Genomic DNA, 71,224 nt, shown 5'->3' on the forward strand with positions numbered 1-71,224 from the left:
TCGTGGTCAATATTTGTGGGTATACAATTTTTTTCCGAACACAATCAAGGTATCAATACTTGCTTCTATTTCACCATAAAGTCTGACAGCTCTTCTCCCGTTCCCGGCTCTAGAATAAAGTTTGTTGGTAGGTATTCGTTAGTATCTCTGTCTCGCAAATAGTGAGCTAGAGCTGCCAGCCCCCGTATGGGGAATGCTAGTATATAGACTATCGACATCTAATGTGACCAAATTGCAGTATTCTGTTAATCCTGTTATAGGTGAGATCTTGTTTATGAAGTTTATAGAATCTTTCACATATGATGGTAATGCTTGCCCATGAGATTTAATAAAGGAGTCTACGAAGGTCGACAATGGCTCTAGTACTGAGCCTATTCCTGCAACCACTGGTCTGTCTGGTCTGGATAATTGCCTTGTTGTGTTTTAGGTTTGTGTAATTTCGGGAAAAATATACAGGCATGGATTTATGGGACATTTGCAGCAAAGGTATTCATATTCAGGTTTTAAGATAAGGTTATTTAATAGGGTTTGCTCCAGATTAGGGCATATATCCCTTTGGAACACCTGTGTGGGATCAACACTCAACAATCAAGTACTGTATGTCCTTGAACTGATTATTTAAAAATTGCACACAGAAGTTAAGGATAATTTTCTGCCTGCTTTTTGAAAACATTACCTCCAGTACCCCAGTCGGCTTTGAACTTTACATCCTCAATCAAATCAAAGTTTATTGATGACCTACACAGATTTGCAGATGTTATCGCAGGTGCAGTGAAATGCTTGTGTTTCTAGCTATAACAGTATACCTAGCAATATATTTTTTTAAATACACACATAATTCAGAAAAATAGAAAATAAGAAATATCAGAATGAGCAATTTCAGAGACCGGAATATAAATATATATATACATATAAATTATACAGTGCCTTCAGAAAGTATTCATACCCCTTGACCCCTCCACATTTTGTTGTGTTAAAGCCTGAATTCAAAATGTACATTTACATTTAAGTCATTTAGCAGACGCTCTTATCCAGAGCGACTTACAAATTGGTGCATTCACCTTATGATATCCAGTGGATTAGATAGATTTTATTTTCTCACACATCTACACACAATAACCCCTAATGACAAATTGAAAACATGTTTAGATAAATGTTTGCTAATTTATTGAAAATGAAATACAGAAATATCTAATTTACATAAGTATTCACACTCCTGAGTCAATACATGTTAGAATCACCTTTGGCAGTGATTACAGCTGTGAGTGTTTCTGGGTAAGTCTCTAAGAGCTTTGCACATTTTATTTTATTTTATTCTTCAAGCCCTGTCAAGTTGGTTGTTCATCATTGCTAGACAGACATTTTCCAGTCGATTTAAGTCAACACTGTAACTAGGCCACTCAGGAACATTAAATGTAATCTTGGTAAGCAACTACAGTGTATATTTGGCCTTGTGTTTTAGTTTATTGTCTTGCTAAAAGGTGAACTTCTTTCCCCGTGTCTGTTGGAAAGCAGACTGAACCAAGTTTTCATTTTTTTATATCCGAAAAAACTCCCTAGTTCTTGCTGATGACAAGCATACCCACAACATGATACAGCCACCACCATGCTTGTACAGATTTCCTTCTTTTCACTTAGTGATTTAGGTTTTGATTTTGGAGTAACTAGAATGTTTTTGATCCATCCTCAGTTTTCTACTATCACAGCCATTCAACTGTAACTGTTTTAAAGTCACCATTGGCCTCATGGTGAATTCCCTGAGCGGTTTCCTTCCTCTCCGGCAACTGATTTAGGAGGGACGCCTGTATCTTTGTAGTGACTGGGTGTATTGCTACACCATCCAAAGTGTAATTAATAACTTCACCAAGCTCAAAGGGATATTCAATGTTTTTTTACCCATCTACCAATAGGTGCCCTTCTTTACGAGAAAAACATCCCTGGTCTTTGTGGTTGGATCTGTGTTTGAAATTCAAGCCTCGACTGAGGGAACTTACAGATAATTGTATGTGTGAGGTAGTCATAAAAGTAATGTTGAACACTATTATTGCCCACAGAGTGAGTCCATGCAACTTATTATGTGACGTGACTTCTTAAGCAAATGTTTACTCCTGACCTTACTTAGGCTTGCCATAACAAAGGGGTTGAATGCTTATTGACTCAAAACATTTCAGATTTTCATTTTTTATTAATTTGTAAAAATATCTAAAAACATAATTCCACTTTGACATTATGAGGTATTGTGTGTAGGCCAGTGACAAAAACATCTCAAATGTGGAAAAAATCTAGGGGTGTGAATACTTTCTGAAGGCACTGTACATTCAGAAAGTATTCAGACCCCTTTACTTTTTCCAGTCGGTCTTCAAGTTGAGATACTCAATGAGATGGGGCAGCACTAAGCTAACCTGCAATGTCACTTCCTAGAGTAGCTCAAACATATTCTGCTATCCGGGATCCTTGGGATGTCCCTACCCTAAACTCTACCCTCACCTTAACCCTTACCTAACCTTAACCCTTGCTGTAATCATTTTAAATGTCAACTTCAATGGGGTAGGGACATCCCAATGATTCTGAATAGCAAGGAATCAAATTGCCTATGAAACAAGATGGCAACACGCTAAAACGACACATCCTGATCTTCAAATGAGTCATAGGAAACATTGGGCTGACATCATTGATGGCTTTGTTGATTCTTTTTACAGTCAATGGATACAGTCTATGGATAAGCCAGATAATTTTGTGATCCACACAGCCCAGTGAAATCGCAGGACATATTAATGGGAATAGGAACACTATCAAGGCTGACCTTCATTTATAAGATTGCACAAAAATAGACTGAAGAGCAAGATGACCCAGTCAATGTTAGAGATTTTCTTTGTTTGTGTTTTGATTCGGAGCCTCTATCTAGATATATCTAATCCTCCCTTATCACTGTATATTCCTGATTGTGCCATCTGTCTATTCTTACCGCTATCTGTTCTTGATATGATGACAGTGGCATTCTCAGACATTGTAATATTCATGAATTGTACATGCAGCTGCATGTCACAATTTTACCCATATGTATTTTCAAAGAAAACATAATCCCCTACAATCACGTTTAATCCATTTAGTACAAGGGTTTTCAAACCTCTTTTCATGGACCCACAGTCATTCCATGTATTTGAACTATTCCACAGCACACCTGATCCAACTTCTCAACTAATCATCAAGCCCTTCAATATGTGAATCAAGTGAACTAGTTCAGGGCTACAACAAAATGGTGAAACGTCTGGGGGTCCCCAATGAGAGGTTAGAAAACCACTGATTTAGTAAGTACATTTGAGATAAAAATTATTCTGAACAAGGGTCGTAAAAGTGTCACTCACCTTAAACTTCCAACGTAAAAAAAAAAATAATTGTAAAAGGCATTGAGACATTGCCCAGTCAAGACACAGACCACCAAACTCAGACCAAGGATATAATAATAAAATGTTCAGTTTTTAGAATTACAGTGTTGCAAAATCACCCATCTGAAACGATTAGCATTTCAACTCACTTTCTAGACAACGATGCAGAGAAGTGTAGATAGCAACACAGACAAACAGTTTCCTCTTTAGACCACCTTTTCTGTGGAGCTGCCTGTCTCCAGATAAACATATATTCTGTTTGTGTTCATAAATAAGATACGAGGGAGCGGAGAAACACTATCCTTCCCCCGAGGTAGACTTTCTCCTCTCCCACATGGTAAACTGAGGTCACTCACCGTGTCAGTGAGAGAGGCATAGACGTAATTGATGCCATTGCTGACACATATCTGGGCCAGCCTGTGCAGAGCTAGATTATATTTAGTTTTTTTATGGCCTGTCATTTATAAACAACTAAGATAGAGTCTTGATCTCATGGTGGACTCCATGCAGAGCAGTCTTAAAGAATCAGGCACCAATGGGACAAAAGGATGTACTGCTGTTTGATCATTCCCACACATTAGATGAAGAGTAATGGTTCTGAATTATCTGGTCATTGTACGTATATACTAATGTGGTGTTAATGATATGAGATAACGTAATTGTCTCTAAAGAATTTGCTAGTATGTCATCCAGAATAAATAATGCAATATTCTGAGAAATGTAATTGTAATCAATCTGATAGCTGGCAAAATAAGAAGTTACACTTTATTCATTTTTTGTCAGAAGTATATCGTGCCAATCTAAAAGTCTTATCTACACCAACAAATGATAATGTAATCTTTACATTATCACTCTACCCGTAGCTAACTCTAACCTTAACCATTTTAAATGGGACATCCCTTTGGTCAAGATCTGTTTCTTGCTTTGCTCTCAGGAAAATGGTGAAAGTGAAAGGAGTGATTTCTGGGGCAGTGTTAAGTGTGGAGGTGGAGCAATTAAAGTTGAAGATTCCCGGTGTGTGATGCCTGCCATTTGTGTGCAACGCAGACCTGGTGGTGAAACAGAGGAGTCACTATCAGTCGTTTTGAGTCAGAGTCTTTACCCGACAAAGTCATGTTAGGATAGATCAGTTATCCTGTTAGCTTTTTTGTTGAACCCACTGCAGTGTTTCAGGTGCCAAGTTTATGGTCATGCTGCAGCAGTGAGTAGGAGGGATATTCTAAGATGTGGGAAGTGTACAAGAGGGCATGGGACAGAGGAGTGTGTAGTGTCATGGAAAAAGTTGTGTGTGTCAACTATAGGGGTGCCCATGTTGCTGAGGATCGGAAGTGTCCGTTTAGAGAGGCAGGTTGAGGTGGCCAGGGTCAGAGAAGTACAGAAAGTGTATGCTGAGACAGTGAAGAAAGTAGAGGAGGATGGGTCAAGGGTGAGGGATCCTGAGAGGATACTTGTGAGTAGTAGATCAGTGCCAAAACACAGGGAGAGGCCAATAGATGTTGTGGTGGCAGCGGCAGAGAAGTACTTGGGTGTACGAGATTTAACTTCAGAAGAGTTACAGGGTGTGAGTGTGGGTGTCCTGTCCTCCCAGGTCGTTGGCCTGGGGTAGGATCAGATAGGGTTAAATAGTGAAATAAGGTGGTGGGTTTTTAATGAGTGTAGGGTTAGTTGGCACTGTAGTTTTTCCTTTTCCCATTTAGTATCACAATGTATAATGGATATACTGTATACCCCAGTCTAGTTGGTGGCAGTAACCCAACATATACTGGATGCCAACCGTCATTAAACCTCACAGAAGAAGAAGAAGAAAAAATGGGGACATCCCATGGATCCTGGAAACCAAGAACAGTGGGGAATAATCGAAGGATAGGCAGCCCGCCGTGCAGCTTTGTGGACAACGATTCCCATTGTTAGGGTGGAGAGACATGTATCTTGTCAGTATATCCATAATCTTTGGTTTGGCGACAGTTTTTGGGACCTCTGACTTGGTGAATGAGTTGTTGATGTGTGAGAAGTTTGGAAGTCTGACAGCCAAAATGGCGGAGAGTAGTGCGGATGGAATGGATTAACGGTTGGAGAAACAACAGCTTTGCTGGAATGCAAACAATATGGGTGTCAGTTCTGATTATATGGAACTGGAGAATGAGGGTCAAGGACCGGAATGGTCTGTAGTGGAAAGACAGGAAGAAGCGAGATCATGATACTGAAAGCCAAGGTAGGAAACAAGAGTAATAATATGTCGGGGGGGGGGGTGGAAAGTGGTGATGGTGTTTGAGACCACAGGGCCTCATTTACACCCTATCCGACTAACCAATGCCGTAGAGAAAGAGATAGGCAAAATAAAATTAGCCCGTTTAATTGGAAATGGTAGATTGTTAATATTTTATGGTAACCAGGCTCAGCAAGGGAAGATTCTGCAAATGGAAAAGCTTAATGGGAAGGACATTAAAAGCCATGTATGTCCCTGGTGCTTATGCTAGATTGAGGGGAGTCATCACTGGGGTCCCAATATCTATGTTCACAGATGATGTTAAAGATAATGTGAAGGGAGGCAGAGTGATTGAGGCCAAAAGGTTGATCAGTAGGAAAGAGGGTCAAAGCAGTGAAAGGTTATCAGTGCTGCTGAGATTTGAGAAGGTTTTGCCTGGAAAAGTGCAGATAAGATTTGTTGGTTTCAATGTCAGAGAATTTGTCCCATCCCCATTGCTGTGTTTTAAATGCGAAAGAATGAGACATGTAGCTGTTCAGTGTAAAGGAAAGAAAACGTGCCAAGTGTGGAGGGGAACATGATTACTGTGAATGTGTGAGCAATGTGAAAGTTGAGTGTTGTAATTGTGGGGGGGGGAACATAGTGCATCATTTGGTGGATGGCAGTTGCAGAGAGGCTCAGAGATATAGAATCAGTGCTGCTGCTACTCGCTGTTTATTATCTATGCAGTCACTTTACCCCTTCCTACATGTACAAATTACCTCAACTAACCTGTACCCCCGCACATTGATTCGGTACCGGTACACTGTGTATTGTCATGTAATTTTCTTGTGTTACTTCGTCTATCCATGCGTCTATCCCTACCGGCCAAACCCTCCCTAACCCGGACGACGCTATGCCAATTGTGCGTCGCCCCACGGACCTCCCGGTCGCGGCCGGCTGCGACAGAGCCTGGGCGCGAACCCAGAGACTCTGGTGGCGCAGTTAGCACTGCGATGCGATGCAGTGCCCTAGACCACTGCGCCACCCGGGAGGCCCTAGGGGTCCAGATTTTGCCGCTCTTTCAGAACATCAGCTATCTGGATTTGGGTGAAAGAGAAATGGGGAGGCTTGGGCAACTTGCTGTGGGGGGTGCAGGGCTGTTGACTGGGGTAGGGGTAGCCAGATGGAAAGCATGGCCAGCCGTAGAGAAAAATGCTTATTGAAATTCTCAATTATCATGGATTTATTGGTGGTGACAGTGTTTCCTAGCCTCAGTGCAGTGGGCAGCTGGGAGGAGGTGCTCTTATTCTCCATGGACTTTACATAATGATGGAGCTTCCATGGCTGCTCCTGTACTAAGTGGACCTTCAGGGTTGGTATTGCTGCTAGCCCTGGTATGGTTTTGAGACATGTTCAGAAATCTTGCGCTCATGAATGTGCTGTGTCAAAGGATACTTTGATTGTGAATAAAGTTAACTTCATAGCTTTCATTAGTAAGGTTATCTACACGACTTGTATTGTGGAAAGCAGAAATGCCAGGTTGAATTTATTATAATACATCTTTATATATATTTTTTTAGTAGTACAGAATTAGACAGACCATGATTGCTCGCACACTCCAGCACAGTAGCTGGCGGCATGCACCTTAACGTTTGTTTGTGGGCCGCCATGATATCAAGGAAGAAGAAGTGCGCATTAATCATTTGTAATGTTCAGCTACGAATGATATTTTGCCCGCCACCAGGTGGCCGTCACAGCGCGCGGACATCAACATCATAGATAATCCCTATTATTTCTTCACCTGTGCGCGCACTGCAGCCACAGATAGCACAGCACAGACGCACTTATTGTGTAATTTGGGGGAAACCATTGGAGCGTTCGTGCGAAAAACCGATTGAGCCAGTTTGTGGAAAACAATTCTTGGAGTGTTTCGGTCAGCAGAAAATACCACTGTAGTCTCCTCCTGTGGCACATTTAGCGGAAATGCTTTACCTGGTGTTTCAGTTCGGACTGTGAAACACTTTGGAGAAGAACGCAGTGGAAACGCTTCAAATGTAAAGCAGATGAGGCAGAATTTGACCTATCAAATCGTGATTTAAAAGTATTTAATACAAAGGTAAACATATTCCGAATTAATTATTTTTTGCCGTCGTCTGCAGGCCATTTCTGTATGGCAAGTGTCTAATACTTTATAGTCAGTGTGTTGTGTAGTGTAGCATGCTGAATTTGGCAGTTGTGTGATGAGGGGAACGTGAACTCACGTGTCATCATGTCATAACTTTTTTAGGAACTCTGACATATGCCGCGTTAAAATACTTGTTGGAACTAGGAAACTCTGAAATGTTCTACATGGTTGTAGCCTAGTTATACGTGTGCCGCGTTCAACGAATCAGTAAGTCGGACATTTCCTAGTTCCGACTAGCATATGAACGTGGCAATAATGATAAGTGTCATATATTTCATAACTTTCATCCTAAAGTTTAACTTTCCTACTAAACAATGAGGAAAATAAGATCTCAATGACGTATCAATATCTTGCCTGGACAACCAACGTTGAATTGCATTGAATTCTACATCGGGCTGAAATGAGCGTTTGAATCAGGAACGTTTCCTCTCACGACCTCTACAAGCCAGAATGTTGAATACAATTCTATTTTAACATACTTTACAGTTTGGCCTTGTGAATAGTCCTTTTGGCGGTAGGAATGTCGCACAATCGGCTATATCAACAAGAAAGTATAATTACACAAACTTTTCAAAGGGCTGGTAGTGCAGTCATATTTCTATCACCTGAAGCATGTGCTGAACCATGGAAACACGTGCACGAGCTCAGCAAGTCCTGCCTGTATTTTTATGTTGTGGGCATGCTTCAGTTGATAGAAATCGGAATGCACTACCAGCGCTTCGAAAAATTGATGTAATTATACTTTCCTGTGGATATATTGTCTCACATTTCTACCGCCAAAAGGACCAACCGGTAAAGTACATTAAAATATACTTTTATTACACGTTTTGGCTTGTAGAGGTCGTGAGAGGAAACGTTCCTGATTCAAATGCTTATTTCTCCCCTTTGTAGAATTCAATGCAATTCAACATAGGGTTTCCAGGCAAATCAAGATCATGCTTTTAGAACTATGTGAGGTAGGCCTAATTTGACATAGGCTACATGATTGGCAATCGGTGGGACAGTACAGGTACAGCCAACTTGGCATGCAGGGTCAGGGTGGTGGATAGCCTGGAGACCCAATGTTGAATTGCATTGGAACTGTCAAACAGACAGGTAAAAATACACATAATCTTAAACATGTTTTACGAAAGAGATATTTACAATGAAAGACATTAGTTTTCTATTAATTATCTGAGCAGGACTCATCGACACTGATATAGCGCCAACCTACCTCACCATAACACTATCTCTCCCAGTCAATGGCCACATGGCAGTCTGATACATGTATTTCCTATTTTCTTTATCTTGAGTGAAGATTATTTATTAACCTGACTGGAGATAACCTGACAGTCTCAGTTCTCAAGAGGGGACTTCTTCTGTTTGTAGACATACTGTACATTGCCTGTCCATGGACTTAGAACTGAAAGCTGCAAACAAAGTTGTTTTGACTGCAGATCAATTGTGAAATGAAACGGGACTCCAATTTATTGACATCTTTCTATGGATAAAGTCCCTTTGGAGACAAATTGGACAGATTTCAGTCGTGTTAGACGTTGCCACATGATATGTCAGTTGCTTGTTTTGTCTCATTAATTTGATTGTGGACAACTAAAACCTGATAATTACCAGTAATTACCAGTGCAGTCTGCTAATTAACATTGGCCTATAGTTTATTTTGACAAAATTGTCCTCATCATTTCAGAACACCCCTCTCTAAACTCTGCCCCTGATGACTTCACCATGACTTCTGGAGTGGAGACAATATACTTTTGTTTAGGAAGGGTGTGTCCTGCACTGGTGTTTCTTCCTTCTCACTCGGCCGCCTGCCAAGCCAGGGCTTGTACCCATGGAGATAACAGGTGCCTTATGTAACCACAGTTCCAGGAGGAGATTCCTCTGCACAACTAGGGCCCTGACCTTTCTTCTAGCATGGGACTTGCCCTAGCAAAACTCAGGGCCCTAGGAAGAGAGGGCATGACAGATCAAGAGGATCTTAAGAGAGGAAGGATAGCTCAGTCTAGACAGTGGTTAGTGTTTGGGAGAACTCAGGGAAAAATGACCACAGTGACCAGTGGGGAGGAGGGCTAGTCAGTAGAACTTAGTTCACAGCAGTGTGGACAGATAACATCTCAGTATTATGATGGGCTGTAGACATTCTAGCCTCAGTCTGGAATGGGCGACAGTCCCGTGAGTGTGGTGAAATCAGCAGTGACTCAGGTCTGTAGTGTAGTGAGGAGCCTCCTTTGTGTAGACAGAGTGGTAGACAATATGTTTAATCAGTGGGATTGGTTTACTTACTCATCTGTAATCATTGAACCATTGATCAGCACTAATGGGAAATCCAATCAGTCAAAACGTTAGCCACGCTAATGTGTGTGTGAGCGTGTGTCTCATGTTCTCAGGCCAACATTCCTTGACGGTGCACACGTATAGGTCGGCGGACTGTGTTTCAGTAGTAGTAGCCAAATGGGACAGGCCTTCTTTTAGTAGCCTATTTAGGCACTATGAAATGTCAAAACAGTTTACATAGAGAACATTTTCATCTGTCCACTGCTGGATTAGTCTGCTCTGTCTGCATGTCTGCTAACCCTAAACCATCTTGTCCTTACCATAAGATTTCCCAGTCCTCTCACCCGACATAGTGCTTAGTGTATGGCAGTCTGTGACTGAGTGAGTGTGTGTTATTGTGTTTGGGGCACAGAGGGCTTGTTTTGACTGGAGAGAACAGAGACTTCAGAGATGCGAGTGGCAGGAGAGGATGTTTTTTAAGCCACAGCTGTGTTTATCCCAGCAGTCACTAAGTCACTACTGTCAAAAGACTTCACCTCTCCTGGTTTTGTTCCCTCAGACCAGGGTCTTCATCTCCATAGATACAGAGGTCCAGGCTTAGGCCCACAGCAACACTAATATGAGGTCTAGAAACGGGCAGATTCAACAGCCCAGTCTGAGAAACTCAAGAGTCTCTCACTATTGAAACATGTGAACAATATGAGAGAGTAATGAGGGGTACCAGTAACCTTAGCCTGTGTATAATTAGTTTTAAAACTTTATCTTACAATGGTGTTCTCTTATGGCCCTTGCCATTATGTTTTTATGACTGGTTCCTAGGCTACTGTGTAAGTTCTCTGTCAGGCAGAAAGAGGGGGGGGGGGGGGGGAAGGAGAACAAGAGGGAGAGAGGGGGTGAAGGATATTTGGAAAGAGGAGTTCCTCAGTAATTATCAATCTCTCAGGAATGCAGCCTCTACTCTTAGACAAGCTGCTGCATGGCTACAGTGGCCCAACAGCACTCCGACTTGAACAGATATGTCCACGGCTCCACATATTCACCCTTACAGCAACAATGACCCTGATTCACTGTCGACTTACCTCATTTCAATTGGGTAACATCCAACTCTTTATGTATTTAGTATTGGTTTAGTATTGGCATGTATTGTTGTGTTTAATTTATTTCTATCAATATCTTGATCCACATATCCTTTATTATAGCAAACAGAAACTTAGGTAAGGTATTGCCTCAAGAAAAATGCATATCTATATATTCTTGAAATACTGGCATTCAAACTCACTGTCTCTTTTGAAGGCCATTTGTATCTTGCCGGATGTTTTTTAATGTTTCCTCTTTTCCACTAATTTCACAAAAGTCCATGGGAAGACCAGGAATTGTCCAGAGCCATGTGCATACAATGTTTTTGAAAAAATATGATTTGTTACTGCAATGTTCTGACATTTGCCTTTTACAACGTACCTCTATGCGTTTTGAGCTGAAATCATCACATTGAAAATAGGCACGTTCCTTTGGTCTTACCCGCTGTCATTGCTTATTAATGTGACAATCCTTTTTAGGGGATGGATTTCATTGGGTTGTTCCAGTTTTCCCCTAGTGGTGACTCACATACATCATGTACATACAGTTGAAGTCGGAAGTTTACATACACTTAGGTTGGAGTCATTAAAACTCGTTTTTCCAAACACTCCACAAATTTCTTGTTAACAAACTATAGTTTTGGCAAGTCGGTTAGGACATCTATTTTGTGCATGACATAAGTCATTTTCCAACAATTGTTTACAGACAGATTATTTAACTTATTCACTGTATTAAAATTCCAGTGGGTCAGAAGTTTACATACACAAAGCTGACTGTGCCTTTTAACCTGCTTGGAAAATTCCAGAAAATTATGTCATGGCTTTAGAAGCTTCTGATAGGCTAATTGACATCATTTGAGTCAATTGGAGGTGTACCTGTGGATGTATTTCAAGGCCTACCTTCAAACTCAGTGCCTCTTTGCTTGACATCATGGGAAAATCAAAAGAAATCAGCCAAGACCAAAAAATTGTAGACCTCCACACAAGTCTGGTTCATCCTTGGGAGCAATTTCCAAATGCCTGAAGGTACCACGTTCATCTGTACAAAAAATAGCGCGCAAGTATAAACACAATTGGACCACGCAGCCATCATAACGCTCAGGAAGGAGAGGCGTTCTGTCTCCTAGAGATGAACGTACTTTTGTGCAAAAAGTGCAAATCAATCCCAGAACAACAGCAAAGGACCTTGTGAAGATGCTGGAGGAAACAGGTACAAAAGTATCTATATCCACAGTAAAACGAGTCCTATATCGACATAACCTGAAAGGCCGCTCAGCAAGGAAGAAGCCACTGCTCCAAAACTGCCATAAAAAAAGCCAGACTACGGTTTGCAACTGCACATGGGGACAAACATCGTACTTTTTGGAGAAATGTCCTCTGGTCTGATGAAACAAAAATAGAACTGTTTGGCCATAATGACCATCGTTATGTTTGGAGGATAAAGGGGGAGGCTTGCAAGCCGAAGAACATCATCCCAACCGTGAAGCACAGGGGTGGCAGCATCATGTTGTGGGGGTGCTTTGCTGCAGGAGAGACTGGTGCACTTCACAAAATAGATGGCATCATGAGGATGGAAAATTATGTAGATATATTGAAGCAACATCTCAAGACATCAGTCAGGAAGTTAAAGCTTGGTCGCAAATGGGTCTTCCAAATGGACAATGACCCCAAGCATACTTCCAAGGTTGTGGCAAAATGGTTTAAGGACAACAAAGTCAAGGTATTGGAGTGGCCATCACAAAGCCCTGACCTCAAGCCTATAGAAAATTTGTGGGCAGAACTGAAAAAGCGTGTGCAAGCAAGGAAGCCAACAAACTTAACCCTGTTACACCAGCTCTGTCAGGAGGAATGGGCCCAACTTATTGTGGGAAGCTTGGGTCAAACGTTTCAGTTAGCCTTCCACAAGTTAAACAATTTAAAGGCAATGCTACCAAATACCAATTGAGTGTATGTAAACTTCTGACCCATTGGGAATGTGATGAAAGAGATTAAAGCTGAAATAAATCATTCTCTCAACTATTATTTTGACATTTTACATTCTTAAAATAAAGTGGTGATCCTAACTGACCTAAGACAGGGACTTTTTACTAGGATTAAATGTCAGGAATTGTTAACTGAGTTTAAATGTATTTGGCTAAGGTGTATGTAAACTTCCGACTTCAACTGTACACCGCACCTCTGGTTCAGAACGGGCATGTGTTCTAATCACCTGCCTCACTGTAGAATGCCCTTCACTTGAGTGGTTCTGCTCTTATTCTGTGGGCATTACCAAATAAAGAGAGGCACACCCTGATTTATGAAAGATCAGTACAGTAAAGCTACCTTTCACACTAGTAAAATGTTGACACTTAATCAGTTATTACAGCAGCATGCGCCATTATTTCACATAACATTCACTCTATTCAAAACTGTACATGGGCAGTTCCATCTAAAGCGGCCCATGAGCACCAACATGTGAAGCTCATAGCAGCTTATCATATTGGGTGTCAAATGAAAGCTGCGAGTCTATATTTTGGGGAAATGAAGGCATAGATAAAATTTTCAACCATTTTCCATCTAAGAAATTTGGCATAACTAAAGGCTTTGATTTCTGGATAAACAGATCAGAAATACACAATGTTGACGTATAGACCCCTGTCAACTAATATCAACACTTATATTTAGCTTTGGATACATTTTCTTTACCTTCTTAAGTTTAAGAAAACTTGCCTTGTAATTCCGTTACCAAAAACCCACACCTTTAAGATATTTTCTAATTTCTCTCCCTCCTCCTCTGGAAAGAGGATAACGAAAGTTCACAGAAGTAAAAAAAACGTGTGAATCCGTTACCAAATTGGTAACAGAATTACCCCAAAAATGTAACGGAATTACTGCAACTGAATTGGCTACAATGGTCACAAACACAGTTGGGTCACTTGCTCCTGTCCTCCCTTCCATGGCATACTGTTATGTTCAGCTCACAACTATTTTCTTTGTCTTTCTGTTGTCTGGTGGTCAAACCAAGAGTGTTAAAACAGTCTGAGTCTTGACAACTTCTCCCTCTCCAGTTAATTTCACCTCTCCCAGCTCTTACTGACTGACACCTACCCATGAGTCCCCTCTTTCCATTTACTATAACCAACATCCTCACCCACTGAGCACCAACTAACACCAGACCTCCATTGACGTTGAAAATGTGTAAAAATTTGGTCAGTCCACCCTGACCTTGATGTTAACGTCCACAGACAGACCGGACTGGACCTATCATAGACATGTTTCACAAGTCTGCATAGCACAAGTACAGTACATCGAGTAGAATACAGTACTGTACAGTGAGTTGAGCACAGTAGTCCAATACACTAGTACAGTATATCTACTGTACTGAACTACTGAGCTGTGCTGTGATGTCCAAACTTGTGAAACATGAGGAGATTAATTATGCATTTCTGTGTCGTAGAGATCGTTACAGTAATTCCGTTACCGTGTGTAAATCCACTAAATTTAAGGTAGTTCAATAACCAAAATATATATTTTTTTTAACTCAAGATGCCATGTCATAGCTGACAACCCATCTTTTTTATTTGAATTCGGAGCAAATATGTTAAGAATTTTTGGAGAATGTGGTCGCATAAAACACTGAGGGAGATTTTACCGTAATTCTGTCACCAAAGTTTGCATCTGCACAGTTTTTTCACTAAATTCGTTTTTTTTAATTTTTTTATAAAAAAATGTTAAAAGTAGTCCTTGTGCATAGAGTTTGGTTTGTTGAACTTTGAAATTAATGGTTTTTGTTTGGCATACATTTTCAAGTGAAAAAATCTGAGTAAAAGTATAATTCCCTTATGGAATTGCCCACATTATGCTACCCTAAGAAGCCATTGGGTTTGAGGGGGATCTATGGCCCATACTGATTTCTGAAGGTGGACTGAATGTTGACTAGAACCTTGAACACTGCTCTGCCACTTTAAATCCCGAAGTCCAGACTTGGAGGTAAATGCGAATGTGCTCTTGTTTAAACTAAGCTATACTCACTCTTTAAACAAAGGTGTCTGTTTCACTGCCACACCCTCCTGTCTTTGACTTGTCCCCACGGGCGCATGTACCAGCTAGGTTTGCTTCCTCACCCTGAGTCACTTTTGCAACAACTCCTGTAGTGTAAACTTATTCCAATCCTCACTTGCACAATACTATGAAATTAATATACAGATTGTGCTGCATTACAATGGTCTGGATGTGGCTGCCACAACAGGGAGGGTGTATGATATTTATGCCTCTATCATTCTCACTCAATATTCACGATTTAAATCATAATAAATATTTTATCATGGTAGCATCCACATTAATGAAGTTTTCAGAAACATATTCTATTCTTATTTAAATAAAATGAACTCTAAAATGACACAATACATTATTTACCATTAATTTATATTGGGCACAACAAGGGACTAGATCAAGTGCTTGAATTTCTAAACTGTTAAAGAGATATGAAAAACCCTTATACAAAAGGAGACACTGTACTGCCGCGTCATAAAGCATTTGATCTTAAATCCAACGCTGGAGTATAGAACCAAATTAAAAGTTTTAGCGTCAATGTCCAAATAAATACATAGGGGAGTGTACAAAGTGCTGTGTGGGTCTGATGTTTACTTCAGGCAACGCAGGTGCCAGTGTCTTAACTCCCCAGGCTTACTCATATACAACTGGAGACCTACATATCCCATGGAATTTATGCTCTGGCAGCTTCATTAAATAGTACCCGCAAAACTCCAGTATTAATGTCAACAGTGAAGAGGCGACTCCGGGATGCTGGCCTTCTAGGCAGAGTTCCTCTGTCCAGTGTCATATTAATATTTTATTTTTATTGGCCAGTCTGAGATATGGCTTTTTATTTGCAACTCTGCCTAGAAGGCCAGCATCCCGGAGTCACCTCTTCACTGTTGATGTTGAGACTGGTGTTTTGCGGGTACTATTTAATGAAGCTGCCTGTTAAGGACTTGTGAGGCGCCTGTTTCTCAAACTAGACACTCTAATGTACTTGTCCTCTTGCTCAGTTTTGCACCGGGGCTTCCCACTCCTCTTTCTATTCTGGTTAGGGCCAGTTTGCTCTGTTCTATGAAGAGAGTAGTATACAGCGTTGTACGAGATCTTCAGTTTCTTAGCAATTTCTCGCATGGAATAGCCGGCCTTTCTCAGAACAAGAATAGACTGACAAGTTTCAGAAGAAAGTTCTTTGTTTCTGGCCATTTTGAGCCTGTAATCGAACGCACAAATGCTGATGCTCCAGATACTCAACTAGTCTAAAAAATCATCTGTTTCCAGCTACAATTGTCTTTTACAACATTAACAATATCTACACTGTATTTCTGACCAATTTGATGTTATTTTAATGGACAGAATGTGCTTTTCTTTCAAAAACAAGAACATTTCTAAGTGACCCCAAACTTTTGAACGGTAGTGTATGTACAGTGGCTTGCGAAAGTATTCACCCCCTTGGCATTTTTCCTATTTTGTTACATTACAACCTGGAATTAAAATAGATTTTTTGGGGGGGTTTGTATCATTTGATTTACATAACATGCCTACCACTTTGAAGATGCAAAATATTTTTTCTTGTGAAACAAACAAGAAATAAGACCAAAAAAACAGAACTTGAGCGTGCATAACTATTCACCCCCCCCCCCAAAGTTAATACTTTGTAGAGCCACCTTTTGCAGCAATTACAGCTGCAAGTCTCTTGGGGTATGTCTCTATAAGCTTGGCACATCTAGCCACTGGGATTTTTTTTCCCATTCTTCAAGGCAAAACTGCTCCAGCTCCTTCAAGCAATCTTTAAGTCATACCACAGATTCTCAATTGGATTGAGGTCTGGGCTTTGACTAGGCCCTTCCAAGACATTTAAATGTTTCCCCTTAAACCACTCGAGTGTTGCTTTAGCAGTATGCTTTAGGGCCATTGTCCTGCTGGAAGGTGAACCTCCGTCCCAGTCTCAAATCTCTGGAAGACTGAAACAGGTTTCCCTCAAGAATTTCCCTGTATTTAGCGTCATCCATCAGTCCTTCAATTCTGACCAGTTTCCCAGTCCCTGCCGATTTGAAAAACACCACCACAGCATGATGCTGCCACCACCATGCATCACTTTGGGGATGGTGTTCTCAGGGTGATGAGAGGTGTTGGGTTTGCACCAGACATAGCGTTTTCCTTGATGGCCAAAAAGCTACATTTTTGTCTCATCTTACCAGAGTACCTTCTTCCATATGTTTGGGGAGTCTCCCACATGCCTTTTGGCGAATGTCAATCATGTTTGATTATTTTTTTCTGAACACTCTTCTGTAAAGCCCAGCTCTGTGGAGTGTACGGCTTAAAGTGGTCCTATGGACAAGATACTCCAATCTCCGCTTTGCAGCTTCTTCGGGGTTATCTTTGGTCTCTTTGTTGCCTCTCTGATTTAATGCCCTCCTTCCCTGGTCCGTGAGTTTTGGTGGGCGGCCCTCTCTTGGCAGGTTTGTTGTGGTGAAATATTCTTTCAATTTTTTAATAATGGATTTAATGGTGCTCCGTGGGATGTCAAAGTTTCGGATATTTCTTTATAACCCAACCCTGATCTGTACTTTTCCACAACTTTGTCCCTGACCTGTTTGGAGAGCTCCTTGGTCTTCATTGTGCCACTTACTTGGTGGTGCCCCTTGCTTAGTGATGTTGCAGACTCTGGGGCCTTTCAGAACAGGTGTATATATACAGGAATCATGTGACAGATCATGTGACACTAAGATTGCACACACTTAGACACTTAGATTCCACTTAGGTGGACTTTATTTAACTAATTATGTGACTTCTGAAGGTAATTGGTTGCACCAGATCTTATTTAGGGGCTTCATAGCAAAGGGGGTGAATACATATGCATGCACCACTTTTCTGTTTTTAATTTTTTTGTTATAAGTAATTCTTTTCACTTCAACAATTTGAACTATTTTTGTGTATGTCCATTACATGAAATCCAAATAAAAATCAATTTAAATTACAGGTTGTAATGCAACAAAATAGGAAAAACGCCAAGGGGGGTGAATACTTTTGCAAGGCACTGTATTTATGTATGTACATTTAGTTATTTTGCTGCTGTTTAGTACTGTTCAGGAGATGATTCTCTTGGTCGACGTAAAAGCACCACATCTATTGTGAGGGAAATGTAAACGGCATGTCAGAGCACAGGCCTGCTTCAGCAGCATTGGGCTGGAAAACCACAGCGGAAGCCAATGGTGTGTGTGGCTGCAGTTAAATAAATAGTCTCAATGTTTATACCTTCAAGGAATTCTCAAGGAACTTTTGTCCTTAAACATCTTTTTGTTGGTATTATTATGTGTGTATTGTTTGTGTTTCAACACCCAGCCACCATTGAGATGTGTGGTTAGGAGTCCTATAATTACCGTGCCAATGAAGCAACTGTGTAATTTTGGTAGGGGCAACTTTGTGATAATTTTGTTGTCCTGATCCTTAATTTGTGTGTGTGTGTGAGAAAGAGGGTCTCTTAGGCATATTCTGAAAAATTTAGTTGGGAAGTTACCAAAGTGCTCTGTTGTATGCTTAGGCAAATACACTGCTCAAAAAAATAAAGGGAACACTAAAATAACACATCCTAGATCTGAATGAATGAAATATTCTTATTAAATACTTTTTTCTTTACATAGTTGAATGTGCTGACAACAAAATCACACAATTATCAATGGAAATCAAATTTATCAACCCATGGAGGTCTGGATTTGGAGTCACACAAAATTAAAGTGGAAAACCACACTACAGGCTGATCCAACTTTGATGTAATGTCCTTAAAACAAGTCAAAATGAGGCTCAGTAGTGTGTGTGGCCTCCACGTGCCTGTATGACCTCCCTACAACGCCTGGGCATGCTCCTGATGAGGTGGTGGATGGTCTCCTGAGGGATCTACTCCCAGACCTGGACTAAAGCATCCGCCAACTCCTGGACAGTCTGTGGTGCAACGTGGCGTTGGTGGATGGAGCGAGACATGATGTCCCAGATGTGCTCAATTGGATTCAGGTCTGGGGAACGGGCGAGCCAGTCCAAAGCATCAATGCCTTCGTCTTGCAGGAACTGCTGACACACTCCAGCCACATGAGGTCTAGCATTGTCTTGCATTAGGAGGAACCCAGGGCCAACCGCACCAGCATATGGTCTCACAAGGGGTCTGAGGATCTCATCTCGGTACCTAATGGCAGTCAGGCTACCTCTGGCGAGCACATGGAGGGCTGTGCGGCCCCCCAAAGAAATGCCACACCATGACTGACCCACCGCCAAACCGGTCATGCTGGAGGATGTTGCAGGCAGCAGAATGTTCTCCACGGCGTCTCCAGACTCTGTCACGTCTGTCACATGTGCGTGTGAACCTGCTTTCATCTGTGAAGAGCACAGGGCGCCAGTGGCGAATTTGCCAATCTTGGTGTTCTCTGGCAAATGCCAAACGTCCTGCACGGTGTTGGGCTGTAAGCACAACCCCCACCTGTGGACGTCGGGCCCTTATACCACCCTCATGGAGTCTTTCTGACCGTTTGAGCAGACACATGCACATTTGTGGCCTGCTGGAGGTCATTTTGCAGGGCTCTGTCAGTGCTCCACCTGCTCCTCCTTGCACAAAGGCGGAGGTAGCGGTCCTGCTGCTGGGTTGTTGCCCTCCTACGGCCTCCTCCACGTCTCCTGATGTACTGGCCTGTCTCCTGGTAGCGCCTCCATGCTCTGGACACTACGCTGACAGACACAGCAAACCTTCTTGCCACAGCTCGCATTGATGTGCCATCCTGGATGAGCTGCACTACCTGAGCCACTTGTGTGGGTTGTAGACTCCGTCTCATGCTACCACTAGAGTGAAAGCACCGCCAGCATTCAAAAGTGACCAAAACATCAGCCAGGAAGCATAGGAACTGAGAAGTGGTCTGTGGTCACCACCTGCAGAACCACTCCTTTATTGGGGGTGTCTTGCTAATTGCCTATAATTTCCACCTTATGTCTATTCCATTTGCACAACAGCATGTGAAATTTATTGTCAATCAGTGTTGCTTCCTAAGTGGACAGTTTGATTTCACAGAAGTGTGATTGACTTGGAGTTACATTGTGTTGTTTAAGTGTTCCCTTTATTTTCTTGAGCAGTGTATTTATCTATGGAAGGCCATGCATCAAATACGAGCAAATCAATCACAGGTACAGCATTGTGCTAGATGCACTGGAATATACAATGTTGTCATGAATGTTGTGGTTGTTGCTCTGATTTGTAGCACCTTCTCATTTTGAAATGCATGATCCATTGTTGGACCTAACTTAATCTTGTGTAATATGTGCAAATTAGGGTTGGGCGGTCTCCTGATTTCCATATCTTCATACCATGCCTGTGCCGTCCCGTAATATAAGGTATTACCGACAGTGTACAAAAGGGGCAGTATTTTTTGAGGAGGAGTATTTCTCTCTGTATAAAAGCTCTTCTGTTGGGAAAAAATAATTCTGATTGGCCTGGCCTGGCTCCCCAGTGGTTGCACCCTGCCCAGTCATGTGAAATCCATAGATAACGGCCTAATGAATTTATTTAAATTGACTGATTTCCATATATGAACTGTAACTCAGTAAAATCTTTGAAATCGTTGCATGTTGCGTTTCTAATTTTGTTCATTATAGACAGCACAGCAGGGATCTTAATCCAGTAGGGGATTACCTCTTCTGCTCTTACCAACGCTAGCAAGTTAGCAAAACCCAATTTTAGTGAATTTAATAGTTATAAGAGATATAGCTGGCAAACATTAGTAGTGAATTTCATACAAGTGTAACTTGATCACCTCACTTCAATTGCACTGCAGGAGTGACTCACCTCACGAAGCTTCCGTTTTGCTCATTGTGCTTCTTTGTAAACAAACACATGTGACTGGCTGTTTGTGCCAGTAGAAGCAACATGCAACAATTTCAAGTACTTTACTGAGTTACAGTGAATAATGAAATCAGTAAATTTAAATAAATTCATTAGGCCCTAATCTATGGATTTCACATGACTGGGAATACAGATATGCTGCTGTTTGTCACAGATACTGTATTTTTTTTATATTTTTAAGTAGGGGGCGTGGATCAGAAAACCAGTCGGTATCTGGTGTGATCACCATTTGCCTCATGCAGCGCGACATCTCTTTTGCATAGAGTTTATTAGGCTGTTGATTGTGGCCTGTGGACTGTTGTCCCACTGATTCTCAATGGCGGTGCGAAGTTGCTGGATATTGGCGGGAACTGGTACAGATCCTTGCGACATCTGGCCGTGCATTATCATGCTGAAACATGAGGTGATCGCGGCGGATGAATGGCACGACAATGGGCCTCAGGATTGCGTCACGCTATCTCTGTGCAATCAAATTGCCATCGATAAAATGCAATTGTGTTCGTTGCCCGTAGCTTATGCCTGCCCATACCGCCACCATGGGGCAATGTTCACAATGTTGACATCAGCAAATCGCTCGCTCACACGACGCCATACACGTGGTCTGCAGTTGTGAGGGCAGTTGGATTTACTGCCAAGTTCTCTAAAATTGTGTTGGAGGCAGCTTATTGTAGAGAAATTAACATTCAGTTCTCTGGCAACAGCTCTGGTGGACATTCCTGCAGTTAGCATGCCAAATGCACGCTCCCTGAACTTGAGACATCTGTGGCATTGCGTTGTGTGACTAAACTGCACATTTTAGAGTGGCCATTTATTGTCCCCAGCACAAGGTGCACCTGTGTAAAGATCATGCTGTTAAAACAACTTCTTGGTATGCCACACCTGTCAGGTGGATGGATTACCTTGGCAAAGGAGAAATGCTCACTAACAGGGATGTAAACAAAGTTGTGCCCGAAACTTGAGAGAAATAAGCTTTTTGTGCATATGGGAAATTTCTGTAATGTTTTATTTCAGCTCATGAAACATGGGACCAACATTTTACATGTTGCGTTTATATTTTTGTTCAGTATATTTAAAATGTATTAAAAGATGGTATTGGAAAATCATACTGAGGGTATTTCGAAATAGCCAATGTATCCCGGGGTACCGCCCCAATCCTAGTGAAAATGTGTGTACTTCATTTTGAGAAGCAGGAAGTCATTGGTTTATTATCAGGTAACCATGATGTGATGTGAGTCAGTTCCTTGTGACCAGACTGAACCAAACATGGATCAATCAAATTAGACAAATTTACACTCCTGAGCTCTTCTCCAGCCATCCTTTTGATTATTTCACTGAACATCCATGGGAAAGTCCACCATTTCCTATTAAGACATTCATGTGATATGAGCTTGTCTCTCTTGACATTCCTTGTGAAATGCTATGCTTGGGATAGCAGAGCCAAGCAGTACTGTGGTGTTAGTTCAGTGATGGTCACTGTCTGTCTGGGTGGGTGGAGATGATGTTCCCCATATCCCTCCATTTAAGAGCATTTGGAGATTCCAGTGGTTGAGTGCTGACATTCCTCTAGGAGATTGGAGTGATTAACGGTTCATTTATGACCAGTGTGAGGGGTGTCTGGCAGCCTGCATCTGCTGCAATCATTTAGCTAGTGTTTTAGAGCCAAACCAGGGCCTTAGTTACAGTACACTACATCTCATCCTAAATCCTTCAATAGTTTAAAAGGATCTTTTGATAATGGAGCTCTGTTAGAGAAGAGCCCATTTATGATCATTTTGAGACCCATCTTAGAGAGGGATTGCAGAGGCCAAAGGCTCCTCCTGGACATTTTGGCATTAGGGATGGATGGCAGTAGAGGGGCATCTTGCCAAGACTCAGTAATTTTTTTTTTTTTTTGTGTTGGTTGCATGTCTCAAACACACAGATTATCTCTGAAGAACTGACACTTGGCTGATATGCTTTGCATGTACTGTAGCTTAGATGGAGTCATATCTTGCTGTATTGAGATACCTGCCTTAGAGGAAACTAGTTTGGCAGGGCGGAAGAGGGATGGAAGAGAGGGAGGGCGATGAGCTCATTGTGTCAGGGTGTTGAGGGAGCCAAAGAAAGACAATAAGAGACAGCGTGAGCTAGTGTTGTAGATCGATGCTGTTAGTTCTCTGGTATTGTGCTGGTGTGTGTATGTGTGTGTGTGTGGATGTTTGTGTGTGTGGCTTCGGGTGGGGCACTGTGCATTATGACTACATGGTCAGGAATGAAGGGAGCAGTGCCAATTCTTTGCAGAGGCAGTGAAGTTTGGTTGAGAAGCAGGCAAGATGGGTCTGAGTACGCTGGTTGTGTGGTCTGGGCTCTGCTCCCCCACACCCTAACACAGAGAGGGGCATGATCAAAAGAGTTGAAGTCGATTTAAACCAATGGTGCAATGCTTGTGTACTATTGATGTAGCAATTGGAATGGACAATGGAAAAGTATTTATGCAAATGTTTTCCTTAAATTAGTGGAAGAGCTAGGATTTTGTTACATAAATATGGTTATGTTTCTATAATTGACTCCCTCTCTTTTCTCCTTCTCTCTCTCTTAGGGAGTAGGTCCAGTGTGAGGTGGGATGTCTGGCCGTGAGTCTGTGGGAGACCTGATCCCCCAGGACGTGGCGGAGGTGTTTGCCCATGAGAGGCAAACCAAAGGGGTCCGTAGGAAGAAGCGTGGGGGCTCCCTGGGTCGGGCCTTCAGCTGGTTCAAGGGAAAGAAGAAGAAGGAGGTCAATGCTAACGGACAGATCCAGGACTTTCATTCAGTTGGTCCAAAGACTGGTAAGATCTCCCCACAGGGCCACAGCCATGGTAAGAACAACCTAACAGGTTATCCACTATGTGGAGCAGGTTGACGTTTATTGGGATGAGTCTTGTTCTTGAGGAAGAACTGAGCGATTTCCGCTAGATGGGCCAGCTGCAAAGTCAAAATTGGCTATATTGTAAAAATGTATGAAAACAAAAATGAGATTTTTGGTCTTAATTTAGGGAATATGGTTAGCAATGTGGTTAAGGTTAGGTTTAAAATTGCTTTTATGACGTTGTGGCTGTGCCAGCTAGTAACCACTCCAGAACAAGATTCATGATGAAAAACGTTAACCCACCTATGTGGATCCTCACTCTCCGCTATGTGATTGACTATGTTTTAACATGGAACCAGGCTATGAGGGGTGGCCAGTCCTCTTCTGGCTGTGCCGGGTGGAGATTATAACAGAACATGGCCAAGATGTTCAAAATGTTCATAAATGACAAGCATGGTCAAATAATAATCAGGAATAAATGTCAGTTGGCTTTTCATAGCCGATCATTAAGAGTTGAAAACAGCAGGTCTGGGACAGGTAGGGGTTCCATAACCGCAGGCAGAACAGTTGAAACTGGAACAGCAGCAAGGCCAGGTGGACTGGGGACAGCAAGGAGTCATCATGCCCGGTAGTCCTGACGTATGGTCCTAGGGCTCAGGTCCTCCGAGAGAGAGAAAGAAAGAAAGAAGAAGAGAATTAGAGAGAGCCAAGATGTTCAAAATGTTCATAAATGACAAGCATGGTCAAATAATAATCAGGAATAAATGTCAGTTGGCTTTTCATAGCCGATCATTAAGAGTTGAAAACAGCAGGTCTGGGACAGGTAGGGGTTCCATAACCGCAGGCAGAACAGTTGAAACTGGAACAGCAGCAAGGCCAGGTGGACTGGGGACAGCAAGGAGTCATCATGCCCGGTAGTCCTGACGTATGGTCCTAGGGCTCAGGTCCTCCGAGAGAGAGAAAGAAAGAGAGAAGGAGAGAATTAGAGAGAGCATACTTAAATTCACACAGGACACTGGATAAGACAGGAGAAGTACTCCAGATATAACCAACTGACCCTAGCCCCCCGACACATAAACTACTGCAGCATAAATACTGGAGGCTGAGACAGGAGGGGTCAGGAGACACTGTGGCCCCATCCGATGATACCCCCGGACAGGGCCAAACAGGAAGGATATAACCCCACCCACTTTGCCAAAGCACAGTCAATCAAAATATGTTTACTGGTACCTCTCTTTCTAGACTGTATGTGGTTGAGGATATGGCTCAGACTGTAGCTTGCTGTTTATGAACCAGGTTGTTTGTTTATTGATATCATTTCAAGTGGGGCTAGGTAGCTATAGTCTAGTCTCTGGATTGTGGTGTTGGGTGTTCAGAAACAGTTCAATATCTTGGTCTTGCACACCAAAGCATGTTTGCTCTCTGGAGGACAGTTTCTGACTCGCCAGCTACCCTTTGACCTCCCCAGACATTGTTTGCCGTGAAGAACTCTTGTCAGTCCTGTTCTGTGATACCCAACCAACCTCCAGCATTGTTCAGGTTGCGCACAGGTCCAGATTCCAAACTGTCAAACATTGACGTAGACTCACAGAAGGGATGAAATATGGCTCACTTACATACGTTAAGACATACAGAAATGTATGTTTAGAAAGAGAAACTTACACAAGTTAAGACATAAAGAAATATATACACATTTAGACAGAGAAATTAATAGCTTATTCACATAGAACGCTCTTCAGAGGCACCGCGATGAGATTTAAATTTACATAGCTATATGTACTATATATGAGAGAATGTTGAACAATATCAGTAATTCCTTGTTTAATCAGTGTACTGTATCCCGTGGTATTGCCACATTTTTGGGTAAAGTGTTTTCAATGATTAAGAGTCACTGTAAGTACCAGCTTGACTTTCATTCCTGCTAAATGTAATGTTTGGAAAATCACACCTACAATCTAAATGATGCAAGCAGCACAACACAGAAACACAAACACACACAGGCCAACATTTTTGTTTTCTTTGGGAGCCCATTTGTTAATTGTCATTTATTTCCGCTCTTGCAAGAGCACAATAGCACTGCTCGGTTTAGTAAGAGTTGTTTTATGTGTGTTTATCTGTCGGTTCTAGTGTAGTCTTGGCTAATTGCCCCAAAATAGTGCTGAGTGATTAGTGCTTTTTGAGGTCGCTTCGGTTCGATCATGAAAAAAATAATCGTGTTTATTTAAATGTTTTTTATTTTTATGAAATCCGTTATGAGCTTTCCTCAGCCATCATCAGCCTTTTTCCTGACACTGACAGTGGGTTGAATAGTGTAACACAGAATAAAACAATTAATAAGAGCCCCATGATGGTAGTGAATATACATTACTGCTTATCCAGTGGTGTAAAGTACTTAAGTAGTACATTAAAGTAATTTTACTTAAGTAATTTTGAGGGGTATCTATAATTTACTATTTATATTTGACAACTTTTACTTCACTACATTCCTAAAGAAAAGAATGTACTTTTTACTCCATACATTTTACCTGACACCCAAAAGTACTCGTTACATTTTGAATGCTTAGCAGGACAGGACAATTTACCATTTCACACACTTATCAATACAGCACATGGTCATCCCTTCTGTCTCTGATCTGGCGGACTCACTAAACACAAATGCATCTTTTGTAAATGATGTATGAGTGTGGGAGTGTGCCCCTGGCCATCCATACATTTTAAAAACAAGAAAATGGTGCCGTCTGCTTTGCTTAATAGAAGGAATTTGAAATGATTTATACTTCTACTTTACTTTTGATACTTAAGTACAGTGGGGCAAAAAAGTATTTAGTCAGCCACCAATTGTGCAAGTTCTCCCACTTAAAAAGATGAGAGAGGCCTGTAATTTACATCATAGGTACACTTCAACTATGACAGACAAAATGAGAGAAAAAAAATCCAGAAAATCACATTGTAGGATTTTTAATGAATTTATTTGCAAATTATGGTGGAAAATAAGTATTTGGTCACCTACAAACAAGCAAGATTTCTGGCTCTCACAGACCTGTAACTTCTTCTTTAAGAGGCTCCTCTGTCCTCCACTCGTTACCTGTATTAATGGCACCTGTTTGAACTTGTTATCAGTATAAAAGACACCTGTCCACAACCTCAAACAGTCACACTCCAAACTCCACTATGGCCAAGACCAAAGAGCTGTCAAAGGACACCAGAAACAAAATTGTAGACCTGCACCAGGCTGGGAAGCCTGAATCTGCAATAGGTAAGCAGCTTGGTTTGAAGAAATCAACTGTGGGAGCAATTATTAGGAAATGGAAGACATACAAGACCACTGATAATCTCCCTCGATCTGGGGCTCCACGCAAGATCTCACCCCGTGGGGTCAAAATGATCACAAGAACGGTGAGCAAAAATCCCAGAACCACACGGGGGGACCTAGTGAATGACCTGCAGAGAGCTGGGACCAAAGTAACAAAGCCTACCATCAGTAACACACTACGCCGCCAGGGACTCAAATCCTGCAGTGCCAGACGTGTCCCCCTGCTTAAGCCAGTACATGTCCAGGCCCGTCTGAAGTTTGCTAGAGAGCATTTGGATGATCCAGAAGAAGATTGGGAGAATGTCATATGGTCAGATGAAACCAAAATAGAACTTTTTGGTAAAAACTCAACACGTCGTGTTTGGAGGACAAAGAATGCTGAGTTGCATCCAAAGAACACCATACCTACTGTGAAGCATGGGGGTGGAAACATCATGCTTTGGGGCTGTTTTTCTGCAAAGGGACCAGGACGACTGATCCATGTAAAGGAAAGAATGAATGGGGCCATGTATCGTGAGATTTTGAGTGAAAACCTCCTTCCATCAGCAAGGGCATTGAAGATGAAACGTGGCTGGGTCTTTCAGCATGACAATGATCCCAAACACACCGCCCGGGCAACGAAGGAGTGGCTTCGTAAGAAGCATTTCAAGGTCCTGGAGTGGCCTAGCCAGTCTCCAGATCGCAACCCCATAGAAAATCTTTGGAGGAAGTTGAAAGTCCGTGTTGCCCAGCAACAGCCCCAAAACATCACTGCTCTAGAGGAGATCTGCATGGAGGAATGGGCCAAAATACCAGCAACAGTGTGTGAAAACCTTGTGAAGACTTACAGAAAACGTTTGACCTCTGTCATTGCCAACAAAGGGTATATAACAAAGTATTGAGATAAACTTTTGTTATTGACCAAATACTTATTTTCCACCATAATTTGCAAATAAATTCATTAAAAATCCTACAAATTGATTTTCTAGAATTTTTTTTCTCATTTTGTCTGTCATAGTTGAAGTGTACCTATGATGAAAATTACAGGCCTCTCTCATCTTTTTAAGTGGGAGAACTTGCACAATTGGTGGCTGACTAAATACTTTTTTGCCCCACTGTATATCTTAGCAATTACATTTGCTTTTGATACTTAAGTATATTTAGAACCAAATACTTGTAGACTTTTACTCAAGTAGTATTTTACTGGGTGACTTTTACTTGAGTAACTTTCAATTGAGGTATCTTTACTTTAACTCAATTGAGTACTTTTTCTACCACTGTGCTTATTACATATTAACCATAATTCATTCACATTTCTTAGTTTACTTTAAGAAAATATTTAAATTGTGTATATTACTTAGTTTTTATTAGATGGCTTTATTATTTGTCCATTCCTTAGTCATCATCTCCTGCTCATGCAGTAGCAGCCAGCCAGACAACCATGTAATGTTATTTCTGTGCTCCCCATTGAACAAGTCATCCTATATAGCTAAGCTAGTAGCTAGCTGGCTGACAATTATTTTGCTAGTTCTTCAAAGTAGATGAGGCATACCTTCAAGACAACTTATTGCCAACTACTACAACTATCAATTGGGTAGAGCTACCTCACGAGCTGTCTCTATCCCTCTCGTCGTTGTGTACATTTCCTCTCTCATGAGGTCTCATATATTTTAGGTCGAAAATAACTCAAATGGTCTGTGTGTACCCACCCTGGCCTACAACTACAACTTCCAATCAGCCCAGCATCCCACATAGTTCTTGACCAAAAATGTATTGTGAATCATTTGATTTCTCTCTAGAGAAACGTCGCGTTAAGCTCACAAAAAACGAAATGGTTTTCAAGTAATTGACCCGACGTCGGTTAATTAGTTGTTTAATTAACCGAAAGCCCCCCCGACATTTTGGTTAATCACTCAACACTACTCCATAAACCTTGGCCCGTATCCATAAAGCATCTCAAAAAAGTCATAGGAATTCTGTTAAAACCTGTTTTAAGACAAAAAAAAACTCCCAGCTCAGAGTAGGTTTTATTGAGATGTTAAGACACTGCCCAGACACACTCTGAGCCAGGAGTAAAATCAACTCATAAAAGTTTATCTGAGCTGGTAATCACGACAGTTTGAGGTACCACAAAGGAAAGATAGTGATTATGCTCATTAACGTTGCAAATGATGGGGAATAACCCATCGCAATGAGGCATCGGCAGCTGTGAACTCTAACACGCTTCAGACAACCACAGTGAATGTGACTGTACATCAAATGTTGCAATGGTAAAACGTTTGATATAATTTTCGCCAGACATGATCACTTTGCCTTCTCTTAATTATCGCCTAATATGTTGACATACATAACCTTATTTTTTTAACCAATTCTGCTGGTTGTTAAAATCAGAGTTTTGACAATATTACCATTATATCATACTCGTCACTCCTGTTTAACAACTCTAAATCTCTTTGGCCCAGTAGGCATCAAGTCACTTGTCGATAATGTTGCATACAATGTTTGAAAGGTCTATCATTTTCACCGAACACAGTCAAAGTTAGCATAAGCCCTAGATGCCTTCTGTTGTCCAATATAGGCATGCCCAATTTAGGCATTTTTTTAACAACGTGATATTGCGCTCGAAAGGGATAACTTGAAATAACATATTGTAGGTAATTAAATGTATTTATTAGCCTAGTGGCTATAAGTATTTAGGCATATCATATGAAATGGGCCTTGTGAAATCAATGTCAAAGGCACAAAAGATACTGTTGCATGTAGGTCTATATTATTTATGGATTGATTATATAGAAATATCAAAACATTCTTTTAATTACTCCAAAGCATATGGCACAGGAACCACTGCATTTATCTATACTGAACATAAAAATAAACACAACATATAAAGTCTTGGTCCCATGTTTCATGAGCTGAAATAAAAGATTCCAAAAATGTTCCATACGCACAAAAAGATTATTTCTCTAAAATGTTGTGCACGTTTGTTAACATCCATGTTAGTGAGCATTTCTCCTTTGCCAAGATAATCCATCCACCTGACAGTTGTGGCATATCAATAAGTTGTTTTAACGGCATGATCATTACACAGGTGCACCTTGTGCTGGGGGCAATAAAAGGCAACTCTAAAATGTGCAGTTTTGTCACCAAACACAATGCCACAGATGCCTTCATTTTTGAGGGAGTGTGCAGTTGGCATTCTGATTGCAAGAATGTTCACCAGAGCTGTTGCCAGATAATGTAATGTTAATTTCTCTACCATAAGCCGCCTCCAACATTGTTTTTGAGAATTTGGCAGTACGTGCAACCATGCCAGTCCAGGACCTCCACATCCGGTTTCTTCACCTGGGGCATTGTCTGACCAGTCACCCGGACAGCTGATGAAACTGAGGAGTATTTCTGTCTGTGATTAAGCCCTTTTGTGGGGTAAAACTCATTCTGACTGTCTGGGCCTGGCTCCCCAATGGGTGGGCCTATGCTCTCCCAGGCCCATCCATGGTTGTGTCCCTGTCTGGTCATGTGAAATCCATAGATTAGGGCCTAATTAATTTATATCAATTGACTGATTTCCTTATATGAACTGTAACTCCATTGAATCGTTGAAATTGTACTCTGAGTTGCTTTGTGGATACGGGACCAGGAGAGCTACGGTCCTGTAGGTTTTTACTCCAACCCTAGTCTAGTGCACCTGATTCTAATAATTAGCACGCGGTTGCACGTTCATAAATTTTTAATGGGTGTAATAGTAAAGACCATAGGCAGCTCGTGAGTTTCAAGCTTGGGGAAGCTTACAATTTATCCTACCATTTCTACCGATCTGCCTGCCAGTTATGATTATTTTTATATGCACATTTTCATGGAACAGTTTAATTTCAATAATAATGTTTTCGTTTCTCAAAATCATTGTCACGTGGTTAATCATAATAATCTGAAGTAAAATGATAAAAATCTAAAAGTTAAAATTCAACTATGGTGAGCTCACTAGCTTCTGACATATGGACCCATTGATACACTGTGATCCATTGGTGGCTAAAGATATGAGAGCATAGAACTATGGGCCAATGCAGCAGTAGGCCTATACGTAAAATACATGGGCCTAAAGCCGACAAATGAAAACAGTAGAAAATATCCTGATAAATTCTGGTTCTTTCAATCACATTCATCTCTCTTCTCCACCTGTCTGCCTCCCTTTCTGTCTTGACTTGAGCTGTTGCTAGTGAAGTTCAACATTGTATCAAATCACAGGGTCCCAACATGTCACTAACAAACTTGTAACATTGTATCAACTAGCCTATTGTAACCTATTCTTGGCCCTCAAAATTTCCTGCGCCAGTGAGCTCGGGACAGAAAGCTGTTTTTTATGATGTTTCCACTGGATATATGGGATCGTCAGATCATGATATTTTGCTCTTTCAGACCGAGGCTTGGGGATTGTCGAGGCCGGGAGTGTTGGAAAGATTTTTCCAAGGAAGGAACTATCATTCAAAATGGATGAGAAAAAAAAACTGACTTTGTTGACTTGTGAGGCAAAGAAAAAATGAGTGATGGACTTTCCTACATATGCATGCATTCTGGAGAGAGACACACCATATCTTCGCCACACCCTCTCCCCCTTCTTGACGCAACATTTAAAAATATACTCAAGACACATTATTTTCTCACATATTGTAGACGCTTTTCACTGACAACCGCAACTCGGGCTTCCCAAACACACACTTGTGATTTTAAACAAACCACAGCTATTTTTTTAAAAGAAGCTAATGATCCTCTGTGGCTGTCATGCTCCCTGATGAAGTATTTCAAATGATTTTGTTGAGACTGGAGTAATTGTATAATTTTGGCAAAACATCAATTTACTTTAGGGCAATCCAGCATCCTAACAGTACCCTGTGAACCTGCCAAATGTCCTTTCCAATTCGCAAGAGGCTGAAACCAGAGATCTGTATATAATGACGAGATGCTCATATCTCCTCCCTAACAATGGGAGTCTTTGTCCCAAAGGCGGGAAGGCAGGCGACAAGCTTAGGTCTGCATATTATTCTAATAGAAATGCATTGGGCTTACATTGGATTTTGGCGAGGGTGAGCCCTCTAGCTTCACCTCTTCCTCTCTGCTGAAATTATATCACCGGAGCATCAAAGCGAGCAAAACAGCGCCCCTCTATATGCAGTCCATGTATCTGATGCTTTCTGGACAGAAATAGTATGACATGCCATACTCTTTTGGTCCAGACAGCATCCGATACATGGTCTACACATACTGAGACAAAGTGGCGCTGTTTCGCTCGCTTGGATGCTCTAACTGAGATTGATGTGTCTTTCTGTCCACGTGCGTCTCGGTCAAATAAATTATCAATATTTTATTTAGACTGGCAAGGAGGTATGGTAGGGCTGGTCAGGCCCCCTAAGGCCCGCCTATAACGCCGGCCTTGACACACACACACACACACACACACACACACACACACACACACCACGTGCATACACACTGGCTCTCAGATGGTGTGCCTATTCGTAATGTTAGGTGGTGTGCTGCTAAGAGTTCTGTGAGCGAATGTAAACTGTGAGTGGGGGAGATAAGTTATTTCTCCCCTGCCAAGGTCAGCACGGGCTACCTCCCACATTGTGCATAGCAGGGCACAGGCCTCCCCTGGAAGATTTTCCTCAGTTTTCCCTCAGATCTCTTTGAATCCAGTTCAGAGTGCACGTAGTGTTCCCATTTGGGTGTTACCAGTAGGTGGGGCTACTAACTGAATGGACTTCTGCTCTCCAGTGGTGTACAACTGTAACACCTGGAAATGTGATATAATGTTTACCTATCTGGTGAAGGAGAATTAGAAGTGAATTTGATACATTTACTCACCTTTGAAACACTTAATTGATTCAGTATGGTTGGGTATTGCTGTTGTGTGAGTGGATTACCCACTGATGCAGCCGTAATGAAGAGGTAGGCCACAAAGCTTCCCTTCAGGTTATATATATCATCATAAACTAGGAAGTATTCTATATTCATTATATTCCAGATGTTATTTTGCAAGCCAAGGCATTGAGCCCTCAGCCATGAACACGTGGTATGTTCTGTGTTTGCGCTGGCAAGTCACTCCAAAAGGCAGTTTGCTTTTACCAACATTGTGACTGGCTCAAATAAGAAAGCAACTGACGATTCTATGAGAAAACATCCAGAGGCATAGTACCAGGCATCAGATACAGAAATGCTCCTGGAAAAGCTCACAATCTCCCCCAGAAGTTTAAATTCCTGCAGGTAAACCATATTAAAATTAATGCCAGCTCATTCTGATGGTGATTCACAGTGATACCAGAGAGGATGGGGCCCATCACCCACCCCACCTCAGCCTGGCCTGGGCAGAGGGCTGCTGTTGGTATGCACCCAGTTAATTAAAGCCCCAGCCAAAACAGTTACAGTAAGTAGGAACAAGGGGTTCTGTTTCTTATGACCCAACCTCCCTTCACATAGATCCCTCCCTCCTCACCCTACTATGAATGAGATGAAATAGGTTTCTATCAGAGATCAGTGTCTGGCTGGGGATTGTGTGTGTTGGTGTATCCAAACAATGCTAATATTATAAACCTCAGTCTGACAGACAGTTGATGTGTGTGTCTTGAAACAATATCCTCAATGGATGGGGAATGAGAGGGGATCTATGGTGGTTGGTTTAGAATTTTTTTAGGTTGTCACGGGCATATGGCCTCTTGTTCAGAACTTTCGGTGAGAAATTGAGGATGTCTTTTGTTAAACAAATCCTTCGTCCAGTGCAACCTCCTCAGAAGAGTGTTTACCCCACCTTTGCTCTTGGTGGGAATGTATTGGTAAAAATGGACCATGGAGTTTGACCCAGACATCATGTTTGAGTGCACAGTAGCTAGCAGAGATAACGGTGTGCTCCTGGACCCTCCATAGTGATGTGGGGAAACACACTGGCCCAGTAACTGTGTTGACACATCCTCCCGTGATGACCTGTGATAACCAGGACAATGACTCACATGGGCCTGGGACACACAATTACATAGGCTACTGACCCTTTGGGTTGTTGCTGGCTGTGTGATTTACCTGTGTGCCCTGCATGCTTCACCTGTGTGTGTCTCAGCACTTCTACAGTGTGTTATTTGCCTGCAGTGCTTTTGGCCCAGTTGATCCTGTAAGTAACCTAGTCAAGCCAAGCTGTTAGCTGGCCTAATGCTGCTGTAGTCTCTCATATCCTGTGTTCTCTATAGTGGGACATCCGCAGGCTCACACTAAGCTGAGTGAGAGGGGCATAAGGAGACTGAGGAGATGCCAGAGTTATATGGTGCTGCTGTTAACCTGGCACCTGTAGAAGGTCACCTGGATTCTTGATCTGTAGACTTTTGATCTGTAGACTTTATAGAGATTCCATGCATTCCTCAGCACTATACACACTTTTCCTTAGAGCCCAGGGAATGGTGTCCCTTTGTACGTGTGTGTGACTGGTGTGTGTGTGTGTGTGTTTGTTTAAGAAAAAGAGGGAAGGTCAAATGTTCTCAGCGATTTGTCCTTCTAAAGATTGCACAGATTTCGCCACACCACGGCCATGCCCTGCAGTATTATAATTTTACAGAGGAATGCTGTACAGTATTTCATTTATGACTTTCAATGTCTACACTCAGTCTGTTGTTTTTATGAAATAGTTTTCATTAAATAGTTTTTAATCATAACAACAACAACAACAACAACATCTTTAACCATCAGAAGTTCTGATAGCTAAGGATTCCGCAACGCAGTTAGCTTGTTCGGCTGGGACCGAAAGTTTGTATCCCGGATTCCTGCTTAAAAAAACACAATAGTTAGCAGTTAGCCATCATGCTACCAGAGCAAGATAACGCTAGCAGTGCTAGAGTCAAAACACCAGTGTTATGTGTCTACGTCTGGGCTCAAACAGGCTAGGTGCGAGATGATATCTGCGCAAGAGGAGGAAATTAAGGTAAAACTGATAAATTAACTTAAATTCTTTGTCTGTTCCAAATGTATCATCATCAAGCAGCTTAGGGAGGAGATTCTCCGGCTGCTAGCTCAGCTGCGGAAAAAACAAGATGTGCTTTCTAAGTACTTTGATGCAGCCCATGCACACAGAATGTCCGTTCTGAATGCCTCCTACAGCCGAGGGGTCAATGAGTCAGGCAGTACTGACCTGCTCCAATCCACTGGACAGATGGTAAGCTCAACTCCGTGGCCAGAGGGAGACTGGACACTGGCAAGGCAAAGGAAGTCGGGTGGGAGGTAGTCTGGTCGGCCTCCATATATCCTAGAAGATCAGATCCAGCTATTAAACAGCTTTGCCCCACTGGAAGCGGACGTACTGGCCCTGGGAGTCAGCTCTGATCCTGGGAGTACACCAACAGCCGTCCAGCGGCACGATCCACAGCTCAGCCGGTTGCTGACCAAAGGAATCAAGGTCTTGGGCCCTCCATCTCCCCGAAGATTCCGACGCCATCAGCTGCTACTGGTACATGTGCGGTGAGTCAGGCTGGCATGATTCAAAGCACAACTCCTCCTGCCCAAGGAAAATCCCCATTGGATTCCATCATAACCACCGTCGTGGACAGCTCGATAGTGAGAGACTTTGGCCTGCTTGCGGTCTGTGGGCCGACCAAGGTCCACTGTCACCCAGGCGCCCGTGTCCAAGACATCAACTCTCTCCTGCCCACAGTTCTAGCCAACTACTCTAATATTGGCACTATTGTCACTCATGTTGGATTTAACGACATTCGCTTTTGAAAATCTGAGGAACTGAAGGACTACAACATTCTCTTGAACACCCTTGTTTGCACAGGGAAGAGAACTGTCATCTCTGGCCCCCTGCTGTGCTATAGAAGGGGTTCATAACAGTACAGCCGCCTCGCTGCCCTAAATGAGTTCCTGAAGAGGAACGGCAAAGACAGAAATGTCTCCTTTTGTGACAATTTTGACTTGCTGTGGGAGAAACCAACACTTTTTTTAAATTTTTTAATTATTTTTTTTTATTTTTTATTAGCCCATATTAACATATGTAGCCTGAGAAATAAGGTTCATGAAATTGATAACTTATTAACATAAAAAAACATTCATGTTCTGGCCATCTCTGAAACGCACTTAGATAATTCCTTTGATGATGCAATAGTAGCTATACATGGTTGTAGAATATATAGGACAGATAGAAATGCAAATGGAGGAGGTGTTGCCATGTATGTCCAGAGTCGTATTCCTTTTAGCCTGAGAGAGGATCTCATGTCAGATAATGTGGAAGTAATATGGCTACAGGTTCGTCTGCCTCACCTAAAGCCTGTTTTATTTCCTGTCGTAGGAAATTGCTATAGACCACCAAGTCCTAAAAGTCAGTATTAGGACAATGTGTGAAAAGTTGGATAATGTATGTGATATCAACAGAGAGATATATTTTCTGGGTGACCTACTGCAAATATTAACTGGTTGTCATCAAGCTGCCCACTAAAAAAAGATGCTTCAAACTCTAACCAATTCCTACAATCTGGTTCAAGTCATCAGTCAACTTACCAGGGTATTTAAAAACAGAAAAGGAACTAAATCATCCATGTTTATTGATCACATCTTTACTAATGTTGCCGAAATCAGCTCTAAAACACTATTCAAACTCATCGGATGTAGTGATCATAATATAATAGCCATATCCAGAAAGAACAAAGTTCCAAAGACTGCCCCTAAAATTGTGTATAGATAATAATACAAGAGGTTTTGCAATGATTCCTATGTCGAAGATGTGAAAAATATTTGTTGGTCTGACGTTGCTTCTTCCGGTTACTGATAGGCACGCGCCCATCAAGAAACTGACTGTTAGAACTGCCAAATCCCCATGGATAAATTATTAATTGAAAAACTATGGCTGAGAGGGATGAGGCAAAGGGAATAGCAAATAAGTCTGACAACACCGCGGACTGGGAAACATATAGTAAATTGAGAAATCACGTAACTAAACAAAAAGAAGAAGAAACTATATTCTACTATGGAACAAAGATACATTATATAAAGAATGATAGTAAAAAAGCTTTGAAGTACTTTAAATAAAATTCTAGGCAAAAATGAAAACTTGGCTCCATCCTTCGAGGCAGATGGATTGTTCATAACATAACCTTTTGATATTGCCAACGTCTTTAATAACTTTTTTGTTGACTAGATTAGCAGACTTAGGTATGACATGCAAACAACAAATGCTGAGCCTTCATATTCATGCATAATGGACCAAATAATGAAAGACAAGCATTGTAGTTTGAAGTTACACAAAGTGGGTGTGGAAGAGGGGATTACTGAGGTTGGTAGCGGAATAAATTGTGACTCCTGTTTGCCACATCTTCAATTTCAGCTTAGAAGATGGTGTGTGCCCTCAGACATGGAGGGAAGAAAATGTCATTCCGCAACCACAGAATAGCAGAGCACCCTTTAAAGGTTCAAACAGCTGACCAATCAGGCTGTTACAAATGCTAAGCAAACTTTTTGAAAAAATTGTGATTTGATCAAATACAAAGTTATTTCACAGAAAACAAATTAACAGCACACTTTCAGCATGCATATAGGGAAGGGTACTCAACATGCTCGGCACTGACACAAATGACTGATGATTGGCGGAAAGAAATTGATCGTAAGAAGATTGTGGGAGCTGTTAGGCTTCAGTGCAGCTTTTGATGTCATTGATCATAACCTATTTCTCTACCTACCTCATCCCCATACTGTTTTTATTTACTTTTTGCTCTTTTGCACACCAGTATCTCTACTTGCACATCATCATCTGCTCATTTATCACTCCAGTGTTAATCTGCTAAATTGTAATTATTCGCTCCCATGGCCTATTTATTGCCTACCTCCTCATGCCTTTTGCACACACTGTATATAGACTTTCTTTTTATTTTCTACTGTGTCATTGACTTGTTTATTGTGTTATTGGCTTGTTTATTGTTTATTCCATGTGTAACTCTGTGTTGTTGTCTGTGTCACACTGCTTTGCTTTATCTTGGCCAGGTCGCAGTTGTAAATGAGAACTTGTTCTCAACTAGCCTACCTGGTTAAATAAAGGTGAAATCATTTTTGGTATGGTTTGGTATGGTTACATAAGATAGAAGGTTACTTAGCCAAAAAAACAAAGTAAGGTGGTTGGTCGGGCGTACCCCAAAGGTTGCGTGTTTGAATCTCAACACGGACAACTTTAGCATTTTATCTAGTTAGCAACTTTGCAACTACTTACTACTTTTTAGCTACTTTGCAACTGCTTAGCACGTTAGCTAACCATAACCTTCTAACCTTAACCCTTATTCCTTAACCCTAAATTTAACCCCTAACCCTAACCTCTAGCTAACGTTAGTATTAGCCACCTAGCTAACATTAGCCACAACATATTGGAATTTGCAACATATTTGTTTTGCAAAATTCAGAACATATTGTACGAATTGCAATTCGTAACATATATGAAGTGGATGGTGGACATCCATAAATGAATACATACCATATGATACGTAACATACCGTACTAATTGGAGTGTTCCGTATTTATATTTACTATGTTACGTCTACCCCTGAGTTCAGGTTGGCTTGTAGGATTTTTCTGCCTGCCTGATATACAATATAACAATACATATGAATGGGAAAAAGTTGAATTAACAACTTTGGTGGAACTCCACGTGATTATTGCATTTCTGTTTTTGTTTTCATGTGTTGTTTACATTCAATAGCGTCTATGCATCACATGATTATGCATAGTATTGACATCAGATGGAAGGACCAAGGACACGGATGGTAAATAAATGATTCTGGCAGTGTCTGTTTGTGCGAAGTTGAGGATCTTAGACTTGAATGTTATGGTGCTGGCAAGACAACTGGGAACTCAGGGAAAAAAACGAGATTGAATCATGACGTCGGTGATCTTCAGATCGGAAAGTCGGAGCTCTAGAAAGAAGGCTTGAGTTCTCGATTTAGAATTCCGAGTTGGATGACCATTCAAAATTAATTTCCCCAGTCGGAGCTCTTTTTAATTTTTATTTTTTCAAGGTTCCCAGTTTTCTTGAATGCACTGAAGCCCGAAGCAGGAGATTTCCAACTTCCCAGTTGTTTTGAACGCGGTATTAGACTCAACGTTCATGTCTGTTGATAGAATTGGTTTCAGACTGTTGAAGGTACAAGAACCAGGATTGTTGCTGTTATTGTACCGTGTGACTTACTGAACACTGGAATTGTGATATAATAATTTCCAGGACAGTTTAGAGAAAGCAATTGTAGCAGTAGAGAATGTACAGGAAAAATGTGTGGGGGGAAAAAATGGCTGCAGTATAGCCGTTAATGTTGATGATGATTGAGTACATGATGCACGGAATGTTAAGGCATAAGTGTATGAAAGCTTTAATTCTTATTTTAAATGTATGTAGTTCTGTCCTTGAGCTGTTCTTGTCTATTAATGTTCTGTATTATGTTGTGTTTTATGTTTTGTATGGACTGTGGACCCCAAGAAGAATAGTTTCTGCTTTAGCAGTAGCTAATAGGAATCCTAATAATATAGTATGGAGAAGCATGTAATAACATTTTCATTTTAATATTTGGGAATATTAGTCAGCACACCCTGATTTTGAGGAGATCAGATTGTGTCTATACAGTGCCAGCATGCATGCCCTCTAGTCCTATCTGTATGATGTGTTGGGGTTGGATTTCATCAATCATTGAATATAATGCTTAGTTTAATCATTACCTGGCCACGCCTCGTTGCGTTCAACAACCGTTATTATTTATGAAATCATACAGCATTTATTGTAATGTAACACAGATACGTTACACTTTCTTCTCACACACTACTGCCACGGCAGGAAATGTATTTAAAACTCCAGTCCACAAACGAGTTTCATGATGATTGCATTATTGGAAGTTGTGTCTTCAATGGACATTGTGGTGGTACTTTAATCTAAAAAGATAAACATATTTTTATGCACGACTTCATGCATGGCATGCTAGAGAAATAGAGCAATGCAGCTTTAGTTTATGTCAATCCCACTCTGACAAAATGGTCACTTAAAGTCAAGCTGGTTACTGGGGTAATTGTTTTTCCATCCCAGAACGCACAGTTCTTTTCATGCCCTCAAGGCATGAGGTAGTGTGATAAGCAGCATGTACATGTGCACACAGAGAGAGACCTGCCCAGTGGAACCTCGCCACCCAGCATTCCCACTGTGCTGCTGCTTCTACACCCGTTGCAGGTTACTGAGAATACTGGCTACTGCAGGCATTGTGCATGGTGGAGCAATGGTCCCAAATCAGTTTATTCTGCTTGTCTTAGATACCCCTAGACCTCCGTTTTAGTGTATCTACCACCGTGTATTACATATCTGTGTTGTACTACACATAGACCTACAATAAACTTACATTAAATTATGATCAAGCAGTGTTTGTTTTAATATTACTAATAATGAAGTATTTTTTTTCCTGAATGTTTTTCTAAAACAGCTTGCCATAGGATATCTGTAAAGCATGGAAACTTAACACTTGTCCTTGAGGGCATAGTGTCTCCTGACAGTCTGGAAAGTTCTCCCTGCTGGTCTAGTAATGTAAATGTTGAGCTCCTGAGTGATTGTGTGACCTGTATAGCTGCGCCTTGCTGAAATGTGCGTGCCCTAGCAAGTCTGACTGAATTTTTCACATTCTCCTTCGTTCTCCTCCATTCTTTTTAATGGGCTTTTATCTGGTGCTTATCACTAGCTAAGCTCTTTGCTGTGGTGCTGCCTGGCAGGGATGTGGGGAACACTCCTGACCTTTAAGTGTTTTTAATTAGAGAACGACAGGGAAGTACTCTGGTCTGTACACAGGATCTCTGGCTTTAATTGATGTAATTACTGTGATTATCACATTTACTGTGTCTGGCTACTAATTCTGAAATTTGCGTGAGCTCAAGTCATTAGGGGTGTGTGTGTAGTTGAATGTGTTTATTCACAGCATACATGTGTGCTGACATGTTAAAACCTGAGGGATTGTCATGGCCTGTAGTGTCTGAAGATGAAATGGACTGGAATGAGGCAGACCAGACATCTGCAGGTATATCTGTTACACAGGCTCATATCTACCTGCCTACCTCGTAAGAGAAGTCTTCTTCATCGTAAGAGGGCACTGTTGAATGTTTGTTCCTAGTTTCACCAGAGGCCAAGTGTTGTGTAAAACTCAGTGGGCCACAAGCTTAGACCTGGACTCATAAATTCTCTCACACAGTAGAGGTCGACCGATTATGATTTTTCAACGCCGATACCGATTATTGGAGGACCAAAAAAAGCAGATACCGATTTTTATATATATATATTTGTATTAATGACAATTACAACAATACTGAATGAACACTTTTATTTTAACTTAATATAATACATAAATAAAATCAATTTAGTCTCAAATAAATAATGAAACATGTTCAATTTGGTTTAAATAATGCAAAAACACAGTGTTGGAGAAGAAAGTAAAAGTGCAATATGTGCCATGTAAAAAATGCTAACGTTTAAGTTCCTTGCTCAGAACATGAGAACATATGAAAGCTTTTTAACATGAGTCTTCAATATTCCCAGTTAAGAAGTTTTAGGTTGTAGTTATTATAGGACTATTTCTCTCTATACCATTTGTATTTCCTATACCTTTGACTATTGGATGTTCTTATAGGCACTATATTATTGCCAGCTTAATCTCGGGAGTTGATAGGCTTGAAATCATAAACAGCGCTGTGCTTCAAGCATTGCGAAGAGCTGCTGGCAAACGCAGGAAAGTGCTGTATGAAGGAATGCTTACGAGCCTGCTGCTGCCTACCACCGCTCAGTCAGACTGCTCTATCAAATATCAAATCATATACTTAATTATAATATAATAAACACACAGAAATACGAGCCTTCGGTCATTAATATGGTCAAATCTGGAAACTATCATTTCGAAAACAAAACGTTTATTCTTTCAGTGAAATACCGAACCGTTCTGTATTTTATCGAACGGGTGGCATCCATAAGTCTAAATATTGCACAACCTTCAATGTTATTTCATAATTATGTAAAAATCTGGCAAATTAATTACAGTCTTTGTTAGGAAGAAATGGTCTTCACACAGTTCGCAACGAGCCAGGCGGCCCAAACTGCTGCATATACCCTGACTCTGCTTGCGCTGAACGCAAGAGAAGTGACAATTTCCCTAGTTAATATTACCTGCTAACATGAATGAATTTCTTTTAACTACATATGCAGCTTTAAAAAAATATACTTGTGTATTGATTTTAAGAAAGGCATTGATGTTTATGGTTAGGTACATTGGTGCAACGACATTGCTTTTTTTGCGAATGCGCTTGTTAAATCATCAACCTTTTGGCGAAGTAGGCTGTGATTCGATGATAAATTAACAGGCACCGCATTGATTATTTGCAACGCAGGACAAGCTAGTTAAACTAGTAATATCATTAACCATGTCAAATCAAATCAAGTTTATTTTATATAGCCCTTCTTACATCAGCTGATATCTCAAAGTGCTGTACAGAAACCCAGCCTAAAACCCCAAACAGCAAGCAATGCAGGTGTAGAAGCACAGTGGCTAGGAAAAACTCCCTAGAAAGGCCAAAACCTAGGAAGAAACCTAGAGAGGAACCAGGCTATGAGGGGTGGCCAGTCCTCTTCTGGCTGTGCCGGGTGGAGATTATAACAGAACACCATGTGTAGTTAACTAGTGATTATGTTTGATTTGTTTTTCATAAGATAAGTTTAATGCTAGCTAGTAACTTACGCGAGTGCAGCAAGGAGCCAAGGTAACAGGTGGTCAGCCTACCACGCAGTCTCCTCGTGGAGTGCAATCGTCCATAATCGGCGTCCAAAAATGCCGGTTACCAATTGTTATGACAACTTGAAATTGGCCATGCCGATTAATCGGTCGACCTCTATCATACAGTCACTCTGAGGTCACAACCGTCTCCCACTGTGTCATCATACCGCTTTGTTCTCCTCTCCTTTAACATCTTAAATATAATGGCAAAATGTAGATTTCTGCCTAAATAGACATACTCGAAAGTAACTGCTATTCATGTATATTTGGAAAGAAGACATCTGGGATATTATGAGGAAATGTGTTATGTCCGTTGTTGGAATGAGACCAAGGTGCAGCGTGGTAGGCGTACATCTTTCTTTATTTGATGAACACCAAAAAAACAACAAAAGGATAAACGAACATAACGTTCTGCAGGCTACACAGTAACTGTACAAAAACAAGATCCCACAACTGAAGGTGGGACAAAGGGCTGCCTAAGTATGATCCCCAATCAGAGACAACGATAAACAGCTGCCTCTGATTGGGAACCATACTAGGCCAACAAAGAAATAGAATCATAGATTTGCCCACCCAAGTCACACACTGACCTAACCAAATAGAGAATAAAAAAGGCTCTAAGGTCAGGGCGTGAAAAAATGATCAGAATATATATAGGAGTTACATAGTTCAGAATACACAAGATTAAGCCCACACAAAATGTATGTTTTTTTAAATGTATTTTGGAAGTAATCTTTCATTGACAAGCTATAAGTGAATTATGGATTCCCAGAGCTGGACACACATCAGATGGCTTCCACAACATGTGAACAATATCAGAAAAAAATGGGATTGATAGACCTAACAACTAGAAATGGGTAGATGTTTTAGTAAGTGGTGTCAGGTGTGGTGACGGGACGTTTCCAAGTGTCCCTAAACCTCTCCAAAGTGGCATATGTCTGTATATTATATAATTCCAGTGCTATAACATATTTGCAATCCCTAAATGCTATTTGTTCAGTATAAAAACACAATTTCTACCATGTCAACCTCACTCAAACATTGTGGTGGTGTTTTTGGGTATCCAGTGTACATTCAAGTGTCCTTTCAACCTCTCCAAAGTGTCAGAATGTGGTAATTGCACTGTTTTTGCACACTGGATGTGCCTAAATGTTATTGTTCACTATAAAAACTAAATTTTTACAACACCAACCTCACTCAAACATTTGTGGTGGTGTCGGGGGACATCCAAGTGTTATTTCAACCTTTCCAAAGTGCCTGAATGTTTAGCCTAGGCATATCCAATGTATTGGTCCTACATACACATGAACTATTTACAAAAACAATATAAAAGCAACAGATATACAGTACCAGTCAAAAGTTTGGACACACCTACTCATTCCAGGGTTTTCTTTATTTTTACTATTTTCTACATTGTAGAATAATAGTGAAGACATCAACTATGAAATAACACATCTGAAATCATGTAGTAACCAAAAAAGTGTTAAACAAATCAAAATATATTTGAGATTCTTCAAAGTAGCCACCCTTTGCCTTGATGACAGCTTCGCACACTCTTGGTATTCAATTAACAGGTGTGCATTGTTAAAAGTCAATTTGTGGAATTTCTTTCCTTAATGCTTTTGAGCCAATCAGTTGTGTTGTGACAAGGTAGGGGTGGTATACAGAAGATGGGGCTATTTGGTAAAAGACCAAGTCCATATTATGGCAAGAACAGCTCAAATAAGCAAAGAGAAAAGACAGTCAGTCATTACTTTAAGACATGAAGGTCAGTCAATGCGGAAAATGTCAAGAACTTTGAAAGGTTCTTCAAGTGCAGTTGCAAAAACCATCAAGCGCTATGATGAAGCTGGCTCTCATGAGTACCGCCACAGGAAAGGAAGACCCAGAGTTACCTCTGCTGCAGAGGAGAAGTTCATTAGAGTTACCAGCCTCAGAAATTGCAGCCCAAATAAATGCTTCAGAGTTGAAGTAACAGACACATCTCAAAATCAACTGTTCAGAGGAGACTACATGAATTAGTCCTTCATTGTTTAGTTGCTGCAAATAAACCACTACTAAAGAACACCAATAAAAAGAGACAAAGAAACTTGGGCAAAGAAACTTGAGCAACAGACATTAGACCGGTGGAAATCTGTCCTTTGGTCTGATGAGTCCAAATTTGAGATTTTTGGTTCCAACTGCCGTGTCTTTGTGAGATGCAGAGTTGGTGAACGGATTATCTCCGCAAGTGTGGTTCCCACCGTGAAGCATGGAGGAGGTGGTGTGAGGGTGCTTTTCTGGTGACACTGTCAGTGATTTATTTAGAATTCAAGGCACACGTAACCAGTATGGCTACCACAGCATTCTGCAGCGATACGCCATCCCATCTGGTTTGCGCTTAGTGGGACTATCATTTGTTTTTCAACAGGACAATGACCCAACACACCTCCAGGCTGTGTAAGGGCTATTTGACCAAGAAGGAGAGTGATGGAGTTCTGCATCATATGACCTGGCCTCCACAATCACCCGACCTGACCCAATTGAGATGGGTTCAGCATATGTGGGAACTCCTTCAAGACTGTTGGAAAAACATTCAAGGTGAAGCTGGTTGAGAGAATGCTAAGAGTGTGCAAAGCTATCATCAAGGCAAAGGGTGGCTACTTTGAAGATTCTCAAATATACAATATATTTGGATTTAACACTTTTTTGGTTACTACATGTTATTTTATAATTTTGATGTCTTCGCTATTATTCACTATTACTATTATTACAATGTAGGAAAAAAAGAAGAAAAACCCTTGAATGAGTAGGTGTCCAAACCTTTGACTGGTACTGTACATAATTTTTTAAATATAAAATGTCTTATACACAAACTTGGTTACACACGTGTCCTTCACTAAAAAAGGTGCAAAAATAGAAATAAGCGGAACTTTGTACAAATGGTGTTCGTTTTACATCCCAGGTGTAGAAGGTTAGATTTAAGTTACACCGTTGCATTCCCCCCCCCCCCCCCCCCCCCTCCTGTGTTTTGTGCAATGCTTGCAGTTCCTCCTTTTGTCTTTTGGCATGTGTGTTGGATAGTGGCACTCACCTTGAGTGGGGGGTCTTGTGATGGTTGTGAGGTTGCTTTGGGCCCCTAATTCAGCCGTTTCCAACACCAGCTGCACTTGGAAGGCCAACTGGTAGAGAGAGGATTGACCTTTTGCTTTGGCCATCTGCTTGTGGAGAAAGAAACTATTTTACTGTCCGCAAAGTGGAGGGGACCTGGTAGTAGCCTATCAGAGCATCAGATAGGTCGACACCCCCCATGCTGGCATTGTAGTCCTTCACAGAAACAGGAATGGGGACATTCTTCCTTTTTCACCCTCCTTGACAGACATGGTTGTTATTGAATGCTTAATGCTGTGTGGTGAGAATGGTTACTTCACTAGTGTCCTTCCATTTCACAAAAAGCAGATTCTGTTAGGACGAATGGTGCCACAGACCCTATTTTCATTTTACAAGAGGTCTATGAAAGTGGATGTAGAACCATCAGACGGGGTGATTGACATAGCAGCGGGGGGGTGAAGACCTTGATCGGCGGGGGCGCTTACTGGAGAGGGGTGACTCCCAAATGTCATCATCCAAATCCTCTACATCCTCCGCTCTGTGGTGAATAAAATAAAGGGACATATTGTTGTAAGACACACAGAATTACAGTTGACTAAATTTACAAAACAACATTACTGTAAAGTAAAAACACCAAGCCTAAACTTTATCTGTACAGTGACTCACGTAGGTGTGAAGCACAGACTCAATGCAAACAGTAACACCTTGGAGACAAAGGCAGAGGTGAGAACCACAAATAAACAATGGCTAGGAGAGTTTAGTGGCCTCTCCAAAGTTACAAGGGTGAAACTTAGAACAGCAAACAATGAACTAATATGAAACATAGACAATAACTGGCCAGGTCGCAGTTGTAAATGAGAACTTGTTCTCAACTAGCTTACCTGGTTAAATAAAGGATGAAATAAATTAAAAACTACTTTGGAATTATATAACATAGAAATTACTTGTTACGTTAGCCTATGTAAACTAAATCCAAAGCCCAAAAAGCAGACAACTTAATATAGTAAATTAGCTAATATAAAGTCATGAAAATAATTTACTTACAGATCTAAAAGTGGATCCAAACCTTCTAGAAAGCAATCTTCATCGGCCGTGTCAAATACTTGTTTTCCCAAATCTCTGCCCTGATCCGAATCCGACCAGTATTTTAATCAAAGCTTCTATGTCGGTATACTTATTCATAGCTGCCTTTTTTTTAGCTTCCTGTTCAATATTCTTAGTTTTACGAATATTTTCCCCCCTTGAGAAGCAATTTTTATGCTAAAGCAATGAAATATGTTTACAATGTAGCGTGCTCGGTGCGTCTCGTCTCTGAGTCAGGTAGCAATAGTTCGCATTACGCATTAAATTTTCTAGGCCTTGCTTTGTCCCACCCAAGTCAACTGCATATCCCTGGAAAGCTTATCTCATTGGCTACAAGACTGTTAAGGTGCCATATTAGCCAATCCCCTGTGTAATTGATGCCTACGGCGCGTAAGTGGGCATCGTCATATTTTTGATGTGCGAAGATATATAGTCACTTGGGGGACGTTCGATGTTGCCATTAAGTCATACATCATCAGATAACATTGGTAATAGGCTAGATTTGTTCCTACCAACCTAAGGATTCATTTCATAACCTCCATGTAGCTATAGCTCAAACACAGACCAAATTGAAGCTTACCTTGTAAGATCTCCAACTGCCCTTAAATGCTAGTAAAACTAAATGCATGCTTTTCAACCGATCGCTACCCGCCCGCCCGACTAGCATCACTACTCTGGACGGTTCTGACTTAGAATATGTGGACAACTACAAATAGCTAGGTGTCTGGTTAGACTGTGAACTCTCCTTCCAGACTCACATTAAACATCTCCAATCCAAAATTAAATCTAGTCGGCTTCCTATTTCGCAACAAAACCTCCTTCACTCACGCTGCACAACATACCCTCGTAAAACTGACTATCCTACCGATCCTTGACTTCGGCTATGTCATTTACAAAATAGCCTCCAACATTCTACTCAGAAAACGGGATGCAGTCTATCACAGTGCCATCCGTTTTGTCATCAAAGCCCCATATACCACCCACCACTGCGACCTGTATGCTCTCGTCGGCTGGTCCTCGCTACATATTCGTCGCCAGACCCACTGGCTCCAGGTCATCTATAAGTCTTTGCTAGGTAAAGCTCCGCCTTATCTCAGCTCACTGGTCACCATAACAACACCCACCCGTAGCACGCGCTTCAGCAAGTATATCTCACTGGTCATCCCCAAAGCCAACACCCCCTTTGGCCACCTTTCCTTCCAGTTCTCTGCTGCCAATGACTGGAACGAATTGCAAAAATCGCTGAAGTTGGAGACTTATATCTCTCTCACTAACTTTAAGCATCAGCTATCTGAGCAGCTTACCAATCGCTGCATCTGTACACAGCCCATCTGTAAATAGCCCATCCTATCAACTTACCTCATCCCCATATTGTTTTTATTTACTTTTTCGCTCTTTTGCCACTAGTATTTCTACTTCCACATCATCATCTGCACATCTATCACTCCAGTGTTAATTTGCTAAATTGTAATTACTTCGCTACTATGGCCTATTTATTGCCTTACCTCCTCAGGCCATTTGCACACACTGTATATAGACTTTTTCTATTGTGTTATTGACTGTACGTTTGTTTATTCCATGTGTAACTCTGTGTTGTCTGTGTCGCACTGCTTTGCTTTTCCTTGGCCAGGTCGCAGTTGTAAATGAGAACTTGTTCTCAACCTCGCCTACCTGGTTAAATAAAGGTGTAATATTTTTTTTGTTGCTGTTTGGTGAAAACGTGTAAAATAAACATTTTGACTCTTGGGGCTGGTGATCAATAACAGTAGGTCACAGGCACACAAATAACACGGAACCCAAACCGGCTGCGCGCGTGCGCTATTGTGCATAAATTTATTTTGTCCCCCTACACCAAACGCGATCAAGACACGCAGGTTAAAATATCAAAACAAACTCTGAACCAATGACATTAATTTGGGGACAGGTCGAAAAGCATTAAACATGTATGGCAATTTAGCTAGTTAGCTTGCACTTGCTAGCTAATTTGTCCTATTTAGCTAGCTTGCTGTTGCTGGGATATAAACATTGAGTTGTTATTTTACCTGAACTGCACAAGGTCCTCTACTCCGACAAATTAATCCACACATAAAACGGCCAACCGAATCGTTTCTAGTCATCTTTCCTCGCAGGCTTTTTCATCGTTGAACTTATATGGTGATCGCATCTAAACTTTCATAGTATTACCACGACAACCGGCAAAACAGTTCGTCTTTCAATCACCCACGTGGGTATAACCAATGAGGAGATGGCACGTGGGTACCTGCTTCTATAAACCAACGAGGAGATGGGAGAGGCAGGACTTTCAGCGCGATCTGCGTCAGAAATAGGAATGACTTCTATTTTAGCCCTTGGTAACGTAGACACTCGTTGACGTGCGCGAGCAGTGTGGGTGCAATAATTGAATAACACGGATTTCTAAATTTATTTTGCGACGCACGCGACGTGTCCGGTATGGTCAGCATGTTATGCATCATCATGATCTGTGGAGTCCCGGCTTTCGGTGTGAATCGACGTATTCCGTCTTTATTTTGTTTACTCTCCACAACTCTAACCGGAATTTAGGTTGTAGCCATCTTGAAATGAGGTCCTCGGCTCGGCCTGCTCTTATATATTCGTATGGCCAAATATGGTAGTAAGTCACACCAAAGGTTTTAAGGCATACATCAATAGCCAAGATACTCAGCTTTCCGCAGACACCCTGCTTTTGCAGATAGGGGCTACCGTTCTCATAGCAGACTGAATTGAATAAAACAATCTAATAAGGTCCCCAAATATGGGGACATTACATTTAAGAGGTTAAAAGTCTGTAGGATCTGGCAGACAGCAGCAGATGGAACACTCACAGCAACAAAGAATGTCTGTCTGTCTGTCCATTGCTTTCTCAAAACACAGAGAGGCATGTTAGGGCAGAGTCAGCTGTGTTTGTGTGCACCATATGAAGTCTACCTGTGTCAGAATGTATCAGCGCCACTTTGATAACTGCTAGATCCTGGGTAACAGGCGAGAACTCATTCTGATGATTTCCCTCTCGCCTAATCTGACTCATTAAATAGACTCTGTTACTGGTTGAATAATCATGTCATTGACTTAATTCCTGAAAGACTAATACCTAGCCTTCAGAAAGTATTCGTACCAGTTGACTTATTCCACATTTTGTTGTGTTACTGCCTGAATTCAAAATGGATGAAATACACCTACTTACCATACCCCATACTTACTTACCATACCCCATAATGAGTGAAAACATGTTTTTAGAAATGTTAGCAAATGTATTGATAATGAAATACAGAAATATCTCATTTATATAAATATTCACACCACTGAGTCAATACTTTGTAGAACCATTTACCAATAAGGGGCCCTTCTTTTGCGAGACATTGGAACACCTAGCTGGTCTTTGGTTGAATTTGTCTTTTGAAATTCACTGCTCCACTGAGGGACCTTACAGATAATTGTATGTGTGGGGTACAGAGATGAGGTAGTCATTCACAAATCATGTTCAACACTTATTGCACACAGTGAGTCCATGCAACTTATTATGTGACTTCAGCTCACTTTTACTCCTGAACTTATTTAGGCTTAGCATACCAAAGGGGTTGAATACTTATTGACTCAAGACATTTCAGCTTTCAATTTGTAATTCATTTCAAAATCTTTCTAAAAACATAATTCCACTTTTACATTATGGGGGATTATGTGTAGGCCAGTGACACAAAATCTACATTTAATCCATTTTAAATTCAGACTGTAACACAACAAAATGTGGAAAAAGTCCAGGGGTGTGAATTATTTTTGAAGGCACTGTACCATTAGTTTGCATTATGGACTAGCGCTGTAATGCAAAGGGACATAGCTAAATGCTCAGCATTGTTCTCTACATTAAATTATGTGTCAAATGTAGTGTACATTCATAATATCACACAATCTCACATGTTATTTGTATTTCATTGAGTCTGTAAGCTGATCTTTGATGTCAGAGCATTAAGCTGTTGGGTATCATACATATTAGATTGGGTATTGGCACTGAAATCCCTGGAGTAAACATCAGTTTGGGGGCTCACAGGATCAGCCTCCCTCTTAAATCCTACTGGTGTTCTATTAGACTCCAGTGACAGATGGGTTACTACTGTGATTTAATATGAACTGAATTACAATAGGAACAAACAAAAGGCTGTGGGACATCATCAGACCCCCTCCAAATGCTGTGTCTGTCTGTGTGTTTATGGTATTACTATTTCCTATCTGTGTTTCACTGGTGTATTTATATTGTAAATCTATTAGTGATCATGGCTGTACTTACATTTTTCCATTTCCTCCTCTTGTTCCTATTTTGTCCCGGTCTACAGAGGGCTCATTTCTCGCTTATCCATGAATGACAATGTCTTGTTGCTATAATCATAATCAAACAACCAATCTATGCAAAATATGCTGGTAGAGCACAGACAGCCACTGATGGTCCACGTGATTCATGTTGCCTAAGAAAGTTCCATTCATCCTGGTGAAATACCTGGAGCACTGTGTGAAGGTCTGAGTCATACAGCATGATGATAACATGGAAATGTTTTCTGTTTGCTCAGATGTTATACATTCCTTGTCATGTTTGCTCACTGCACAAGGAGGTAAATAGACCATTTTCCCAGGTTGAGATTGAAGTTTGTACATTACAGTAATACACATCTTCAGACATGCCCCATGGGAAGTAAGGAGCGTCAGTTGCAGATTTGCTAAAGGGATGTAAAGTAGTAAGAGATATTAGCCTCTCCACATAATTCTTGCCAGCAGTAAATCGCAGGGAATGATGTATTCAGTTTATTACTTCAGTCCAGTTAGATCCCATTGACCGTGTTGATAGATAGAAGTAATTAGGTACATCATTTCATTGTGTAACATGTATTCTATTGTGTATTCTCTCCCAACAGGATTGATCTTGTTTGATAACTAAAACCTTCATCGTTTCTAGCTCCTTTTCTCCACCTTGTGGTCAGACTTCAAAAGGAACTCGTTCTTCAAGGATTACTAGATCTCCTCATCTCTTCTGTCAGTTAGACCAGAGTAGTTTTCAGAAATGGCACAGTAGCTAGTCAGTATGATAAATGGCTGCTTCAAGCAGATAAGAGCTTCAACTGTCTAACCACTTTTCCTCTTTCCCTTTGTGTGTGTCTGATCCCAGCATGGTCGGTGTCATAATCACGTTCTGACCAATCCAGGGTCAGCATGTTCACAAACAAGGAGCAGTGGGATCCTGGGGTATGAGGAGGGGGGTGTTTGCGTGAGGGATGGGCAGAATTAGGCTGCTGGGATTAGTGTCTGAGCTCTCATTGTCTAGTGATGGAAGTGGAACTACTAGAATTGGGGAATAATAACAACATCAAGCAAGATCTTTTCTACCCAGTTCACTGAATTATTTTGTCTGTATTGGATGTTGATCTACCCTGCATTTTTAGTTCTACTCACTGGGATAGTTTTGAATTCCTGTCATTTTTCTAAGGATAAGATCTGTTTTTCTAAATTTAGGGGGATTATATTACCATGGTATCTCAGTAGCCATGGTGGTGCTTTTGACTCAGAATGTTTGTCTGCCAGTGCCTTTGCTTTTCAAGAGGAAAGGTGAGTTACAGTATAGGCTAAGTACATGGGTTGAGTCCTGGACATTCTCAGACAGGGTTTTCATTTATGCTACATACCTTGAATTATTTTCTTGAAGTTTTATGGTCAAGCGAATGTTCCTTCTTTAGGAGATACGGGCAGGGTGAGTTAGTTAACTGGTTCAATTGATATGAGTTAGAGTGAATTCATTAGTGAATACCTGTTGTCATAATATGTGTCAAACTGTTTGCTATTGATGTGATACAGAGGCATGGCAAGCCCTGAAGAGCCATTCTAAACTATCTCCCCTTAAAATGTTGTCTAAATGTTTTTTGGTGACTCTGTCACTGAGAGCTTGTCATCAATCATTCTGACTGAATTTACAGTTTGTGTGAACTTGTTATTGTTAGGAGGATAAAATTAAAAGTGGTCAAAGAGGGTGTATTTCCAGGGTGAACAGCCAGAGATGGTGCTTTATAGCAGGGATCGCTCGGAGCACATGGTCGACAGGACTAATTCCAGCATGGTCTTCCTAGCCCCACAGAACATGTACAGAACATGGCTAAATATACAGCAGCTTTGATTAACTAAAGATTGCAGGCTTACCACATGGCCACGGCTGCCCCACACTCTCTGCATTACTTAACTGGTTATCACCTCACTGATCCTAGATCTGTTCAGGACTGCTGTCCTCAAGGGACACTATCCTGCTACTGTCCTCATGATAACCCCATGACACTGCTACTCTGTATTATATGAGAGTAGGACTGTTTGGGGAATATACTGGCTGGTTATGTCAATGAAGCCTGCTGGGACTTGTGGTTCATGTACTTGATGAACACCATTTGAATGTTGAGGCCAATTTATCAATTCTTGATTTTTATTGCACATAGCAGCCATTTTATAGTGATCTATATAAACATTAGATGACTTGTTTTGGAACCGGATTGATGAGAAGAGATTTATATCAGTTCACATTCCTCTTTTTGTGGATATAATATCAAATTATCTTGGTGCAATGTAGTTGTGTCAAATATATTGTGCATTTGTTTACACATTTCTTTATTTTGGATTATATATCCACTCACATTCTATCTCTTTCTCCTCCCAGCAGTCCCAAAGCAGGAGGATGAGGGGACTCACGTCCCTTCACACATCCAGGAGAATGTGTTCATCGAGGGCAGCCGGCCCAAGTACCTGGAGGACCTGCACACTGAGGCCCAGGAGGGACTCAAACTTCAGCAGCAAGAAGGTACTAAAGCCCCCTCCAAATCCCTCCAAATACTCACACTTACTCCAACACCTACCCCTGATAAGGTTAATGCTTTAGGTGAAGTTGCTGTGTGGTACTGTATTTGAAATATTTTGACCTTTATTTCAGAAACAAATAATGGGGTGGATTACCAGGATGACCAAAGCATCGCTGTAAGTTTCCCATTCTACATTTAATCCACGGTGCTACATCAAATCACTAAACATTGTCCCGTCATAAATTCACCATTCACAGCTGCTTTAATTAAGTGTATACTAATCATTTACTTTGGAATTTTCTGTGATTTCTACAGTCGACAGTGACCCGGCAGCCTGACGAGACTGAGAGTGACAGTTACAGAGAGAGGAGAGGCTCTTTGTCAGACAGCACTATACTAGACACCATGTCCCAGGTCTCAACGCGCTCCGCTGTCTCCACACAGTCCTCACGGTCAGGACTGACCCGCCAAGGTAACATGACATGACCATAACCAGAAAACAATTCATACTGGAACCACTATAAAACCTTTTCCGACCAGTGATTGTTTGATTTTCTTTGTCTTCAATGTGTTTTAGAGTAAACACTGGAGTGAAAGCGGCTGTTGTTGGTTTTTGTTAATTTTGACCTAATATTTCTCCTGCTTTTTGTCTCGTTCCCCCAGCATCAACCTTCAGGCCCTTGAAGTCTGAGAAGAAGCCAGAGAAGGCCAAGGCCAGGAGGAGACACAGGAGAACCACAGTTATGGGGATACCACAACACATCCAGAGGGAACTGGGTACGCTACTCATTATTTATGCTCTAAATTAATTGAAATGTCAATATAGACCATTGTGAAGATACCTGTGGATAATTTCACCCTTAATAAAAGCTTCTGTGCTTGTATTTGCTTGTGTAGCTGTTTATTCTGATTTGTCCTGTTGTTCCTCACTAAAGGGCTGGATAGAGCATCATGGGCAGCTCGGCAGGTTATAGACGAGGACGGGCTCCATAACGGGGAGAGCCTGGACATCCACACCATCGGTGGGCCTCACCTAGCTGATTCCCAGGAGGGGGTGAGGATATATCTCCAGTCTGTAAAAGGCCTGCAGCCCGTCAGTGAGGACCAGGTTCAGAAGTTCCCCTCCCGGGCCAGTCACACGGATGACCTGGCTCTCCTCCAGCGCATGGGCCCCCAGCTGTGCGGCCTGAAGAGGCCCAATTCCCTGGCCGTCCCCTGGATGACCACGGCGTCCGGCCTGCTGCACCATCCCCCCAGCCCCGTCATGTCCATGTCCCCCCAGGCCACCTACATGTCTAAGATCATCCCCAATGCCGTGCTGCCACCCTCCATCGACGTGGTGGAGATTAGCCATAACCGCAGCCGGAGCAGTGTCCGTACCGTCAGTAAGAGCAGACTGCTGCTGGCCAGCCCTGCCTCCTCCAGAGCCTCCTCCCGCGCCTCTGCCATGTCCTCCACCTCCCGATACAACCCACCACACTTCTCTGACAGCTCTGGATGGAGCCACTCTGAGTCCTCTGAGACCCTGGTGTCTGACTCCTCCACCGTCTCCTCCAACAGCACCACCAGACAGGGGGGGGATGGGGAGGGCTCATCCAGGGAAATGGCCCTGGACAGAGAGAGTATCCACTCCTCTGTCAGTAAGGCCTCCAGGACCTCAACCATCAAAGGCAAGGGGAAAGCCAGAGGGGATGATGGCAAACAGGAGGGGCCCTTCATCCGGAGCCTATCTGTGATGAAGTCCAAGAGGGCACCGGCCCCACCCAGCCGCTCCTACTCCTTACACAAGGACAAGATGAAGCGGCGCTCGCGGGACCTGACTGACATCAGGGTGGCTGCCCTTCCCCAAAGCAGCCCAGTCCGTGGTGGGGAGGCTAAGGCTGTCAGTGCTGGGGAGACCGGCTCTTCTCCCATGCCCTCCAGTAACAAAAGTAGCCCTGGATACACAGCAGACACCAGCTCTCTGGATGAGTCCTCGGGCTCTGTGACCACCAACTCCTTTAACACCCGACAGCAGGCAGCCAGGGAAGAGGAGAGAAATGAGCAGCCAGGCTCCACAGGCTTCTCTCCCCAGAAACAGACCCCCCAGGAAAACATCCTGAAGAAGACTGTTTCCCCCTCCAGCGGCTACCCCAGCCCGGGTGGCATGCCCACCCTCCCCTCCGAACAGACCCATAACTCATCCCCAGGAAACAAGAGGGGCATCCTGGCCAAATTAGCAAGCATTTTCCCCAAGGCACCATCCCCATCACCTGTTATTCAGCCACAGGCCTCTGACAGCAGTAAGACGCCTCGTCCATCCCCTCCAGTCGACACTGTAACTTCCTCACCTTCAGTCATGGCACTCAGAGAGCTGTTCAACATCCCTCCCCCACCCAAAGTGTGTGCCCCCTCTCCTCCTCCCCCGGAGGTATGGGCACACAACAAGCGCACTTTTGAACTGCTGCTAGGTCCCCCGGCCCCCAACAACACGGATACGGTGGTGCGAAAGAACCCAAAGGATCGACGACAGCAGATGCAGTCTCCTTCCACATCAAGAGAGGCTTCTGTTAAGAATGTGTCACCTGAGAGGAGAGGTGAGGAGTCTGCACCAGAGCAGGAGGCAGGAGGTGTGCTAGAGAGGGTCACTGAGCCTCTGTCTAAAGAGCAGACCGGTAATCCAGCAGCACTAACATCTGTGTCAGGAAGGGGTCAGGAGAGTCCAAAGGTCCAGGAAAAAGATGGGTTGAGTCCAGTGGTTATAGAAGTGGGAGATAAAGGACCGACTCAAATAGAGCCTTCTGAAGGTATGAAAAGGAATAGTGAAGTGTCACAGAAAGTTGAACAAGAGAGGGTACAAGGAAGTCAGTTGGTGGTTGAACCAGAGAAGGTCAAGGTTAGTCAGATGATAGGTAAACTAGAGAAGGTCCAGGCAAGTCGGTTGGTAAATGAAAAGTCAGTGAACGCCTCAGTCGCTCCAGGAAGGGGCCTAGGAAAAGTAAAGCCAGAAATACAGACTCCTGCTACAGAGAAAAGGACTGAATCTCAACTTAAAATGGACACGCTGTCTATGCTTAGCCCTGCTCTAGCACGCATCTCGCCATCTCCTTCTCCTCCCCCAGCACACTATCCTCCCCTTCCCCCTTCCAAACAGACCACGCCAGTGACCATACTTGGGGTCCCCTCAGATTCTACACCCGCTCCAGAGCTCCCACTAGTCTACCCCACTGAGGAATCCTTCTGGCCTCCTCCCCCACCTCCCATGGACTTGGCCACCCTTGGCGATGAGCTTGACCTCCCTCTTCCCCCACCACCCAGTGGTTGTGAGGAGGGGGTTATGACAGAACCTGTGCCCCCTGTTTCAGAGGGGACAGTGGGTGCTCCAAACCCTGCCCGACCTGCACCTCAAGAAGTTTCATCTGTACCCCAGGGAATACCGCAACCCAGTCCAGGGATCACAGAGTGCCAGAACCAAGAGAAGTCCCTCAGCAAGAGTTCTCCCACTCCCCCAGAGGAGGCCCCCACTCCTGTGGTCACCCCCTCCCTTCTGCAGATGGTCAAGCTGAGGTCTGTCAATAATGGTAACCAGGGTCTGAAAAAGGACCAGAGTCAGGGACAAAACCATACAGAGGTCACTTTGAGGGCCAAACAACCCAGTAACGGGGAGGCTCCCCAGAAGCCTATTCGAAGGTCTCTGATCATGACAGCTCCCCCTCCCACTGTCACATCCCCACCTACTACTGTTGTCTCACAACTTTCCACAGCCACTGTCCCAGAGGCAGCCCTAACCTCAGCCACTGTCCCAGAGGCAGCCCTAACCTCAGCCCCAACCACAACCACAACCAAGTTTCAGCCCAGCATTGTTAATTTACCCTCAAAGTCATCTACTGTCACCTCTCCTACAAGTAAGTCTCCTCCTGCCTCAGCCACCATGAGGATGCAGGAGGCCATTCGCTTGAGGACAGAGACCAGAAGTAAAGAGGGGCCTCCCTCTCATCTCAGCCTGCACTCCCCAACTTCACCAACAGGTCTCAAGTTCCCCTCATCTACCGCCAGTTTCATCCCCTCATCTACCGCCAGTTTCATCTTCGCCAAGAGCACAAAGAAGGTTGTCATAGAGACCCTCTCAACCCCTGAGGCCCAGGCAAATCTCACAAAGAACCTGGTGGCTGAGCTTTCATCTATGTCCAATCCAGCCAAGTCCACAGAAACACAGGAGGTGGCAGGCAAGGTGCCGCCACCTGTGGCAAGGAAACCCAGGCTTAAGGTGACAGATGCAGAGCCCAGTGTGGAGACTGAGCATGTGCAAACTGCGGGACAGGAAGCACAGCCAGCAGACAACACTGAGGGTAAGGGATCTGTGATTCTGACACAACCATACTTGCCTCCTTTGTTACAGCTATTGTCCATTCATGTTGATCTGATCCGACTTATCTTTCTCTCCTGTCAAAGATGCTCCAGAGGCTCCAAACGGGACAGCAGTTAGTTTTGAAGTGTCACCACCATCTACATGAGCAACACTGCCACTTGGCAAGGACTAATCATTCACAAAGACAGACTGACTTTTACCTGTAAATTGAGAAGACCCAATGTGTCAAACAGCATATGTCAATCACAATCTGCAAGAGGGAGAGAGATGGATCAAGGGGTGAGTGGATGAGAACTACAGAGCCTTCTGAAGACAAGGCAACAGGACATAGCTAAATGTTGCCCTCTCAACAACAACAAAAACAATCCTTTGAGTTTATATGAAAATGGTGTTGGTCTTTAATTTCTCTAATACTATTTTTCTATTTTAGAGTATTTTTCTTTGCCAGAAGGACTTCTTACTGGTCTGATTAACAATGGACAGCATGCTGGTCTAGGTACAAGTCTAGGTTGCCCTCTAGTGTCAACTATGGAATGTTACAGCTACTGCTGTTTGGTACACAAAACAATGAGTTTTATAATCCACTTGTCTGGATTATATACCAGAATGTTGTATTTTTATATATTCATATCATTCATTATAAGATCATGCACTATTAAATTGTGTTAAGTTCCCATTTCATCCTTCATGTTTTTGCATGAAACATTATTTACCTAAGATCTTTTCCTGTAGACATCTTCCATTACATTTTGGGAGAAAAAATAATTTTTTTGTTTTGTTCTACGTTCTATGTCAATATTTTATGAAGTCATCTGATGTCATCATATTTCCTTATCTTCCTTGCAACTAAAATGATGTCATCAGAACTGGATGATGTCAATTGTTCTGAGGATGAGAATCATATTCATGCTGAGAATCCCAATTCACATGTTCATGTTTTGTTTCTCTGTTGTTGATATGAATGTTCATAGACTTGTACTGGAAGCTCACCTTGTGTGTAAATCAAATCTCAGTCTTTCACTAGGAGTATTGGGGCAAATAGGTATTACTTGTCCCTCAGATTTAGATACATTTCCTTTCAACCAGATAGGAGCTATATTATACATTGCATTTATGTTGCTAAATTGTCCAGAAATTGGGATATTCCTCAACTGAATGAAATCTGCTTTGGAAGTACTAAATACTGTTCAAAGTGATTTCAATGATAAATGATTAAGTATAGTTTCACTTATTTCAATATAACCGAATAAATTGATTTATTCACAATGAATGAATTTAGCTATATCATTATTTCTACCCTGCTTCTGAAACATTTTGAGAAAAGTTCTGTCAATATTTTATCAATCAGTTAGATCCATTTATGTGACACACACACTTCCTGCTCTCAGGTTTCCAACAGGTTTGTACCTTTTCCGTCTTATCAGGATGTTGAAACTTCACATTCACACACGTCTGGTTTTCCAGTGTCCATCTTAGACACATCTGTTGTTGACAGTCATAATTTAGACTAATTATAAAATAGATTGACTGTATATGTAATGCATATTTTAATATTGTTATTTAGATTTTACATAATATATTTATATTTGAATGTTTGTTTAGTCTGTCTCCTGGGTAATGTAACAAAATAATCTGTTATTTTAAACCAGATGGTTATTGTATTATGGTTGCTGAGCTGCTATATAAACTCTTAGAGGGCATGTCTGAGAGAATCCATGGGGAATAAGGGATTGAATTTATGTGAGCGGATGGATCTCTGTTGGGGCATAACTAAATGCCTTAATATGAATTGGGGTGGATCTTGATTTACAATGACAAATGAATAAGCAGGTCATAGAAGATACTAGAATAACTTCAAAGTTTATTTGGCAACGTCCTTGTGTCACTGACGTTGTGTGTCATTTGGCGGACTCTAGCTTCTGTCACAGGCGTTGACCTCATCGAGAGGGAAGCCAGGGCTAGGCGGAGTCAGTAACAAAGAGTTACAGTAAGTGCATAGAGTATCAGTAGGTCATTCAATCCTCAGCATAAACTGTAAAACACCAGTGCCTGGACTGCTGCTGATTCACTGAAGGACTTGTTTTATTGTGTAGCATTGCTGGTTGAATAAAGTCAACTCTGTCATGACCTGGACATCATGAATCACTCAAAGGATTTTTTGTTTCTCTCCAGTTATTTAAGACAGTGGTTCTCAAATGTTTTGCTTCGTGACCCAACAATTTAAGTGTCTGTTGAGTCATGACCCAGCATAAATGGTTGAGTGGTGAAAACATACCCAGACCATAGAATAAGTATAGAAAATGTATTAATAAAACCCTCAAAACATTACTGAATGTAGATTTGAGTATGGGTTCTAGAGACAAAAAAATTGATAATACTATATAATAATGACATTGTAAAAATGCACAAAAAATATCATCCTGCAAAACAGTTTGGGAACCACTGATTTAAGACTTCCTTTTCTGGTAAGACTCACTTCTATGGTACTCCTGGTTTTACTATCAATGGTGACTAACTACATTGATGTAAGAGTAAGACTGTCTGTGTCTCTGTCGCTATCGTTGAATTTGAGATATACAGTATTATGTTACTTTGTTATGGGTTAACACATCAGTAGTGCCAATGATTTACCATATGACTTTAGGTAATAAATAATACATTGTTTACCAGTTAACCCACAGTCTTTCTCAAACATTAAGTGTGTGCTGAATTTACCACTATCCAGAGTGGTTAGTTAAACTGTTTGTGTTCCTGTGTCTGTAGATACGTTTACTGCAGGAGGTTGGTGATACCTTAATTGGGGAGGACGAGCTTGTGGTAATGGCTGGAGCGGAATTAGTGGAATGGTATCAAACACATGGTTTCCAGCCATTATGAGCCGTCCTCCCCTCAGCAGGCTCCACTGGTTTCAGATCTCTGTTCCCAGTGTGTCCAAGCTTGCCATCCATGGTGAAGATGTAGTCCTAGACTGCAGCTTCCCTGACTGACTGGAGAATAGACGATAAGATTGTCCACAGTTTCTACCACAGCCAAGACCAACAGAACAAGCCTGTACCTTTCTAAGAAAGAAAAGGGGAATAACCTCTCTCAGGATGAAACATACAGTATCACCCTAGAAGATGCAGGAAATTACACCTGCTTTGTGGGCACAGTATCTGGCACTCAGAAGACATCCTTATTACTGAAGTTTGCCGGTGACAATGATATCTTAACTTTAGTGAACACCAGTCTCAACATCAACAGTGAAGAGGCGACTCCGGGATGCTGGCCTTCTAGGCAGAGTTGCAAAGAAAAAGCCATATCTCAGACTGGCCAATAAAAAGAAAAGATTAAGATGGGCAAAAGAACAGACACTGGACAGAGGAATTTTGCCTAGAAGGCCAGCATCCCGGAGTCGCCTCTTCACTGTTGACGTTGAGACTGGTGTTTTACAGGTACTAAACTCAGCAAAAAAAAGAAACGTCCTCTCACTGTCAACTGCGTTTACTTTCAGCAAACTTAGCATGTGTAAATATTTGTATGAACATAACAAGATTCAACAACTGAGACGTAACAGTCAGTATCTGGTGTGGCCACCAGCTGCATTAGGTACTGCAGTGCATCTCCTCCTCATGGACTGCACCAGATTTCCCAGTTCTTCAGTTGTTACTGTGAGATGTTACCCCACTCTTCCATCAAGGCACCTGCAAGTTCCCGGATATTTCTGGGGGAATGGCCCTAGCCCTCACCCTCCGATCCAACAGGTCCCAGACATGCTAAATGGGATTGAGATCAGGGCTCCTCGCTGGCCATGGCAGAACACTGACATTCATGTCTTGCAGGAAATCACGCACAGAACGAGCAGTATGACTGGTGGCATTGTCATGCTGGAGGGTCATGTCAGGATGAGCCTGCAGGAAGGGTACCACATGAGGGAGGAGGATGTTCCCTGTAACGCACAGCGTTGAGATTGCCTGCAATGACAAGCTCAGTCCGATGATGCTGTGACACACCGCCCCAGACCATGATGGACCCTCCACCTCCAAATCGATCTCGCTCCAGAGTACAAGCCTCGGTGTAACGCTCATTCCTTCGACAATAAACGTGAATCCGACCATCACCCCTGGTGAGACAAAACCGCGACTCGTCAGTGAAGAGCACTTTTTGCCAGTCCTGTCTGGTCCAGCGACGGTGGGTTTGTGCCCATAGGCGACGTTGTTGCCGGTGATGTCTGGTGAGGACCTGCCTTACAACAGGCCTACAAGCCCCCAGTCCAGCCTCTCTCAGCCTATTGCAGACAGTCTGAGCACTGATGGAGGGATTGTACGTTCCTGGTGTAGCTCGGGCAGTTGTTGTTGCCTGTCAGGACCCGGTTACGAACTCGGGTCTCCGGTGTGAGAAACAGTCACTTAGCAAACTGAGCCACTAATAGTCGGCAGAACCCAGAAGATGAGGCAGACAGCAGTACTTGAGACGGTGTTTTAATAAAGTAAAAAGGAAAGTTCTTCAGGCAAAAATATAAATCCACAACGTCAAAAGTAATTCCAAGAGAAAAAAGGTAAATCCACAAGGTGGTAGGTGCAGCAGGAAAAAGCCTCAAAAGATAATCAAAAATAAATAAACAAGAACAAAAACAGAGTACCACAAGAGTCCAACTGGAGCAACAAATGTTCACAGCATCGCTAGGTGCTAACATTCAAACACAGAGCAAAGAACTGAGGAAAACTAAGGGTTTAAATACATTCAAGGGAAACGAGGCACAGGTGCAAATAATAACTGGAAACAAGGGAAAACAAAAGGGTCAAAAAAGCACAATGGGGGTATCTAGTGGCCAAAACCGGGACAATCCTGGCCAAATCCTGACAGAATCCCCCCCCTAGGAACGGCTCCTGACGTTCCTACCAGCTTTCTCGGGGTGGAGGGCCCTGAACTGTCGAATGAGGTCAGGGTCTAGTATGTCTTTGGCAGGAACCCAGGAGCGCTCCTCGGGACCGTAGCCTTCCCAGTCCACCAGATACTGCCAGGACTGCTGCACCCGGCGGGAATCCAGTATCCGATGGACGGTATAAGCCAGCTGGCCTCCGATGACACGGGGCGGAGGTCTGCCTGCCGGGACAAAGGGAGAAAAAACACCCGTTTTTAATAAGGAAATGTGAATCGTTGGATTAATCTTAAGGGATCTGGGTAAGTGCAGGCGATATGTAACGGGGTTCACTCTCCTGGCAACCTTAAAGGGACCGATGTATTTCTGGTACCGTAGCAGTAAGTTTTTTGTGGAGAGCCAGACTCTCTGGCCAGGGCGCAGGGTAGGCCCGGGACGGCGACGTCTGTTGTCTTGTCGTTGGTACCGCTGTGAGGAACGCAGAAGATTAAGACGGGTCTTCCTCCACGTAAGCCGACAGCGTCTGATGAACTTCAAGGCTGAAGGCACTCCGACTTCTGCCTCCTGGTCCGGGAACAATGGAGGGGCATAGTCAAACTGACTCTCGTGCGGGGACATACCAGTGGAGGAGGAGCGCAAGGTGTTGTGCGCGTACTCGGCCCAAACAATGAAGGACGACCATGTGGACGGGTTGTTGGAGGCCATACATCTGAGGGCAGTTTCCAGCTCTTGATTCATCCTCTCGGTTTGGCCGTTCAACTCCGGGTGGTACCCTGAAGATAGACTGGCAGTGGCCCCTATGAGTTGGCAGAAGGCCTTCCAAAACCTTGAGGCGAACTGTCGGAAACCATATCTTGAGGAATGCCGAAGACTCAGAACACATGGTTAATTACCAACTCAGCCGTTTCCTTGGCAGAAGGTAACTTAGTCAAGGGGACGAACCTGGCCGCCTTAGAAAACCTGTCGATGATGACTAGGATAGTAGTATTACCATGGGACGGAGGAAGGCCAGTAATAAAGTCCAACGAGATATGGGACCAGGGTCAGTGGGGAATAGATAAAGGGTGAAGGAGTCCTTGAAGGCGGAGGTGAGAGGATTTGCCCTGGCAGCACACGGGACAGGCCTTGACGAAAGTGGCAACGTCTTCTTTTATGGTGGACCACCAGAACTTTCGCTGGATGAACTCCAAGGTGCGACCTATGCCCGGGTGACAGGTGAGGCAAGAGGAGTGCCCCCACAGAAGGACCTGGGTCCTCGCTGCCTTGGGGACAAACAACCGATTGCCAGGACCTCCTTTCGGACCCGGTTCGATAGCTTGAGCTCGTCTCACGGTATCCTCAACTTGCCACGAGATCGGGGCCACAATCTTAGCGGCAGGAAGGACAGGCATGTCAGTATCTTCTCGAATGGCAGGAGCGTAGACTCGGGACAAGGCGTCCGGTTTGAGATTCTTTGACCCGGGCCGACAGGTGAGGATAAACTGGAATCGATTGAAGAAAAGAGACCATCGAGCTTGTCTGGAGTTCAACCGCTTCGCCTGCTGGATATACTCCAGATTTTTGTGGTCCGTAAGCACTTGAAACGGTTGAGAAGCCCCTTCGAGCCAGTGTCTCCATTCCTTCAGTGCCATCTTAACCGCTAGGAGTTCACGATCCCCCACATCGTAGTTCCTCTCGGCCGGGGTAAGCCGGTGTGAGAAGAATGCGCAAGGGTGGAGCTTCTTGTCTTCACCCCTCTGAGACAGGACAGCTCCAACACCAACCTCTGATGCGTCTACCTCCACCACAAAAGGTTCATCCGCAGTCGGTAGTGTCAGGATGGGAGCAGAGAGGATGCGCTGCTTGAGTCCTTGGAAGGCCGTCTCAGCTTTTTTTTCCCACAGAAACCTTGCGTTGCCACCCTTGGTTAAAGCTGAGAGAGGGGCTGCCACCAAGCTGAAGTTCTTGATGAACTTGCGGTAAAAGTTTGTGAAGCCCAGGAAACGCTGAACTTCCTTAACGGACTTGGGGGTGGGCCAATCCGCTACCGCCCCTACCTTCCTGGAGTCCATTTGGACTCGACCGGGTTCCACTACAAATCCCAGGAATTGTACTCAGGAGGAATGGAATTCACATTTTTCCGGCTTAACGTACAAATGGCTGTCTAGGAGGCGTTTGAGTACTTGTCTGACATGCTTTGTGTGTTCTTGAAGGGAGCTCGAAAAGATGAGGATGTCATCCAAGTAAACAAACATGAAGATGTTAAGCATATCCCTAAGCACATCGTTTATGAGCGCTTGGAACACAGCCGGGGCGTTGGTCAGGCCGAAGGGCATCACCAAGTATTCGTAGTGACCAGTAGGCGTGTTGAAAGCGGTCTTCCACTCGTCACCGTGTCTGACCCGCACAAGATGGTATGCGTTCCGCAGGTCAAGCTTAGTGAAGACAGCTGCTTCCTGGAGCAGCTCAAATGCTGTGGCCATAAGGGGTAGCGGGGTAGCGGTTACGGACGGTTAAGGCATTGAGTCCCCGGTAGTCGATGCAAGGACGTAATCCACCGTCTTTTTGGCCACAAAGAAAAACCCTGCTCCCGCGGGCGAGGTGGACGGACGAATGAGGCCTGCTGCCAGAGCGTCCTTGATGTAGGTATCCATAGCAGCTCGTTCGGGAGGAGATAGGGAAAAGATCCGACCCCTGGGGGGGGGGCAGGTGCCCGGAAACAGGTCGATGGGGTGGTAGCATGGTGGCCCTCTGTTTGCTAAATACCGGTTTGAGGTCATGGTAACACTCGGGAACTCGGGACAGGTCGATGGATTCTAGAGACTCTGGAGGAGAACTCGGGAAGATACAAGTGGCTTGGCACGTAGGACCCCACTGCTTGACAGTGCCCACAGACCAGTCGATGTGAGGGTTATGGCTGTGAAGCCAGGATGAGTGGGAACTCGGAACAGGGGATCAGACGAAAGTTCATCACTTCCTGGTGTTGGGAAACTGAAAGTCGCAAGGGGGTAGTGACGCGAGTGACAAGTCCAGATCCCAGAGGGCTTCCATCCAACGTAGTAACCCTCATGGGGTCCCTTAGAGGTTCAGAGGGGACGCCATTTTCCTTCGCCCAGATACCATCCATGAAGTTTCCTGCGGCTCCAGAGTCTACCAAGGCTTGAAGGGGAAGCTCGTGGTTGTCCCAGGAAAGGGTGACTGGAATGAGCAGACGGGAGTTGGACAGATGGGAGGAGGTTATGTTTCCCATTACAGTCCCCCCAGGCCTGCACGGGACAGTGCGTTTCCCTGGAGCGGAAATGGCCCGGTTTGCTGCAATATAGACAGCATCGCTCCCTCATCTGGCGGTCTCTCTCAGCCTGGGAGATGCGTCCAATCTGCATGGGTTCCGGTGGAGCCAGCGAGGATAAAGGTGGGGACTCGGAGCTGGGACCGATAAGAGCTAGGGCGAGAGGTCTACGTTGAGTTCTCTCTCTCTCAGACGCTGGTCTATGCGCGAGGCCAACTTGATCAGGGACTCGAGGTTGTCCGGTGGTTCCCGAGTGGCCAGTTCATCTTGGATGGTGTCGGAAAGACCCTTCAGAAAGCACACGGTGAGCGCCTCGTTGTTCCAGCCACTCGCTGCTGCCACCGTGCGGAACTGGATGGCATAGTCCGTCACGCTGCGGAGAGTCAGGAGCTGTTTGGCTGAGTCAGGGCCGCTGGTAGGACCTTGAAACACTCGCTTGAATTCCTCAGCAAAGGCAGAGTAGCTGGCACAGCAGGGACTTTGGGCATCCCACACAGCAGTAGCCCAGGCCAGGGCTTTTTCCGACAGCAGGGTGATGATATATGCGATCTTGGACCGGTCGGTGGGAAACGACGAGGGTTGCAGCTCGAAGGAGAGAGAACATTGGGTGAAAAACCCCTTACAAGCACTCGGATCACCTAAGAACCGTTGGGGAGGCAGAAGACGAGGTTCAGCCAGGGGGTTAACTGCCACGGGCACTTGAATCTGAGGTACTGGGGCGGGAGCGGTTGCCGGGGGAAGTCAATCAGATATCTGCTTTATGGAAGTCAGCATCTCCGACAGAAGTTGAGAATGTCTAGCCATTAAGGCCTCTTGCTGAACCAGAGCGGCTTCGTGGCGTTGGACAGTCCCCTCGTGGTGGGACAGCGTGGCAAAAAGGTCCTGGGAACTGGCTGCCTCTGGGTTCATTTGGCTCTGGGTTTCTGTCAGGACCCGGTTACGAACTCGGGTCTCCGGTGTGAGAAACAGTTACTTAGTAAACTGAGCCACTAATAGTCGGCAGAACCCAGAAGATGAGGCAGACACAGCAGTACTTGAGACGGTGTTTTAATAAAGTAAAAAGGGAAGTTCTTCAGGGAAAAATATAAATCCTCAACGTCAAAAGTAATTCCAAGAGAAAAAAGGTAATCCTCCAAGTAAAAAGCTAAATCCACAAGGTGGTAGGTGCAGCAGGAAAAAGCCTCAAAAGATAATCAAAAATAAATAAACGAGAACAAAAACAGAGTACCACAAGAGAGTCCAACTGGAGCAACAAATGTTCACAGCATCGCTAGGGCTGGGTGCTAACATTCAAACACAGAGCAAAGAACTGAGGAAAACTAAGGGTTTAAATACATTCAAGGGAAACGAGGCACAGGTGCAAATAATAACTGGAAACAAGGGAAAACAAAAGGGTCAAAAAAGCACAATGGTGGCATCTAGTGGCCAAAACCGGAACAATCCTGGCCAAATCCTGACAGTACCTGTCCCGCAGGTGTGAAGTTCAGATGTACTGATCCTGTGCAGGTGTTGTTACACGTGGTCTGCCACTGCGAGGACGATCAGCTGTCCGTCCTGTCTCCCTGTAGCGCTGTCTTAGGCGTCTCACAGTACGGACATATCAATTTATTGCCCTGGTCACATCTGCAGTCCTCATGCCTCCTTGCAGTATGCCTAAGGCACGTTCACACAGATGAGCAGGGACCCTGGGCATCTTTCTTTTTGTGTCTTTCAGAGTCAGTAGAAAGGCCTCTTTAGTTCTCATAACTGTGACCTTAATTGCCTACCGTCTGCAAGCTGTTAGTGTCTTAACGACCGTTCCACAGGTGCATGTTCATTAATTGTTCATGGTTCATTGAACAAGAATGGGAAACAGTGTTTAAACCCTTTACAATGAAGATCTGTGAAGTTATTTGGATTTTTATGAATTGTCTGAAAGACAGGGTCCTGAAAAAGTGACGTTTCTTTTTTTTGCTCAGTTTATTTGAATAGACTGACGACTTTCAGAAGTTCTTTGTTTCTGGCCATTTTGAACCTGTAATCGAACCTCCAGATACTCAACTAGTCTAAAGGCCAGTTTTATTGCTTCTTTAAATCAGAACAGTTTTCAGCTGTGCTAACATAATTGCAAAAGGGTTTTCTAATCATCAATTAGCCTTTTAAAATGATAAACTTGGATTAGCTAACACAACGTGCCATTGAAACACAGGAGTGATGGTTGCTGATAATGGGCCTCTGTAAGCCAATGTAGATATTCCATTAAAAATCTGCCATTTTCAGCTACAATAGTCATTTACAACATAAAAAATGTCTACACTGTATTTCTGATCAATTTGATGTTATTTTAATGGACACATTTTTTTGCTTTTCTTTAAAAAAACAAGGACATTTCTAAGTGACCCCAAACATTTTCACGGTAGTGTATATACTATGATGTATTTTTTTATTGGTCCGTGGGCCTACGAAAGGGGTGTGGCCCACGAGTCGCCAATTGACCATCCCTGATTTAGTGGGCTAAAGCTCTCTGTTGAGTAACAAGGTCAGAGGTTTATTGTTACGAAACTCTCCTATCAGAGGCTGTAAAAAAGGAAACATGCTCAGACATGAGCATCTGCAGAAGGGCTTCCTTGAGAAATAAGGGATTGGAATGGATTCATGTGAATCTCTGTTGGGGGCTAAAAACAAAATTCCTTTATATGATCAAAACAGAATGGATCTGGATTTACAATGATAACTTAATAGACAAGTCATACAAACTACTGCCTGCTATGTGCCTGAGTGTCATGGAGCCAGTGTCAGACATGGGCAGAGTCACAGTGAGATTAAGTACAGTAAATTGAGAAGATCAGTAGTTCTTTCAATTTCAAAATACATTGCAAGACACCAGTGCCTGGACTGCAGCTAATTCATTGAAGGACTTGGCATTGAGATCATGCTAAAAGTCACACAAAAAAGATCAAAAATATATTAAAGTATCAAAATCATGTTAATTTATGAGTTTATCTGCCTTAGTGGATGAACAATAGATTTACACTACATAGGTTATGATATACTGAGAATACAGTAAATGTATTACTCACTTTTCAGACTGTCTCCATGTCATGTTAATGGAATGTAAAAAAGATCACCCATAGCTTTCTGTACCAGTCAGTTTATTAGCTCAATCAAGGTGAGGCAATGCAGTGGGTGTGATCTGGAACATTTTCAACCAAAGCTTCTCAGTCAGTGTGACAGGGAAACAAACATGAACTTCCTTTATAGCACTTATGACGCACTTAGTGGAGATATTGTGGGGACTGCTTAGATACCAGTGGTTGGTTTGTTATCCCATGTTTACATTTTAAAATGCTCAGAAAATAGGTTGCACTTACTAAATCATGTAGTATGTACAAACATTGTAGGGCCAATTTATTAATTTAATGTCTGACTGGGAAAACAGTGGGCCTATTGATGTCATTACCTTATCAGTATTCTTCACCTACCGTTATGTGCATTTCCTGCTTTGAGATAAAGACAAGGAAAGGATTTGTAATTTTGGCTGAAAGGCTTACTTCCTCAAATGTTTAAGTCAAAGTAAAACAAATCTTGTAGGTAGACTTCCCATTCCATCTGGTGATTAAGAAATTAAGAGTTGCATTGACTTTTTATTTCAATGTTTTTATTTCAACTGTGTCAGTGGTGTACCGTAGTAGAAGTCTATGGTTAAGATTAGAATGAATCACTGTATGGTCTCAGTCACTGACCTCATCGCCACTTGAAATGCCAAACCCTGGGCAAGTCTTTCCCACCATCAATCCCGGACTCTACCAGCCCGTCATAATCACTAATGATCTCCTCACCAGTCTCAGAGAAGAGTGGAAACTTCTTGTCATCCTCATCTGTTTCTCCAGACTCCACTCTTCCTTCCTTCCCCTCATCCTCAGGAATCACAAGTGGCTGCTCCTCACCCACCCCAAATCCCCATTCCTTCATGGACTGTGAAACCACCTCTTCCTGTGATACAGACTTTCCCCCCATCCCTAATCCCAGGGACTCCTCCTCCTGTGGATGCATCCATTGCCTTTCAATGGAGCCCTCCTCCTCGGTCAACACTGATCCCTTACTTCCCCATGGATTCCTCTCTCTCAACTCTGCCCTCTCCCATGGAAACTCTAGTCGCAACCCTGTCCCCTCAGCTCTAAACCCTGACCCCTCTCCCCTTATCAACTCTGAATCCCTCACACCTGACCCCTGTGTACCCTCAAATATCTCCCCCTTTCTAAACACAGTCTGAACCACCTCTGACTCCTCACCCTCCAAAGGCACTGATTCATCCTCCTCTATATGTTGCTTCTCCTTCTCCGCGGAACGAGTATAACTCTGCTCTTCCTTATCACGATACTTCTCCACATCAATGGTTTCCAGTAGATCATCTGGGTTGTCAAACTCATCCATTTTGGTCTCAAACCAGACAACGTCTTCAACTAGTGAGGGACTGACTGGTGGGAAACCACCCTTTGGTGCGGATGGCTGATCTAAGAGCAGTAGAGGCCCGCTGCTGGCAAACCCTACAGGATATGGAAATCAACAGGGTTAGAAGTGTCATCACTACTGGAGGCCTCATCACCATGGCCTATTTGAGCACAAGGGAGATGTCAGTGCTGTATACCCAAACCAGTGATTATGGGTTGTTAGGTTGAGTCACTTACCCTCCACCATGGATCTTCTGGGTTTCGGTGTCACACATTTGGAGTCACAGCAGTCACAGATGGAATCCTCTCCCATGACAGCTTTCCACCTACAGAAGGGGAATCAAAGAGACTACTTATATTTGTAATTTAGCAAACGCTCTTATCCAGAGTGATTTGCAGT

At 42.8% G+C, this 71,224-nt stretch overlaps 1 protein-coding gene across 5 annotated transcripts; it reads left to right on the forward strand.

Annotated features, from left to right (window-relative positions):
- Positions 1-7,407: 7,407 nt before the first annotated feature.
- On the forward strand, positions 7,408-60,398 carry LOC120060261 (uncharacterized protein KIAA1522 homolog). Of its 5 annotated transcripts, XM_039009435.1 has the most exons (9): positions 7,408-7,690; positions 9,444-9,600; positions 23,583-23,841; positions 53,779-53,919; positions 54,049-54,092; positions 54,233-54,389; positions 54,581-54,694; positions 54,853-58,245; positions 58,349-60,398. In XM_039009435.1, the coding sequence occupies exons 3-9, from the start codon at positions 23,607-23,609 to the stop codon at positions 58,408-58,410; spliced, it is 4,146 nt and encodes a 1,381-aa protein (XP_038865363.1). In that variant the 5' UTR covers positions 7,408-7,690; positions 9,444-9,600; positions 23,583-23,606; the 3' UTR covers positions 58,411-60,398. The 5 variants fall into 5 exon arrangements, with proteins under 5 accessions (XP_038865363.1, XP_038865362.1, XP_038865367.1 ...); XM_039009434.1 differs by lacking the exon at positions 9,444-9,600; XM_039009439.1 differs by lacking the exon at positions 9,444-9,600 and having other exon boundaries at positions 23,583-23,811; positions 53,782-53,919.
- Positions 60,399-71,224: the final 10,826 nt, after the last annotated feature.

The sequence above is a fragment of the Salvelinus namaycush genome, chromosome 15 (genome assembly GCF_016432855.1).
Source record: "Salvelinus namaycush isolate Seneca chromosome 15, SaNama_1.0, whole genome shotgun sequence".
In the NCBI taxonomy this organism is placed as follows: domain Eukaryota; kingdom Metazoa; phylum Chordata; class Actinopteri; order Salmoniformes; family Salmonidae; genus Salvelinus; species Salvelinus namaycush.

Coding starts and splice junctions, on each gene's coding strand:
- LOC120060261 (XM_039009435.1), top strand. CDS start 23,607: ATGTCTGGCCGTGAGTCTGTGGGAGACCTGATCCCCCAGGACGTGGCG. Junction 54,093..54,232: donor AGGATGACCAAAGCATCGCT/GTAAGTTTCCCA, acceptor TGATTTCTACAG/TCGACAGTGACCCGGCAGCC. Junction 58,246..58,348: donor GCCAGCAGACAACACTGAGG/GTAAGGGATCTG, acceptor CTCCTGTCAAAG/ATGCTCCAGAGGCTCCAAAC.